Genomic DNA, 72,089 nt, shown 5'->3' on the forward strand with positions numbered 1-72,089 from the left:
CTCCTAAGAGACATGAGGACCTGCTACAGAGGCTGAGACCTCTGAAGACAGTACCAGGGGCATCAGCACCTGATCTAGGTGGTCCATGTGGTAGCCATGAGTCACTAGGGACCTTGGAGGGGGCAGAGTCAATCAAGACTGAGAAGGTCGCCGGGCGGTGGTGGCGCATGCCTTTAATTCCAGCACTTGGGAGGCAGAGCCAGGCGGATCTCTGTGAGTTCGAGGCCAGCCTGGTCTACAAAGCGAGTTCCAGGAAAGGCACAGAGCTGAACAGAGAAACCCTGTCTCGGAAAAAAAAGAAAAGAAAAAAAAAACTGAGAAGGTGGAGGCTCACAGTGGTCAGGGACGGATTTGATTCCCCAGGGACACACTTGGCTCTCCTGTACCTGGGGAGACTGTGGGGACTCTGTGTCATCTGTCCCTCCACCCTCTCTTGGCTACCTGCTTTGCTTTGCTCTAGCTCCAGCCTTGGGAGTTTCCTTTTCCAGTTCATTTCACAATTAATGGTACTCCCTCTAACACGACTGCCTGTCTTCTCTTACGCTCTCCTGACTTACAATGTACATTCCGTAATTTACCTTTATCAAATATTAAATAGATGATGGGAATTTTTGGAACTTAAATTACATGTGTCTAGAGGCGGCTTTATTCTCTGGCCAAACCTTCAGTGCCTAGAATGGGACTGGGCAGAGCAGGAGCTCAAAAATTACTTATTTAGTACATTGAATCAATATTGTTATAGTTTTATAGTGATTATTAATCACTACAAGCATTGATTCTCAACCAGTGTGTCACAACCCCCACAGGGATCACATATCAGATATTTACATTATAATGTATAACAGTAGCAAAGTTACAGTTATGAAGTAGCAAAGAAGTAATTTTATGGTTGAGGGTCACCACAACATGAGGAACTATATTAAAGCATTGCAGCATTAGAAAGGTTGAGAAAGAACCACTTGGATTATAACTGTTACGGCCCTAACAGGTTAGATCTTTCTCCCAGATTCCATCAATTGGCCAAAGCTTGCCTAATCTCAAGGTGATGGTTTTCTGAGCCACAGTGCCCCTACAGGACAAGAGCGGAACTGCCCTGTCCCCAGCCCAGGAGCATCCCATGATGAGACCTGTGGGAATGAGGGACAAGGGATGTAGAGCACTTGCCTAGCATGCATGAGGTCCTGGGTTTGATCTCCAGCATTGCATAAACTGGGTTGGAGGGGACATACCTATAAGCCCAGCACGGGGGAGACAGAGGCAGGAGAATCAAAAATCTAAGGTCATCCTCAGCTACGCAGTGAATGTGGGACCAGCCTGGCTGACATGAGACCCTAGCTTAAAAAAAAAACCAAAACAACAAAAAAGAAGAAGAAAGAAAGGAGCAATAAGGACTGTGGATGGGGGTTTGAGGGTCAGAGCTGAGAAATTAGTCCTTGCCAGTGTCCATGCAGGTGGCTAAGACCGAAAACTAGTGAGCACTGTACATATAATGGACACTGGTGACCAAGGGAGTGTGTCTGAGAGGTCAGTGATGAGGATCTGACTGGGATCTAGAAATCAGGCCAGGACACTGGAAGAATGAATGTGGCAGTGAGGCAGAGGCAGAACAGGAGGAGGTCCATGCCAGGCTGTGTTGCTGTTGATGAGGCTCTCAATGGATGCAGACTTCTGCATCCTCAGAAATAACAACAATTACTGTACACACCACAAGCTGTCCTCAAAGTCAGCAAATGCATCAGCTGCTGGTTATTTTGATACCCTGGATAAAAAGCTCTTTCGAGAAAATCTAGTACATCAAAACATCCTTATTCTCTGCCTGTCGGCACCATGCCTTCTGGCCACTGCCCTCTCAGCTGGTTTTCATGCCTATAAATGTAACTGGTCCAGACCTTAAGGTCCTTCTCTCAGTGACCCACGAGGACACTTCTGTTGGAGTCCTTCTTGAAAGCGAGAAAAAGCAAAAGGCGAAGGCTCCTGACCGTGGTCATTAGAACGGAGGCTGACCTATTATGAAAGCTGCTGGAAACCAGCCCAGCATGGATGAACTACTTGACACCCACACATGGCTCTCACCGTTTTTGGATCCAACACGCACATCAGGTCCCTATGCTAGGTCCTGGGGAGACTAATAGTGTGATCAGGGTCTAATAATCCAGCCATCATGGGAGCAGTGTCACGGTCACCTCCTGGTACATAGCACGGAGCAAACCATTGTTTGATTTTACATATTCTTATTTACTCAAGGTCCTTCAAATTCAGGGACATAAGCAGATCTAGTTAGAGCTGATGAAACAAAACAAAACAAACAAAAAAAACAAAAAAAAAACCACCTCTCATTAAACCAGAGAATGTCTGAAGAATAAGATCAACAATTTGGGGGCAGGACAGCTGGGCTTAGATTTTACTTTTTTTTAAATTTCCCTCTTGAAAAAGAACCACAAGTACCTCAAATTCTTTTGTCCTTCAAGGTGACATACAAAAGCCCCACATTTAATAACCAAATTGAGCTATTCTGTAATTTTTAATTTCACCCCTAAATTCACAAGCAGTTATTACATGGGGTTGGTGCTTAAACAGTGGAGTTATATGTGAAATGGTTAATGGATAAATGTATTGTATGGTCTGGAAATGGTTAGTTGTTTAATTAGCAATGGTAAGTTTTCTAATAGACCACCACAACCATGAGGCCACTTCTGGTGTCCCCTGACCTCTCACCGTCACTCCTAAAATGTGTTGATCTACCAGACTGTGTCTGGACCACACAGAACATGCTTAGTGAAGTGAAAAAGTTCACTTCCAAAGCCAGTCCTTTCTTCTTCCTTCATCCCACTAGGTGTCTAGAAATGGAATGAAGGTAGATGTGGGGACCGAGGTGAAGACAAAAAGGAGTCGAGATCCAGATGGCTGGAAGTTCCTTGGCAGATCCTCTCCTTATCCAGGTATCCCCCATGGGGGTGAAGGACCACTTCTCATTGTTACTGGAAGCCTGTGCCTAACTACATCCCAGCTGCGTGGAGCATGATTCTGGCCTGGGCAGTATTGGCAAGGTGTCCCCAGCAATGGGGAGACTTGGTACTCCACCCTCCCTCCTTCACTGTCCTGCATCTATTCCTTCCTGTGGCATTCACCGGGGTGGAGGTGGGGGTGGGGCACACAACATGCTTTTTCAAAGGAAGAAAAGTCATTTCACAAGTTCAACCAGCAAAAGGGGTGTGTGTGTGTGTGTGTGTGTGTGTGTGTGTGTGTGTGTATGTGTGTGTGTGTGTTTCCAAAGACCTTTATTACAATTGTTCATGCACATTCGGTGAGAAATCTGACTTTAGGTGTATTTCTGCCTTATTGGTTTGAGGATGAGATGAGGTGGAAATCTACCAGGAAAAGGGGAGGTCTGAGTCAGGCCCCTACCAGCTCCTGAATCTATCAGATCCAAGAAATTTTGGAGGACCAGCTGGGAGACCCCCTTAAGTAAGTAGAGAAAAGGGATCAAAGGGAATTGGGGTGGGATCTGGGGGTGGAGCAGAAGGCTTGGCCTTCTACTGAGTATGTGCTCACCAACTCTTAAAATCTGATGAAAGCCGTTGACCCCTCATCTAGAAAAATGGAGACAGCACACACAGATACAATTCTATCTACAATATTGGAGGGATTTGAGCTCCTGGGAGGCTCCTGGGATCCCAGGCCTTAAGATTGACTGTGGAAGTGAGATATCTGGACACCTAAGGCCCTCTTCCCTGTGACCGCAGGCAGCTAGACCCCTATCTGGACAGTCTAGTTAACTCTGCTTTGGCCTAGTTTCAGAGAACCCCCTAGCACTTTCCAGTCCCGGGAGCTTCCTGGAAAGGTGTTCCTTCAGCTCTCAGATTTGCAGGGAGAGGAACACCTGATGTCCAGCCACCAAAGGAGACCTAAGCCAACCCAGAAGGCTAGTAAGGCAGTGAGTCAGGGCAGAAGGTGAAGGGACTCGGGCCCTGCTCAGTCTGACGGCCCATTGGTGGCCAGGGCCAGCTACCCTCCCTAGTGCCCTAGAAAATCTCCCTCTGCCACTGCGAACCCATGCATTTTCATTTGACCTCAGAAGGTTTGAATCCTTCCCTGTCTTCTCCTGACTAGGTCTCACCAGCCCTCCTGGAGCTATCCATCCCTTGTCTCCAGGACCCCTGCAGTCTGGCACCTTGGGTCCAGTCACAGCAGGTGCGGGGCTGGGAGTGGGGGTGGGGCAGGGAGGGAGGGGTGGGGTAGGTAGGGGGCAGGATTTGGAGAGGGTGTGACTCGAGCGAGGGAGGAGGGGCTAAATACATTCACAAGCCTGTTACAGCAGCTCTGTGCTCTAGCACGGCAGAGAGCGCCGGGAGCCGGAGGGGAGCGCATCGGTGAGTCAGGCTGCATTGAGCCGAACCCCGGCAGGGGTGCAGCGCGGTGCGGCGGGCCGGGGTTACTGGTCTTCTTGGGATGGTATGCGCGGATCCCTGTCTGGCGAGATTTTGTGGGTTGAAACGCAGCCCTGAAAGAAGTGTCCGGAATAGCTGCAGGGACGCGAGCTCGTGGGCAAGAAAGGGAGGCGAAAGGAGCGAGGGTCTCTCTGGTCGTGAAATTCCCTGTCCCAGGATGTCTAGAAGTCTCAAAGTCAACACTGGCGCCTGCAGAAACAGCACTGCCTTGCCTGAGCTCTCGGGTTAGAAGGGGACAGCGCTCAAGAGAGCCTGGAGAGAGGGATGCGCGCGTTGCGAGCGCGCTGGGGTGGCGGAGCAGTAGCCCGCGCGGTAGAGGGCGAGTGCAGAGCGCGCCGGCTGGGGAGTGCGCAGAGTCCCGAGAGTGCCACGCTGCCCCTAGGTAAGAGGACCAGCCGCCCAGGGCGCGCTAGGCTTGGTGCTTATCGCAGGGCTCAGAACATAGATTGTGGGTGCCTGGGGTTGATTCAGGGAGCTTGAGTTTCAAGTGCTGAGGTCCGGAGCGTCAGGGCCCTCTGTGGGGCCTGCTATGTATCTCAGAGGCGTAGCCCCACTGTTTGGGTCACCCAGTACATTCAGCTGTCTGCTGCCAGGTGTGGCAGAGGCTGGCACCCGGCATTGGGAAGGGCAGCGGGCGCTCTTGGGTTCAGACAGAGAAGCTTCAGGGGAGGGAGAGAGAGGACTCTGGGGTCAGGGTGTTGCAACTTGAAGCCAACGTAAACATGAGGTTTAGTTAGCTCCGTTTGATTACAATGTTCTTGCTTTCATAAAACTTTCGGAGATTCTTAAGGAAGGTGTTTTGGGTTTGACCTTTCTTGTCAGGTTTACTTCAGAGATTCAAGAAGCGCCTGCTTGCTAGGCTGGTTTTTCCAAGTTGTTCCAGGCTGGAAATTGTAGCAGTTTGAAGGATAATTTATGGGTGTTTCGTGCATTAAAGTGTATTACAGCAAAGTCTTTTGGTTGCTGTGGGTATTAAGGAAAACTCAGTGCACGTTCCCAGCTGCAAACCAAAATACTGCTCTCCTGGGTGCCTCTGCCCCATCGGTCATGGGAGGCCAGTGGAAACCCTGGAGAAAAGGCACTTGATGTATTGCCCTGCATCCATCCCCCTGGTATTGCTCTGTCTGCCCGTGCCAATCCGCTCTCCCCATAGGCATGGCCACCGGAACTTTGCAAGCTCAGCTGGCATGGAGGGCCCCCCAATAACTTCTCCCTAGGGTCCCGAACTTCCGAAACTGTGTTATATGGGTTGAAAATGTCTGTTTCTCCCTCTCCAAGCAGTGCAGAGGTAGTACAGTGGGCCCCTGCCACCGTTCTTCACTGGTGTTACAGTTCCCTACCAAATGAAACTTTCCCTCCGCAGAGTCACACTCCACATTAAGCCCGATGGGTTTCATCTGTTGAGTAAGGCATGCGTCAGCCTGGCCATGTGAATACTAATTCATCATAAATAGTATTCCCAGAGGTTGACAGGGGACAAGCGGCCGGAAGAGAGCATGGCCAGGGGGGATGAGGCCAGCATGGCTGGTACTGACATACAGAAGACTTGAACTCAGTAGTGGAAGGAGGATGGAGTTAATGCCATATTCTTCTGTCCCTTCCCTCGTCATTTCCCCGGATATAGACAGGTGGGGGGAAAAGAAGCCTCCAAGAGAAAATGTTAAGGGGTACCACACAGAGCAAGTCGGGGTCTCTGGGGCATGGGGCACATGATTTGACAGGGCCATAGGAGTGAGTCAGAGGGTTTTATAGCCAGCTGAAACCACTGCCATCCCTGCACAGTCACCCGAAGCAGGCCAGACCCATCAGAAAGTCATCCTGAGGCTGGTGGCCCTCAATTCTCTGCTTTTAACCTTTAGCAAGGAATGGGTTTTTCCTTTCTCCTGTTACCCACCTCACAACCCCCATGCCCCGAGGGCAGAGAGAGGAAAGGATGAGGCCCCACACTCCATTCTCCTTCAGGGAGAGCTCTGTGCCCAGACCAGAAAGGGGGCCCCAGCTGCCAACATCAGCATGGAGACTAGGGCAGGGCAGGGCAGGGCAGGGCTGGAGCCCCAGGGAAGTTTCTCATCCTTACTGAGATTCAGCTGATGAGAAAATCACACACTTCTAACCGAGTGCGGAACCTGACAGCTGCTCACTTGTGGAGCACGGGGTCTCGGAGCTACAGGGAAACCGCAGAGAATATAGTTACTGCTCTTTTTTGCTAGGAATGTAACCGAGCTGTGCCTAGACGCCACACAGCCGTAACGGACAGAGCCAGAGACCTGGCCATTTGCCCTCTCCTAATAAGAACTCCCAGGCACCTCAGTGTCCGGAGCAGGCTTCCACAGCCAGGAAGCAGTAGGTGTGCTGAGGGTATGCACCAAGTCTCTGGTTAGCTGAGAAGCAAAGGGTCCGTGTTTCTAGAAAGTGTCTCTTTTCCTTCTTTGACTGGCACCTTTGTGTCTTACACATTGTGGCTCTCAAGCTTAGCCAGTTCTAAGATTAACTCTGAGGGAATTAGTGTTGTGTCATAGTGATGTCAGACAGATAAATAAAGAGGAAAGCCAACTCCCTCCTGCCCGGTTCCTGGATGTTTGCTTCTTGACACGGGGGATATGGTTATGAGTCCTGATTCCAAATAGTGAGACTAAGATGACTCTGAGACCAATGCATAAAACACAGAAAATGAGGCTCTGGGATCACTGGCCTTCCAATGAGGTGTGCATAAGGTAGAGATGTTTCTATTTGAGCTAAAGGGAATAGACCTTCAGTCACAAAGTTTAGACGGGACTGGAAAAATGAGGACCCATCACAGAGGACAGTTGCTTGGGGGCTATTGTGTTTTCTCTGCTCTTCTGTGGACAATATAATGCTTTTTGAGGAATCTCTGTAGATTGTTGGCCTTAGATGGTGATATCGGGAGAATCAAATTTAAATGTTGAGATGGTCTCTTGGTTAATTTCTCCTGTATTTTGAGTAATCTTCCAATGGTGGTTTTTCAGTTGTAAGAAAGGAAAGGCCTGTGGCTGTGAGCAAGTCATTAACCTCATGAAATCTGAGTAGTGAATTGCATGATGCCATTTGTCAATGGAGCCATTGACACATCAGGGCAGTCCTTGGTTAAGTGTGGCCACGCCATACACACAGGAAGTTGAGTGTCCCTGCCTTACCTACCAAATGTCAGAAGTCATGATGGCAGCTGAGATTGCCTCCATGTGTAAATGGTGCTTCCAGTTAAGAATTCCCTTGGGAATGGAATAAAGGTCATTCTTCCAGGCCCTTCTGTTAAGGCATCTATGATGCAGTCATAGAATTGGGACTTCAGAAGCCCTAGTCCTCTGAGTATCAGCATATCAGACTTAGTGCCTCCATCAAAAGGGACCTCAGTGTTATGATCCTGCCAGGTGTCAGCCTCTGCTTTCTGTGACTGGAATTTCACTGCAAACGGCCCATAGGAGAAGAAAAGCAGAAAGAGTGGGGGGATCAGAACGGGGCACCTTCTTCCTCAGCCACATGCTGTTGAGAGCACAGGCAGGCTACCTGTTCAGGGAGACCCCAGCACTGAGGGAAGTCCTTCCTTTCCTTGTTAAAGGGATGGCTTTGGCAGTAGGGGGTGCCGTCCCTAAAGCAGGAAGCCTCATCCCCTCACCCCCGGCACTGACAGCACTTGATACAACATGAGCACATGTTGATAGTAAATGAATACAACTAGGCAAGCTGTGAGGGTAAATGAGAATCAATAATGTGCCATTTGAAAGAATAAGCTAGCCATGCTGCGTGGAAGGGATGCTCCCTGAAGCACTGTTGACGTTCTCCAACAGAACAGCTCACGTTATCCTCACCTGTTGCCCCAAGACTTTCCTTGGGGACAAAATAAAAATAGAACCTCTTGTTTATTTATAGTTCAAATGGATAAAAAGAATATTTTTGGAGGGTGTATTGGAACATACATTTGTTACTTACCCCAAACTTAGTAGAAATAGAAGAGAAAGTTAATGTGGAGGTACTTGGATTTCAGAGTCAATTCTTAATGAGATCAAAAGAAAAAAGAGAAGGACCAGGAGATGGGTGGTTCAGCTGACCAAGTGCTTGCTCTGCAAGCGTGTGGACCTGAGTTCAAATCCCCAGCACCCATCTAAAAAACCAGGTGAGGTGTCAGGAGCCTGGAGTTCTAGCATCAGGGAGCCAGAAGCAAGTGAATCCTGGGAACTTTCTGGTTGGTTTTGTCTAGCCAAATAGGTGACCTCCAGGTTCAGTGAGACACCCTGTTTCAGAAAATAAGGTGGAGAGGGAAGAGGAAAATGCCTGACATTACAACACACACACACACACACACACACACACACACACACACACACACACACACACACACACACGGTGTTTGTGTGGGGTATGGGATATTTAAAGGATGACAAATGAGGCTGATCCGATGACAAGAATCTGTCAGGTAGGGCTAGCTACAACGCTTCCTGAGTTGCCCAAGAGTTTGGCAACCCTTTTGCACGTGCCGCAAGTCTTTTTATTGGTAGGGGTGTGAGTCAGAGTCAGACAGTCGGGACTTATGTGAAAAGCTAGCAGCCTGAGAAGCTTTGGCACGGCCTGGGTGCCTTGTGCAGGTGGAATCCCGATGAGTGACTGAATCTGGCGATGATTGACTGGAATGCACAGCCCGAGTTTGGCCCAGAAGCTATCCCATGCTGGGCAGTTACAGCCCACTGCTACTGGAATAGTTTCCCAGTAACCACAAGGTATTTGCTCCCTTGGAGGATATTAAAGAAGCATACCCTCACTGCTCACCCGTAAGTCACTGACATGGGAGGGAGCCTTCCTGCACGGCCAAGGCCGATTTCTCCTGTTTCTTATGGCTGTTCCTTCAGTAGTGAGGCTGGTGCTCTACATGTTGTTCCTAAGAAAGCTCAGAGACAACAGCCCCTCCTGGTAGAGGCAAGAACTCAGCTTGGCCATGGTAGAGAAGGGGAAAGTGTCACATCAGTCCTGTGGTTTACAGCCAGCTCTGTGGTTTAAGCATCGTTACTCATGAAGTGACTTGCAACTCTTCCCTGCTCAGTCTGGTGAAACGATACCCCATTTTTGGATATGAGTAGACCTAGCTTAGAGGTCAGCCAATGGAGATACTGTCTCATCACTGTGAATAACCATGTGTTAAATCCTCTGGGGCAAGTGGGAGATCCCAGGAGGGACAGGTTCCTTCTGCATTATGATCACGAGTTCGACAAAAAAATATAAAACACACACACACACATATATATATATGCATATGTATATATATATATATGTACACACACACACACACACACACACACACACACACACACACACACGCATTGCCTGAAAGATGCTCAGCTAATTAATCAGAGAAGGAGGTAGTACTCTATGGAGAGCAGAGGCCCAAAGGACCAGTTTCCTCCCATGTGTACAAGGTCTACATCACTGAGCTCTGCCTGCTGAGCCCTGCTGGATGGTGTGGCTGGAACACCTAAGAGCCTGGCACAACAGGATCCTCCCTCCCTAAAGCTCTTGCTCTGTGTGGAGGGTGAAGAGAGCCTGGACTTTAGGAAGACTGACCCCCCTTTGTAGTGCCTTCATTTTGAGTAGGACAGCATCACCTCTGAGCTTCATGTGTCTCCATATATATAAAACACTTTGCTGTATGTGGGGATTGGGTAAGAAATCTTTTGATGGCCTTGAAGTCTTCTCTAGGAATTTACTCATTTGTATCGTTGGGTTTGAAGGGATGTTGTGTAATTAACATTCTCACTTTGATGGAATTTCAGCCAAACAGTTCATCTTCTGAATTCTGTCTTCCTCATTATATCTGGGCAAAAAGAGGCTGGTGGGTATTTGTCTGGAATTTTCTCTTGGAGCCAAACTTCTCCTCAGACTTTGCTGTCAGAAAATGTTAGACTCTTCTCTTGAAATAAAGCATTTTTTGAGAATTGCCATTTTTTCTGGCAGTTTTAGGGGTGTTTTGGTTCCCTTCACTGCATAACAACTCCTCTGCATGTTTAAGATAGTATGTATCTTGTCACAGTTACAGGGGGAAGAAGGATATGGCAGCTGAGCACATGCTCCCAGGTGTAGGCCAGGGTAGGCAGCTGCTGCCTCCACAGTTACCATTTGGTTTCCTTCTCTCAGTTGTCATTTTTGATAATATGCTCCTCACAGCAGGGCACTGTGGGAGACGTGTGACAGGCACATAATTCTGTAACAAGGAGCAAGAGAAAACTTGCTCCTGAGGCTCACCAGGTCATACACAGGAGTCAGGTCATAAAGGACTAGGAACCACAGAAAGTTAAAAGCAATATGCTCTACTGTGAGGGGACAGGATTGTAGGTCCAGTGGAGCCAAAAATTTACAACTGGTTGAATAATCAAAACTTTGAGTTTGAATGTATTATTTTCTCTTGTCTAAATGTCCCCACAAGGCTGCTGGGTTCATTACATTTCTGCTGCTGTGATAAAACACCATGATCAAGGCAACTTATAGAAGAGTTTATTTGGCTTATGGTTCCAGAGGGCTGAGTCCATCATGATAGCAGCAGCAGGCAGCAGGCATGGCGGGGGCTCCAAGAGCAAGCAGGAAACAGAGAGTGAACTGGGATTGCCGTGTGGCTCTTTAAACCTCAAAACCCATCCCCAGTGACATATTTCTTCCAGCAGGGCCATATCTTCTAAACCGACCCACACAGCACCACCAACTGGGGACTAAGTAAACAAACATCTGAGCCAATGGGGGACATTCTCATTCCAACCACCACACTGGGCCTGGTGGCATCAGCCAGTCATTTCAGCTCTTTGGGAGGCTGAAACACTAGAACCAGAGGCTCAAGGCCTGCCTGGGCTACAGAGTGAACTTAAGGCCAGCCGGGGCAACTTAGTGAAACTCAAAATGAAGTGTAAAGGGGGGTTAGAGGTCAGAGGCAGGCCTTAGGTTCAGTCTCCAGGCCTAGGGGGTAAAATAAATCCCAGTGGCTCAAACAAAATCCATGAGAAGGCTCTTATCTTTTGATCTAAACTCTCACCTTTGGAGTAGTTACCATCACCTCAAAAGCACAAATCTGTAGTCCTAAGCTCCAAAAGGGGAGAGAGGTGAAGGGTCAGGAGATCCCTGAAGACTCTGGAGAGGTCTATAGGGTTTTAAGGAAGTCCAGGATCAAAGTCCATCAGAATGGGTTTTGTATTGTTCCACCTTGTCTGAGTTCTATGGTCACGTCACTTAACCACAGTGAGCCTCAGTTCCCTCATCTGTGAGAAGATCAGAGTTCCAGCTACAGAGGACAGGCACTGGCTGGGAAGCCCTCTGCCACCTCAGCACTTTGCTGCTAATGCTTGTGTGGGGGCAGCTGTGAGAAGCTGAGGGTAGTGTGAAGACAGGGCTGGCTTGACTCTGAAGGGTCCCTCTCAGAATCCAGCATTCAGCTAGCTGCTTTTCCAGGACCCACACTGCCCTGCCTTATCTGCCCCTGAAAGCATGAGAGGTTGTAGGCTCTCTTCCCCTTTTCTACATCTCTCCAGGGCCTGTGGCTGCTTGCCTAACCCACCCTCAGAATCCCACCCCTTAAAAGCCAGGCCACCACAAGAAAAAAAAAATATATATATATATATATATATATAGTATACTAAGTTAGAAGTTGTGCCCGGGAGTCTGTACAGACATGCACAGAAAATATTCAAGGAATTCTTAGGAATAAAAAAAAAAATTCGCAAATCTGGATTTTTGCGTGAGGACATCACAGGAACATGTTTTCTCAATTACTGCGCACATTTCTTAGAGTGAAGTCACCAGTCCCCAGCTCATCGGGCTTGACGAGCGCTCAGCCACACCTGACCTGGAGTTCACTTTCCATGACTTAATCTGATTCGGCCAACCCAGCCACTGCCCCTCAGCATCAGACAGAATCATCCTCAAATCCTAAACCAAGGTGGGAGATGCACACCCCTAAAACGAGTCCAATTTCAGAAGCTGAGAATTGAGAGAGAGAATTCTGTTCTTGCTGTGGAAGGACCGAGTCCCACAAGCCCTGGCCTCTTCTTGTCCTTTAGCATTTATTGTTAGATGGTGACCGCACGTGGCCCGATGGAGCAGATGAATTCTTTAGTTTCTGAAAGCAGAGGAAATAGTCTCTTTTGCAGAAAAGCATGCATCAACTGCCTAAAATATCGCCCACTGGAGCCTGCGAACAGCAATTGTGTCCTCTGGATGGTTTCCTGGGCTGACTCTTTTCCAAGCAGTGGCTTTGTCAGATATTTCTGATTTCTGAGATACTTTATTAATGATGTTCCCTTGGCAGAGGGATGATCAGAGTACACAATGAGCAGTGTACTTCAGTGCAAGACCCTGCCCACACCCACCCAGACCAACAGAAGGCCGAGAAACAGTTCAGATCAACTGTCTAGAGGAAGGAGGATGTTTTTCAAAATACAGGGTGAGACCTGTTGGCAGACCGGGAGATAAATTTAGTAGTACCATTCTCATTAATGTGAAGGGAGGTAGGGAGAGAAGAGAGGAAGAGGAGAAGGAAAGAAAGGGAAAGAGAGAGGGGAAGGCAGGGAGGGAGGAAGGATGGATAGACAGATTTGGGTAAACGATTTAAAAACCAATACACACTGGAAGAAGCAATGAAATCTTGTTTTCGGTTGTATGCTCCTGTACATGTGCAAGTGTTCAGACAGGCTGACAATGGGAAATATTTTCTGCTTAAACTATGAACTATAGTTTTTTTTAAAAAAGAAAAAATGTTGAAAGCTGCTGGTATAGAAGACAGTGTCAGAATGTTATAGAAAAGGGCAGGGCTCTGAAACAGCCAGCTTGGGGGGTTCAGTTTGTGCTCATTGTATGGTCTTGGGTAACCTTGCTTCTCTAAGTGTTGATGTCTTCTACAAGGTAGAATAATCACCCCATCACAGAGATGCTGCGCAGATTAGAACAAAAGTCAGTGAGGTACCCGGTGCTGTGCTTGCCCCTGGCAAGGCGGGGACGTGTGTAGCTCTGCATCATCTCCTCGTTTCCGTTTATCCCCTCCTTTGTCCCCCCTCCTCCTTTCTTCCATCTCCTTGCATCTCCTCCTCTGTCACACCCTCCTCTGTCCTTTCCTCTGTCCTCTACTTTGTGACCACTCATCTTCATCAGAGCTGGGATGGTTTTATCCCTGGCGTTTGCATTTGCTCTGCAAACCTCGCAAAGAAGCACTAGGGATGACCTCCCTTCCTCCCTGCTACCCCATTGCACATGTGCAGCGCCATCTTACTTGGACTCTGTTCCTCTAAATGTGACCCTAACAGTGGTCGTGTGAGAGACACCAGGCACCTGTCTGTCACTGGTAATGGTCAGAGGGACGCTGTGGTCTTTCCTAGTCCTATGACTGGGATAAATGCTTTGGTCCTGGTGTGGGTGCCATGATTTTGGATGGAGCTTCTATCCTTACAAAACCATCCTTAGCCTCAATACATAGATTTAAATAATATCAGGGCTGAAACACTATTGCAATATTGGTAGTTGTCAAATTTCTAAAGAAATCCCTGACCAGGGCAGAGGGCTGAAGATTTTCTCATAACCCACTTGGAGGGTTTAAGTTTCTCTCCCAATGGAAGCAGCTGGAAGGTCAATTTGAACACTGGAGGTGACACTTACTTCAGGTAAGACAAACCTAACCTTGCCCTCAGACCAACTAGCAGTTGGTCTTTGACCCTGGCTGCTCAGGTTCCCAGTGGAGGGCGCAGGAGAGAGTGACCCCCACTGCGATTGGACTCTAGAGCCAGGAAGGTGACTGTCCCAATTTCCTGGAGAGCCTGTAAGATGCGGCCCTGAGGGCAGATCAGTGGTGATAGACTGCCTGGCTCGGCTTGTAGAAGCCTTGCTCACCTCCTTCGGCTCCATGCTTTGCTCACCTCCTTCGGCTCCATGCTTTGCTCACCTCCTTCAGCTCCGTGCTTTGCTTACCTCCTTCGGCTCCATGTTTGCTCACCTCCTTCAGCTCCGTGCTTTGCTCACCTCCTTCAGCTCCATGCTTTGCTCACCTCCTTCGGCTCCGTGCTTTGCTCACCTGAGGCTCATTCCAGCTCTTCTAGTAAAATGCTCTTCCTCTAGGCACTGTTTTCACCACGGAAGACTCAAGGAGGATTATTTGTGACATCTCCTCAAAGGCTGCATTCCTGCCCAGACCAGACACCCACTCCTTCCAAGCAGTTTGAGGCTGCAGGACAATGGGACAGGCAGGAGGAAAGAAACAGACCTGGCCCTTGGGGTAATTTTGATTTCCATCAGGGTACCCGACTCTTTTCTTAACCACTCACACATCAGTCCCTGCAGAACTAATGGCACTAGCATTAGTGACATCATGCTAGTGGCATATCACTAGGTGATAATCATAGCAAAAGAGAGACGCTTGTCCCATGAGACCCAGATCCAGCAGGTGGGTAGTACCGAGCCAAGCACCTGGGAGCTGGCATGGAGTGGGCCAGGCGGGAGGATGAGTTTCGATTCCTGGCTGCTGCACCAGGGTTTAGGGGAAAGCAAATGCGGTCTGACCTCTTCTGTGCCACAAGGAGGAAAGAAAAGCCTATTTCTGCAATGTCTAAAACTTGCAACGACAAGTGGAATCACTTGTCCCAGAAATGACATGTCACCGAGAAGGAAACAAGCAATCTCTCTTTTTGATCTGGATCCAAGGGTGTTGTTTCTGAGCTGTCCACAGTGAAAGTGTGAAAAACACTTGGCAACGTTTCCCCTTTAAAGAGGTCAGACGCCAAAGCCCAGCTCTGGATTTCATGCGCATGCGTCAGCATCCCTGGCTCTTGGAAATGAAAGAAAGTATGTTAGGGGTGGGTTACTTTCTTTCTTTTTTGTTTTTTTAGTGTCCTTGATCTTGAATTTTTCCAAAAAAGAACAAGATGTCTCAGGAAGCATGGATCCTATAAAGCAGCAAATACGTCTCAAAAAGTTCTTTATAAAGTATCTTTATTAAGGGAAAAAGTAATTTTAAATCAGAATGCTCTCTTTTGGTCACTTCGACTCTGTTGATGGTTTTCAATTGTAGAATTATATGATGGTAGAGTTTTGACTGCATTATTGGTGCTAGAGAAAATTAAGCAAACCTACCTGTAGCATTTTATGAGTTGGGAAAGATTTTACATAAGAAAGAAAATTTCCGATATAATCTGAGTTTGGTAACACATTTAAGAGATTAGAGATTAGTGCTTATTCTTTTTTATAAAAACCTCCTGTTCTTTTCGCATGCCATCTAAATTGGGCAAATCACAGAACTTCTCTAAGCCTGTTTCCTAACCCACAAAATATTTACTCACAGTCCTGGGGGCCTCACACTATGAATGTACGAAGCACCCAGGCTATAGAGTGGGACTCCGGTAGATGTTGACTCTGCTCATGGCTGGGTATCACCGGCCCCAGATGAGCAACTGTCCATCTCAACAGCAGGAGCCGATGTGGAAGCCACCCCCCAGGAGCCTGGGAAGTAGTGGGATGTTCTGGCAGCAGTTGGGCAGAGCCTGTCCTAGGCAGTAAGCAGGCCCTGGGAGGCAAGTTCAAGGGCCCTGGGGGAAAGGCCACAGAAGGAACCAGAGTCTCCAGGTTCTCGTACCAGGGGTGGGGTTTGAGATGCCCAGGGTGGACGTACATTGCTGTAGCCTGTCAGTGTCCCCACATCTAGAGTGAGATTGCTAGCACACCTTCCTTCACGTCCGGGTCAAGAAAGGCGGCCGGCAGTCATCTGCTGCTCTGCAGCGTGGGCACCGGGCATTACAGTGGTGTGACGCGGATACAGAGTGTGAGGAACTCCGCCAGTACCTGGTGGCCGGGCTGAAGACGTCTCAAGGCAAATGTGACCATGGTGCCAGGATGACCTGGAGACAGGAAGCATTCCTATTGTCCCTCATCCTTCATGGGTCTCCTCCTGTGTCTCTGTTCTGCCTTCTCTTTCTCTTCCTGACCTCGAAATGGAAGTCCCTGGAGCTTGCTTCAGGATCTTCTTTATCTTCCAGATCATTCTCTTCCAGGATGATGTCATCCTGCCCATCATTAAACATGACCTAAGATCCTGGATGTCTGTTTCCTCTGGACCTCTCCCCTGGGCCCTAGGCTCTTCTGTTCTACAGTCACAGCCACTGGGCGAGCTAATGGACAGCTCAAATTTAGAATTTTGACCCCCCCAAACCACTCCCCTAGTCTTATTTTATTCCCACAGAATGATCCAGAAATTATCCTGGATTCTATTTTCCTCCTCACTGCTCCTATCCAGTTATCACGTACGTCTCGCTGGATCACCCTCATGGTCTCGCCGCCACTTCCTGCCACTGCTGCCACCAACTTAGTCTGAGCCACCACAGCTGCTCATCCCTAGTAGCCCCCCCCCCTGTGGCTCTTGTCCCCCTGAATACGACATTTCTGCAGGTGGGAATCCTGCTGTGGTCTTTTTCAGCCTCCAATCGCTTTCCATATACACAGACTAAAATCCACATTCTTGGCGCACACCTGTAACCTCTGTACTTGGGAGGTGGAGGCAGGAGGGTCGGGAGTTCAAGGCCATCTTTGGTTACCTAGTTTGCAGCCATCTGGGCTGTATGACCTTGTCTCAAAACCCTGTCTTTACCATGACCTTACCGCAGGGCTCTTTCTCTAGAGCTCATTTTCCTCCCGTGGGGACATTTGACAATACTTGGAAACAGTCTGGGTTTTCACATAATAGGGCTATTACTACCTCCAGTGAGTAGAGACCAGAGACAGGGCTAAATGGTCCAGTGCACAGGAAAGTCCCCCAAATAAAGAGGGGTCTGGCTCCTAATGCCAGTAATGCTGGCGGGAAGAAATGGTGTCTTAAATGAGTCAGACCAACTGTCCCCAGTGTCTCCTGTCACTCCTGCCTTTACCTGCCACACCGCAACCACAATGACCATGCTGTGACTTAAAGCGCTGTGTGCAACCATCTCAGGATCCTGGTAGAGGCGGTTTCTGCCAATGGTCACTCATACCCATTCATCTGTATATGGTTAGCTTTGCGCATCATTTAGCTCTGCCTAGATGTCACTCACTACCCACTCAGATCTGAAATCTGTGTCCACCCCCACCAAATCGGGCCACTCCCTTCTGCCATCTGCTTGGTTTATTTCATAGTACTCTTAGAATTTCCTTCTTTCTTTCCTGCTCCTTCCAGAAGAGTAGAGAATGAGGGCACGGGATTTGCTGTATTCATCGAAGAGTTCATCACATGGTAGGACCTCAGAAAGTATTTGCCAGATGAGTTTAACGGATAATTAATAAGCATGGCACAGTTGTGGCTTACTGCAGAAGGTCAGGAAAGGAAGCAATTAGTGATCTCCAGCTGTTTGAGGAGGTGGCCATGGACAGCAGTACAAGCTCTTGGTTATCTTTCCCTCCAGATGCAATGTTCTAAAATGGAACTTGACAACCACACCCTGCCCCCAGCTACCTATGTGTCTGTGGGCAGTTCTCTTATAAGTTAGAGACAGCTTGGACTTGAGTCTTTAAAAGGCTAAGAGAGCTAAGCTGGAGGCTGAGGGTGCATGACACCATCGGGGAGAGGACTCTGGAAATGGGTGGGGGCAAATCAGAACTAACAGGGACAATATAGCTCTGGGTGGTTAGGAGAGGGGGAAGGGAGGGCCCCAGAGAAGAGCAGATGTCTCTAGGGAAGAGCCTTTGGTCCACTGTTCCAGGACCACAGAAAGGATGCTGGTACCTGTCTGTGAGGAGTCAAACAAAGGATATGGATTGGAACTGAGACCCTGGGAAGGGAGATGAGGAGAGGGCATCCAGGCAGAGGTCTGCACTGTACGGTCACACTGGCCTCTACGGAGTTGGTGGCACGTGGTATTATTATATGAAAAACAGTTCCAAATGCTTGGACCCACTGTCCAGCACTTGTGCTTGAGTGTGACAGGGCCGTCTCAGGGACATGCACTTGAGTGTGACAGTCGTAACACCACATGGGATGGCGGTGGACCTTGCCAATGATGGGCAGAGTGTCTCCCCCTCCACCCAGGTCAGTTCCCTGAACTACATCGCAATGATGACACTTGAGGAAGAGGAAGTCGGAAAGGAGTTAATCAAGCTTACCTATCCAAGGCTCCAAAATCTAGGGGATGCAGATTCTGGGATTGGCAATTAGTAGGGTCCCCATTAAAGAAGGGTGCTAGCCACGGGCACACAGTACCAGCCATCCCAAAATCCTATCCAAGAAATTGTGTGGCCAGGGTCTGTGCTTACAGGGCCGTCTCAGGACATGCACTCATGACTGGTTCGTTTTGCTGCCCGGATACTTCTGAGGAGATGACTGTGTGGGACTAGCTGGCCAACACCTCATTTTATTGGTCTGTTAATGCAGATTTAAAGTAACACACCTCAGATGGAGACAGCTTACTCCAACTAACCCAAAATATTATTATGAAAATTTACAAGGTCTAAAGAGTGATATAATGGTGATGAAATTCAGATGTGTTAGGAGACTCATGCCTAATTTAGTCCTGACTTAGTCCATAGAAATATGGATTTTTCCCGCAGACATGGTCTCATAGTTGCCTGGGCACTGTGTGCCTTGCAGGGTTGGACAATGAGGCTGTCTGTCGTCCTTAGGCTCAGAAGGTACAGGTCCTACCCTCACAGGAGAGCTATCCATCTCTGCTTCCCCCGAGCCCGATTCATCACTGTGGCTTCTTCTCATTCACAAGAATCCACCTTGTCACTGGGCTGTCTCCTTCTTGGTACACACGGGTTTGGTGCTCTCAAATTTCTCTATCAGCACACCACCTCTGAGCCTTCAATCCTACTAGGAACTAATGTGGCTGGTAAAGGCTAAGAATGATGCCTACCCCGGGGGCACAAGCTGTGAGGAGCCACCACATTCTCACCATTAGAAAAGGCAACAAGCCGTTCCCTGACAGGGCAGCCAGCAGGCCAATGTTAGTCTCTTTTTCCTGTGTAACATTAAATGAATTATATAAACTCCTTAAATCTCATTTCCTGAGCTGTGGAAGTACATTAATCAGAGTACTTCCCATATAAAATGATTAAAGGAGAGGGGTCATGTGACACTCAGCCTGGTACTTGGTGCATAAAAGATGTTCAACAAATGACTGTCTTCCTCATTACATTCGTAAAAATCTCAGAAAGTGAACTGCAGACATCAGTCAGTCACTCCTGCAAAGATTTTGGAGCTGGAGGTATTTTTAAGGTAAAGGAAGTGAATGGGATGAGAAGAAATCCTCAGACAAGTATTGTAGAAGGTTTGTGTCCATGTTTCAACACATGACTTGATGTTCCTTTGTGGGATAAGCCTCAATTACACCATCTGCAAGATGGGGATCATTGTATCGCTGTGATGAACGAGGACAGTGCTTATAAAGTGGTTAATACAGTACACTAGCCTCAACAAACAGCTTCTCTCTCGTTCTTGCTGCTGGGTTATCACACCCAGACCCTCTGCCACCTTTTTGCTCAGACCCAGCACGTAGGTAGAGACTATCCAGCCTCTACTCCAAGGGTCTCTTCCTTTCACAGGGCATTTTTAGCCGCACAAGTCCTCATAGAGTTATAGAGACCACAGAGACCACCTGCCTCCAGGTGGCTTTGTCATGGGGAACAGCAATGTCATGCTGTTTCCTTTCTTCTGAAGTTGAGCTCCTAGCCCTCACCCCTCGTTCCTTGGTGGGCACAAAAGCATGGAAGCTATGCCCTCTGAAGGAAGTCTAATTCAGCAACCAGCACAGGGCAAGAAGCCAGGTAATATCTTTTGCTACTGGCCCTGCCGGGGAGTGCTGGACCAGGACAGAGAAGGAATTCTGGCCATCCACCTTCCTTGAACACAGAAATAAATCATGGGGATTATCATTTCAGATGAAAACTACCAAAATAGATGTGAGAGCATTTTCCCCTGTGTCCCTAAGCAACCATTAAAACGGAGAGACTTTTGGTCCTATCAAAATTGGTAATTATAAATAATTTCTACTGCAGGGGAATTGTCTATCTTAACCCCAGTCATTCACCAGGATTGTCCTTCCTATGTGCACACACCGTTCTGGGCTTTAAACATCAGAAGGACATTTAAGACTTGCACCTGCACACAAAGGGCTAAAGGCTTTTCCCTCTGATTGGCACTTCTTGTTTTTGCTTGCATTCCAAGGAAAACATTATCCTTTGAGGGAAAGACTCACTGAGACAAAACTAATACCACAGGGCTGGCCATCAGGTAGACTCTTCCTCGAAGAATGAAAAACAGTGGGGGAAAAGCACTTCATTAGATGTTTCCTGTCCCCAACACATGCTTCCTGGACCATCTGGCCCTCTATCTATCTATCTATCTATCTATCTATCTATCTATCTATCTATCCATCCATCCATCCATATATCTATCTACCTATCCATCTATCTATCTGTCTATCATCTCTCTATGTATCATCTGTCTGTCTATCTATCTACCTTCCTACCTACCTATCTACCTACTTACCTACCTACCTACCTATCTATCTACCATCAAGACAACTGCCAACACTGAAGAACTGCAAAGGTCAATGGAATTGTAGTGTTGAAAGAATCAGAAGAAACCACCAAGTCCTTTTGCTCATAGGTAGGGAAAAATAATGTCACCTGTCAGCTGGCTGAAAGTTCTTTGGCTCTAGCCATAAAGGAATCATGGATATGCAAGGAGATGCTATTTCAGGGCTGGTGTCTGGCAACTTTGTTTTCCTTCCATTCCTGGTAGCTGGCAACAACTACCTGCGGGCAGAAGCTGTAAGTGGCGCCCCCTAGTGTTGCAGTTCCCTAGAGCCCAGGGTATCAGGAAGCCACCCGTATGAAAGAACCAAACCCTGGGTTTTAGACTCTTGGCCTTGAAGACTGGACAGCTCCTGCAGGAAGTTTGCTTGACTTCCACAACTCAGCGGTAGCTGGGATGGTCTGGGATACCTGCTGGGACGACTTAGGAGGTGAGTCTACTTAGGAGCCAGGATGCCTGACAGGTCACTCCAAAGTCAGGCACCAAGGTGCCCATCATATTGCTCAGGAATTGAAGTGCTTGAGAGCCCAGGAAGTCTCTGGAGTGCTGCTACTTCCTGAACCACTGAAGGACACCTTGCTGTCAAGCAGTCATCCGCCTCGCTGCTTTGACAGTGTGGCCTGCACTAGTGAACGGCTGTGACCATGCTGCTGCCATTGCTACCCCTCTGTGCTGTCCCTGCTACTTCTTATGTTACCAGTTCAACACATTCTACTGATCGTAGACACGAGAAGACTTTTGAGAGAAGCCTAATTATGCCTGATGTTGCCCTACCAAAAGTTCAGAAGAGCATCCAACCTACTCACTGAGTGAGCCTGAAAAGTCTGCTTCTATAACCTAATGATGGATGTTTGGACCCATCACAGCCAGTTACTGGACCAATTACAGCCCCGCCTTTTAGGACCCTACAGCAGTCTCTCTGTCGAGCCACTAGGGGAAGTGGTTCTCTCTTCTGGCCAAGGTGGAAATAGTTAAGAGGCATCTACAGTGGAGGCTTGCCACAACAAAAGGTCTGATACAAAGTGTTGCAAACAGCCCTGGCTGGGGCTTTGCCATCAGGAGCCTGGGCGATCAGGCCATCTGTGCATAGTTGTCTCAAGATGACCATGGAGTGTTCTAGATTGCCAGTGCTGCAATAGGGGTAGTCCTGTTACCAGTTGGACTGGGAGGTCCCTTGCAGCAACAGGACAGCAAGGGCAAGTCCAACGTTTACTGATAAGGAGTCAAACTCTCCCATCCTAAGTATCTGCTTATTTACAGGAAAATGAATTGCTGGAGTGCTCGCAAGAAGAACCTGTTGTTAACACAAATAGCAATTTTAACCATGTTTAATACCTGCCCAGTGTTCTCGACAGAGGTGGATCCTCCTTGTCTGTCTCAAAGGCTAGTGGGGGAAACGCCTGGCCTAAAGCCAGTGTGAGTAGCAGAGGCCCACTAGGTCTCAACAAACCTCTTCCGTTCCTTCTTTACCAACTACTTTGTGTTGAGAGCTGGGCACCCGTGACATTGGTGGACAGCCTCATGTAGTTCCTGCCCTCCTGATGGGCTTTTGCAGACCAGTCGAGAAGGCAGTCCATGATCAGCAATGCCACAAAGAAACCCAGTGTCCATTCTGATGGCGCAGCTTTCTTGAGAGAAGACAGGATTCATCTAAGATCTGAAAGGCTGTTCCAGCGATGAAGGGAAATCCTCCTTCCTCATCCAGGAAGTGCCATCATGAGGCTCGCATACAGTCTCACACCTGCTCCACCGTGAACTTCTCCACCACCTCCAGGCTTTGGGAGGTCACTTGGTGACTTGAAATTGGCTGCAGTGGATGTACTTACACCACAGAAAGCTGTCGACGTCACACATTAGAGCTCCTCCTCCTCCAGGTTTGGAAAGGTGCTTTACCAGTACTCTATAGGCTTCATCTGCACCACCTGCTTCCTGCCTGTAGGCAGCACCAACACTGTCCTTTAAGTCTAGGGCCTGATCTCCCTCCAGCCGAAACCACCAAGTGCTTGTTCTCATCAACAAGTGCCTTTGGCCTTGGGGCTGTTTATTTCAGACCCTGGGCCATCTGGCTTCTACTTGGATCCAGGACATCCTAACAAGTTCGTACCAAGCTGCTAAGAAAGGGCCTGTTCTTGTGGTCTTCGTCACCCCCTTGCCATCTAATGATATTTATCAACCACCCACGCCTGCCCAGCACTGTGTGAGACTTAGCCAGGCAGATCTTGAGTCCGGCTGTGACCCCTGAGGAATTCGGGCCTGGCTGAGGCTGCGAGGCTGACATTGTTCCTCCTTAATATAACATGGGCTTCTGAGGCACGAGAGTCAGGGCTGGGAGCCCAGGCGAGGACACAGGACAGGAGATGGCACAGCTGTTGTTTGCCGTTTTAGCCCTCAGCCCAAGTAGTCCCGGGTGAGTAGGTGCTCCAGGTTAGAGCACTTGTGATAACAAAGCCTTAAATCAACAGCATCTACCACCTGTGCACACCCACTACTGTCATAGTGCTACAGAGGGATTTCCCAAAAGAAAAAGCACATTTGGAGTTCTTAATGAAGACCATCAGGAAGTAAGGATGCAAGTTTGCAGTGGCAGTGCCTTTGTTTCAAAGGATGTGGTACCTATGAGGGGTATGTGTGTGTGCGCACTCGTGCGTGCCTATGTGTACAAGTATGTGTGTCTACACGTGTACATGCATGTGCCTGTGTTAGTACTTGGTTATTTCCTTGTGCATCTCCAGTAGACTTCCACTCAAGCAAATTCAGAGAGTAGTCAAGGCAGTGCTTTCAGCTACTAACGCCTGGTCATCCCTTCAGGTCACGAAGCGTGAGCCTTCAGGCTTCAGGGGAGAGAGGGGAGAGAGTCTCCCCCACACAGCAACTGTTGGGTGCTCTGCTAGGGTGGCTTGGGGATTAGATGCAATGATGGTTGCCGTTTGAGGGTTCTGGGTTGTTGAAGGAGACAGCAAGGAAGAGATTGTGGCTAAAGAGCCTGGAGTCCAGAGATTGCCCAGCGTGGGCAGTAAGCCAGGCAGCCAGGCCAGTGGATAGGAAGACCATCCCAGCTGTCCCAGGCCCCCCCTCTGCTTGCTGCACTGGTGGTCTACCACAGTGCCCTGGAGCATCCTTTCCTGATCCTGCCCTGAGATCCACAGGCATCCCTGCTTCTTTTAGCAAAGTACACTCATTTGAGGTTCGCAGTCCAGACACAAGAAGTCAGCAAGATGGGCTGGAGAGAAAGTACTGTCCCATCATTAATAGAGAGACAGGGAAGTACTGTCCCATCAGTAACGGAGAGACAGGGAAGTACTGTCCCATCAGTAACGGAGAGACAGGGAAGTACTGTCCCATCAGTAATGGAGAGACAGTAGAATCCCATCACAGGTCATGGTTGTGCTAATTGTCAAGGCACCAAGCCAAGGGGACAAGAGAGGATCTGCTCTCCAGACCATGCCCCTGGCACGGGCTGCACCTGCCTGAGGAAAGGGCCCTTCTAATCCACACAGTGATTCTGTGTGGTCCTGACCTTAGGAGCCCCAGCTAACCAGAGAAGAACTTGAGTTCACAATAGTATCTGGGGGAGGGACAGCCCTGGGGGAGAGAAAGGTGACACCCTTGTTACCAACTTTACAGTCGCGCCTAGGGACAGCTGAAATGCTTGTGGTCTGAAGATGAAGGGGTGCTTCCCTTATTGACATTGAAATAATTAGCTTGTTTAGCTTACTGTCTTCATTGTCCAAATAGTGTTCAATAAAACATCGTATTGCTGATAACTATCCAAACATTACGGCAAATGGGGGAACTCCCGCCAGGGCCAGGGATGCATCTCCAGTTACACAGAGTGCCAGAGTGTTTTCTTTATTGCCACATAGTCACCTGGCTGGCATCCCTGGGCTGCGGCTCAGCAGTGACTCCTTATCAATTCCAGGTGAGGTTCACGCTGATAAAGAGCAAATTCTTCTCTGTGGTCAGATCCCGAAATGCGGGGGTGATAAACACAGTGGCATTGTTTCCTTGCCTGAGTCTTGTTTTCCATGTGTGGGAGGAATTCCAGACTTGAAAATTCTGCGGCCAGACTTCAGAGATTTTCTTTTTTTTTTTTGATCAAGACAACACGACTAATGATAAAGAACAATACCAGCCTGCCTTCCATGCTCCCAAAGGCTCAGGGTCAAAACGTGACCTCCATGGGGATTGGAGAGGATCCAACAGCAACTACTGTCTTCTGTTGTCGAGTTGGACCGCAGGCTCCACCAGACCAGCCTTCTCTTGGCTTCTGTGGCATGAGGCAGAGCAGATGTGCCTCCTGCTAATGCGCTGGAGGATGGAACTATTCTTCTAGCTTATTGAAATCAGATGCCCGACACTCAGAACTGCCCTACAAACAGATGGCGGCTCCATGCAAGCACCATCAGAAAGTTTCAAGAGCTTTGCCTCCATCTTCAAATGCTCTGACGACTGTGATTTTTAACCAGGCAAGCACGAGGAAGAAAGCCCTTCTTCCCTTCTCTGAGCACACGGTCTGAGGGACAAGACCTCTGTCAACTAAAACACTTGCAGCTAGCTAAAGTGGCACCTTTGCCCCTTGATCTAGTTTCACTTTCCACGGTTTCAGTCATCTGTGGTCAACCACAGTCTGAAAGTATTCAATGGAAAATTCCAGAAATAAACAGCTCGGTTGTAAACTGCATGCTGTTCTGAGTAGCTCGATAAAAATCCTGCTCCATCCTGCCAGGATATTAATCATCTCGTTTGCCTGGCGGAGTCACACTGTATGGACTACCCCTACCTGTGAGTCACCTGGTAACTGAATCGATTATCGATTGCTGCTGAGGCACAGCCATGAGTATGTGAATACAGAGAACCCTAATGTAGTGTCACAACACCTGGGTCCCTCTGTCTTTCATCTCATCCTGCAGGCCTTGGATCACGGCGTCACAAGAGGTGTGAGTGCAGTACAGGGAGAGAGACAGAGACAGAGAGAACATGTCAAGTATCCCAGTACATTGTTACAGCTTTCTAGTTTAGTTTGAGCTGTGGTTAGCCTCCTACCGACTTGATTGGTAAGTTACACTTGTTCATAGTTATGTAAAAATAGGGAAAGCATAGTATGTAGAGAATTCAGCATTACCAATGTTTTAGTCTATGAGGCAGGAAGTGGCTGTCTTAAAACGATAAAGGATGATTACTGAATAAAAACTTGAATATCATAGATATATCTAGAAGAAGGTACCCTAAATACTAATATTAGTTATCTCTACAAAGAAGGGATTCGAAGAAAAATCAATATGGCATTGGAATGAAAGATAATAAGGCTAATGGAGGAATTTATATTTAACCTTCAAATATGTAACTTACCATAAAACATTCTGAGGTTGTGTGGAAATACATAAAGTATTTTATTCTAGTGTTTCAATTTAATTTCAAGGAAATTTTATCTTAAAATGTTAGAGAAGTAACAAATTCAGTAGCTCTGAATTTTACATTTCAATCTAGATCATTTTGAGTTTCTTTTGCTTTTTCTAAATTAAAAGCATAGCATCTGAGTAAAAGGTTGTTAGAGTAAGATTACTAATTGATTGGGATTGGAGATTTATGTAAGGAAATCCATTAGTTCCCTCTTTTTCGTGAGAAGTAAATAACTCAGGCCTATTGTGAGCATCAAGTCAGATAATGCATTTAAAATATTTACCATAGCAACTAACACATACTAGATACTGGAAAAATTTTAGCTATCAGTTCAGCATTCTTTCTGTCTTTCTCTGTATATAAATACATGCATATATATGTGTGTGCATGTGTGTGTGTGTGTTTAATATATGTTTCATTTTTTATCATCTTTCAAAGATAATGCCAAGATCTAATTTTTTAAATGTGTGTATATGATGTGTTGTATGGTGTGTGTGTGTGTGTGTGTGTGTGTGTGTGTGTGTGTGTGTGTGTGTGTGTGTATGTGTGCCTACCCATCTGTGAGTGTGGGCATGCACACACCACAGCATGCTTGTGGAGGTCTAAGGATAGCCATGGATGTCAGTCACCTTGTTTGAGACAGGCTCTCTTGCTGCTCACTCTGTGTGTGCCAGGATGTCTGGTCCAGGAGCTACCAGAGATTCTCCGGTCTCCATCTGTCATCTTCTTGTAGGAGCACTGGACTAGAGATACATGCTACCTCACCCAGCTTTACTTGTGTTCTGGGGATCCGAACTTAGGTCCTCTTGCATGGTCAACATGTTACCCATCGATCTCCCCCAACTCCCCCGAGAAATGTTTAAAAGGAGACAGGAGGACTTCAGCTGTCTTATTTTCTGAGTTTGTGAGATAGATGTGAATGCAAAATTAGCATCCAAGGCCAGCCAAGGTCATCTAGCTTCTGTCAGCTCTTAGGTCTCTTCCCAGCTACCCTTCAAGTTCTGCTTTTGATGGCATGGCACGTAAAGACGGGAAAACCTTGGGAATCACCCCAGGTCACTTTACCTCCCCCATGTCTCAGGGAAGCAAAGACGTGACCAGCCCCAGCCCTGATGCCTCTCCCTCTTTCCGCTCGACAGATGGTCTTGCTCCTGGCTGATCTATAATGATGTTGACTTCCTAGATGATCTCATGATGTCACACATGCAGTAGCCCAGCCCTGGGCCTACAGCAGGTACTTGATAATGGCTAATCAGTCCTCTGATGTGCCAAGTAAATACTGAACAGTGTAGATTGGAAGCTAACTAACAGAGTCCTTGCCCTCAACATGTCCCCAGAGACTTACCAGGGAAGGCACAGCAGGGGTGTGGGATTTTAGGGAGGGGAGATTTGTATTCTTTAATTTACAGACAGAAAACAATGAGAAAGGAATTGCCCGGTGAGCTTTAGTACTTCAGGCTTCTTAACCCAGAGAAAGTTAATGGTATGCATATATTTCCCTTGCTTATATTTATAGCCCTTGACTTCTTTAACTCCAAATTTCTGTATTAGCCACTTCCTCACACTCATGTGTCCAATATGAGCTATCTCAAATGTAGGCATGTGAATGTATAAGCTTTTGAATTTAGCATGCCCAGTCCTAGCTCTTGATTCTGCCTCTCAACCCTACTCCTTCCCCAGTGATTTCCACCTCGGTGAATATGCCCTCCATCTAGCAAGATGCTGGAACACTTGAGTGTCTTATTCCCCACAGTTTCTCGTCCCTGCACATCACAGTCCATCAGAACCTCCCACTGACCTTCTTCCTCCAACACATCCCATGCACAATGTTCTCTTCTTCACCTACAGCGTCCTTACAGCCGGCCTACAGCCACCGCGCACTTAGATTATTGTGGGAGCTGCTTCAGGCATCCCTTCCCCCATTCTACGTGCTCATTTAAAGTGCTCCCTTCAAAATACTCCAGCTGGGCCATGTCCTTGCTCAGTGCCTTCTCGGGGCTTCCTTACCTCCCTCATAATGAAGTCCAAACTCACCCAGGACTATAACACTCTGTAAGAGCCAACTCCACATCTGACCTCTGACCACTCCCCTTGAGCCATAGAGGCATGCCCATGGCTCTCAGCCACTGCCTTTACACCCTCTTAGAACTTCACTCAGGCCTCCGTGTAACCATTACTGCACAGAAAGACCAAATTAGCACTTTTCCAACTTATAATCCTAAAACGCTTTCTATAGTTTGCTTTTCCCAACTGTATCAGCAGCCGGCATTTTTCTGTCTACTGCTTTGTTTTGTTTGCTAGAATTTAAGCTCCCTGAGAGCAGAGGACTCTTCTGTTCTGTTTATACCTGTATCTCATCTCTAGGAGAGTGCCTTGGCACATAGTAGGTGCTTAGTAAGTCAATGAAGAAAGAGTTGAGTCAGCAGTGTACTTTCCAATCATAATTCACTTGAGTGGTTGTGCTTACCAAATGCCCCGCTTAGGCTGGTGTTGTTCACCTCTGCAGTCCCTGTAGTGGCAAGCTTGATGCACCCACAGGACAACAGGTGCTCCTTACATGAGTGTTAGATTATGTCAGTTGTCAAGTGCTAGTCACAGGTTTTGTGACTTCAGTCTGGTGCACTTTGGGTCACTATTGTGATGAAACACATGACCAGAGCACCTGGGGAGGAAAGGGTTTCTTTGGCTTACACCTCCACATCATCGTAGCCCATCACTGAAGGAAGTCAGGACAGGCACTCTAACAGGGAAGGAACCTGCAGGCAGGAGCTGATGCAGAGACCAGGGAGGGGTGCTGCTTACTGGCTTGCTTCTCATGGCTTGCTCAGTCTGCTTTCTTATAGAACCCAGAACCACCATCCCAGGGATGGCATCACCCACAATGGGCTGGGCCCTCCTCCATCAATCACTAATTAAGAAAATGCCCTACAGCTGGATTTTATAGACACATTTTCTCAAATGAGGTTCCCTTCTTTAGATGACTCTAGTTGTGTCAAGCTGACATAAAACTAGCCAGGACACACATCATCTGCAAGAAGCATTGTACTCAAGGGGCAATTTTTTAAAGATAGTCCCTGGGTTCCATTAGAACCTGGGACATAGCTCTGGAGAAAAGGAACAGCACAAAATAGCCCGTCATGTGGTTGAAAAAGTGGGAGGCAGCTGGATTGCACTGTAGTCACTGCCATCTACAGTGACCTTTTGCTGGGCCTGAACGTGCACAGCCAAGCTCTGGGGAAAGAGACAGAAGCCAGTGTGACCAAAGAGTTCACTGGGTCTGAGCGGCCAAGGTCAAAGGGTCTGTCTTACAGGGAAGTGTCTGTCATTTGTCTGCTGCAGAACCACGCAGACAAACCACAGTGAGGCAGATACACGAAGAGTTCTGCTCCTGTCCAAGTCTGCTGCACTTCACCAGGGTTAGACAACTGGGTCCCTGGACTTTGGACTCACGCCCATCTGTCTGTGTGATGGGTGGGGGTTCCCACAGTGCCGTCCTTGGGGCTCATGCCTGGTGCTGGGAAGATTGTGATACAATAAGGTCTTTCCGATTAACTGGTTCCTTTGGAAGGAGGAGAGTCACACAAGACTCAGGGTTGTGCATGGAGCTAGAACACAACACAATGTACTAGAATCATTTTTACAATTTATCTTAAAATCAAAGCTTCTTGTAAAAAAAAATATGGCTTAGCTCTGCGTTCAACTATTTCCCCAGGCTCAAATACTTAAACATAAATAATTCACAAAATGTGTCACTCTCTGTTTATATTTTCTCCTGATGACAATAGAATGTTTTCAACTCCCCAGGTCACCATCACTTATTCGGGGACAGATTTGTCTTTTAATAGAAACCGTTTGGCGTCTGGAAGACATTTCAAAAGTTGATCAAAAAAGAAAGAAAAGAAGAGAGAGAGAAAAAAGAAAAAGAAAGAAAGAAAGGAAGGAAGGAAGGAAGGAAGGAAGGAAGAAGGGAGGGAAAGAAAGAGAGAGGGGAGGGAGGGAGGAAGAAAGGAAGAGAATCGTACATTTGAAAGATAAATGAAACTAAAAGACAGAGAGAGAGAGAGATGGAGGTTAAATAAGGTAAAGAAGATTGATATGATGGGGAGTTTTGCTTTTGCTAAGTGGGTCTCTGCTCACCCCGACCCCTATCTCTGGACACTGCCAAGAGGCCCACCAGGATCAAAGTGAGGAACCGTTAGAGGATAACAAACTGCAGTAGTCTTGGATCACCCAAGGGTCTAGGGCTAGTGATCTGCTGAGAACTCATCAAGCCCAGTTGAGTGGTTTAGGGCAAACAACATCTAAAAAACAAAAATAATACAAATCCAGTAATACTATTAAGAAAAGATTTGTCAAGAACTTTTTTTAAATATGCATCAAGGACTTAAATCATTGCAAAGTATTTAGCTCTCCAAACTAAAAAGAAGTCATGTACCAAAGCTGCGTAAGAGACAGAAAAAGCACCTGGGTCTGTTCTTCACACTGACCTGGCTGAGAGGGACAGACAGTCTCCCTCTCTCCAGAAAAATCCCAAGATTGCAATTTAGTGTACACATCTATATTTTTCTCCAAGCTCTGGTCAATGCAAAAAGCCATTTTCTTGGATGATTTAGATTATTATCAAAGCAAATTTCTTGGTGCATTGATTTAAGTATGCATTTTCAATTTTCATCAATAAAAAATTGACCCCATAGTGAAATAAGTTTGACTCCAAGTAAGTGAAATCTTAGAGAGGCCAGTGCCAGCTGGTGTATGGGAGTCTCTGAGCAGTGACAGCTGTCTCTAACCCAGGAGTTCCTAAATGTGTTTGACTATGGAGCCAGTGTTAGCGACCCTTTTATTTCAGTGACAAAAATACCTCCCAAAAACAGCTTAAAAGGAAGCATGATTTCAAGATTTCAAAAAAAATGAATTCCAAGGTCAGTTAGAGCCATTGCTTTGGGCCTGAGGCAAAGATGTCATGGAGGTGCAAGTGTGTGGAGGAAGAGATAGCCAGGAAGCAGAGAAGGGATTGGAGACAAGCCTTAATCTTTAAGAACATGCCTCCAGTGACCTACTTTTTCCAACTAGATTCTGTCTCTAAAACTTCCTATAACCTCCTAATAGTGTCATCAAATTATGATTCCATTTATGGATTAATCCATTCATGGAGGCAGAGCCCTCATGATTCAGTTACCTCTCAATGATTGAACCCGTCCATTGGAACCAAGTCTTCAACATGTGAGTCTTTGTGGAAGATGCTTCATACAAAAACTTTAACAGAATCTTTGCTTCACCAAAACTTTTCTTTAGTATTCCAAGCGTGGGGAACACTGGGTAGACACTCCTGTGGTGCTCACTTTCTGTTGTTCGTTCATTGGCTTATCCCATGGACATTCTTAGCTTCTACAGGACAGATCCTACCTAGATACCAAGACAAATAAAAAAGAAGGAAAAGGCAAAGTCCTGGCTGCTGGTAGCTGTTAGTGTAATGGGAGAGATGAACATTTACACAGTAGCTGCAGTATCATATGATACAGGCTTTTGTGACCCCTTCATTTACAACCTAAGTGGTTTGCTAACTATCCCTGTGCATTTTCCTTACCCTGCCTCCATGCTGTTTATTCCTAAGGGCAAGACTCATACCTGTTCTTATCCTTCCTTCCCTCGGTTTCCTAGCATGGAAATAGCTCTATAAAATGATGCTAATGGGTACTTATGCTTGATTCAAGACTAAACTACTAAACTGAATGGTCGATTTTTTTTTTAAGTTTTGTAATGATAAGAGTCTTTCTCAAATATTGTACAGCCCTGTGCCTACAAGATGATTGTGGACCACAGAATTACTGAGTAATTCATTGGCTCTACTTTTCTAGAATCATCTTAATGCCACAGAAGTAACATAAACAATGTACCATGCTGCCCCTCCAGAGGACAAGCCACAGCAAATGGAAGCAACTACTCTGCCATGGACACAGCTGAAGTGTTAGAATGTAGAACACATAGTCAACCTGACCTTGTAACCAGAGAATAGCCAAGCTTCCGATTTTACATACGAGCGTCTTGGGAATCAAGTGAACATTCAGTTATTCATTGTAGAATTTAGCACAGACTAGGGCTAGCCACAATTGGTACCACTTGGGGAGTTGTTAATTTCTTACTGGCAATTTCACTGAAAACCCCCTACATAAATTTTAGATTTGTACTTGGCATTGCCATCCAGATTTCATGCACATTTATTTGATTTATATACGCTGGGCGGTTTCTAATTGTACAGCCAAATTAAGCACCTCTGATGCTTTAATGACTTGAGAATTCTTCACAGCCACAAGAACTTAATTTCATAAGTGGATGAGAACGTGAATTTTGAGGGGGATAGTTTCCATTGGGTTCCCTTATGAAATGGCAATATGGCATTCATATTGTCTGTGCTACTGACATGTGGGGTCAGATGGTTCTCTACAGTGAAAGGTTCTCTGGGTGTCAGAGGAAGTCTGTAGCATCCTTAGCCCCTACCCACTAGATGCCTCTAGCATTCTGCCTGCCTACCTGCTTACTGGAATGAAAGAATGTCTCCAGATGTTCTTGTAAAATGTCCCCTGGGGTGGGAAGAGGTGGGGGAAATCTCTCTTGATTGGGAATCACAAAGCAATCCTGGGAATTGAAGTCTCTTCTAGACCGGTAGTGTGAAGTTTCCATTCCATGGATGAGCCAGTGGTTTGTGCTGAGAGAATGGAAAGCATTGTTTTGAATGCTTTGGAACCAGATAAGTCCCTCTTTCCAGCCTTTGTGGCTTGGGACAAGTTATCTGTCTTCCCAAAGCACAGTCTCCCAATCTACTTGAAAGGTGGAATACCTGCTCTGCAGCCACAGCAAGCAGCAGTGAGCCAGACCCTAGAAGAAACGTCTTAGAATGATGCCTGGGAAGCAGAGGGCATGCAACAAGAACCAGGTTCCCTGCCTCCTCCTTCTTCCCCCTTCCAGCCCTTCCCCTGATGTCTGGAATGAACACAGCTAAATTCTATGCTCTACAAATGTCTTGGTGGTTTATTTCCAATTTTCCCTTCTATAGAACAGACCTGCAGGAGCTAATATTATATCCAAACCTTATGTGAGCTTTGGAGAACAGAACAGCCTAAGTCAGCAATAGATGAATGAGAGCCTGAACCCACAGCCCTTTTCACTCATGCACTCAAGACCGTTCTAATATAAGCAATGTACCCACACATTGTAGTCATTCTTCAATGACTCACTCTGTACTCAATGTGATAAGATTGTAACTTGCCTAAACAGAGGCGCAAGTACTGTCTTCCACCCAAACCCATCTTAAGTCATCACATAGACCTGGTTACTTACTCAGCAACACTGTCTAAGCCTTTGCAGAATGAAGAAGCCCCAGCTAGGCACCATGGGGAGAAGGCTAACGGTGGAAACATATTTGTTGTAGTCCTGAGCCTGGGGAACCCAGAGAGAAGACATATGGAAAGGCTTATGGACCTTATTTTCATTATGAAGGCATTATAACAACATTACTAGCCACTTGGAGAAAGAGGGAGGGGTGGAGGGTGGGACTCACCAAGAGCTCTCACACTCAATACAACTGTTTTCATTTATACACCGACTTCCAGGCCTGACTCCCATGTGCATGTGATTTCCTTGGCTGCCATGATTTCATACATGTTCTCCTCCATGCCTTTGACTCTGTACTAGATTACAAGTGCCCCTTTGTGCTTATGGTCCTCACAGTTTTCATATTTAATGACTACACAGATGCTCATGAAAAAGATAGTCCACAAAGTAACTAACTGTCCTTTGATTAAAGAATTAGTGTCTGGTTTCTGTGATTTAAATTTTCTAGAAAATTAAGAAAAAGAAATTAAATTTTCCCCCTATGAAGACAAAAATCTCAAAGATGGGGCTAACAGGTAAAAACCATGAATGTTCTATAGCTTAAATATGAAATTATAAAATTATTTAAGAGATATGTTTTGGATTATAAAAGCTAATTATGGAATATTACAATAAAATACATATGAAATATAGAAAAGCATAAGAAATAAAAATTTACTCATAGTCCTTTAATTCAACTATTAACTTTATTTCCTTCCAGTTTTTTATTAACTATTAACTTTTTTCCTCCAAGACCATCTTTTCCATATGTATTTATCTAAATTTAGTTTTATTAGAACATTTTCAAGACTAGGGTTACTAAACGTTAAGCTACAGAGCTTACTAGTCTACAAGGTAGTCAGTGATCAGATCTACTTAGCGAAGTAAAGTGGTCTTGTTAGAGCAAAGGGTGGGTGGTTGTAGGCTATTGGATCTCTTCCACATACACAGCAGTCTCCTCATATCTTTCTGTTGCAAGTCATCCGTCCATCCTCCCTGCCAACAGGACATCTCTAGTAGCCCCATCCAAGGGAGCATGGCAGGGCTTCACTCAAAGTCAGAATATAAGAGGTCTGTGAAGAGCATCCAAAGTTATCTTGCACAGTCTTCAGGAGGGTCCAGGCTAGGGCACAGCATTGTAAGTCCAACCTTCCCACTTTATCTCCATTGTGGGAAAGGAGCATGTTCTTCAGCTGAGCACCAGTTGCCTTAAAGAGACCATGTTGTCTAAAACATACAAATCACTAATTTCAATATCAGACAGGTTGAAGGTTTCATGGGAACCAACTCTAATGGAAGAATGTGTTGTATGAATATGTATAGTTGTATATTCAAGTCTCTACCTTCTGCATTTGATGGAATGATATGTTGTTCATCTTTTCCCTTTCCCTCTCTCCCTCTTTCTCCCCATCACTCCCTCTTCTTTCTTTCCTCTTCTCTCCATGTTTATTCTTTATGATTCCATGCAGTTATGTGCACACAAGTTTGATTCTATAAACAGAGCTATTACCTTTATCCATCTCATTTAAGTATTCCCTACTCAGAACCAGAAGTCCATAATCTATGGCCCAACCTTTTAGCTGAATGTCAATGGAGTTGAGGTAGCACCTGCCTCTCCTTTAGTTCTGCCCACTCCTTCCCAATGTGTCTCCTGCAACAATGGGGAGAAGCTCTTCTCCCTTGCCTTATGGACAGCTTTGCTAAATATGTAACATCCTCAATTCCAGCCATTTCTGTCCCAGGGTGCCTTCCAGTCACCTCAGTTTCCTGGTTGACCATTAACAGTATCACTCTGGGAAAGAAGGACAAGGGGTCTTGAGAAGATGCTGTGCTTTTCTCAGCCCTGAGCAGCAGTAACAGGCACATGGCTTGGCTCTGAGTAATGGGTGGAAGGTTCCTGAGATGGCCTCTGCAGCCCCAGCTCCAGCAGCCTGCATCCTAGATTTATGGATGGCACCTGGTGGAACAGTGATGCAAACCCAATGTGAAGTCCAAGTACATCCTCATCTATCTCTGTTTGGATTTGGTTTTGAGTTTTATTAATGACAGTGGATTTGATTAAACAAAGTTTACACTGTAACCAGCTCCAGCTGGACCAGAGCATCAGTGGGAAACCCCAATTCCCCTGATGTCCTTTTGTCCTTTCTGCTCATTTCTTTCCAAAGCATTCTCTCTGAAGCTGATAATGGTGAGGTCATACAATCTCATTTATTTTAAGGGCCAGTCTGGCTCACCCAGCCTGGCGGCCCTGGGATGAAGGGCTTTTGTGCTGGACTCACAGTGTGTCTGGGAGTGGCCTTGCCCTAACCTGTGTGATGAAATCAGTCTGCCAAGGCAATACTATCACTGGGTTTGGGCTCAGACTTGGGGTTTCCCAGCAGAAATCACACTGTGATAGACTGTTCATTGAAACATCACCAAGACTGTCTTGTAAGGTTACCAGAAGCTGATTCAATGAAACTTGGTTTTGTTGGCAAAGTTGTTACGCATTATGAATGGTTGTGATTACCGACTCTTTGGACCTTTTCTCGAGGGACATCCAGAAATCACATTTCACCCGCACAGGCTAAGGAGTAAGGATCTGTTTGTAGTTTGTGCAGTTCTTTCTCTGTCTCGTCCTCAAAGTCTTTTCTCAGTCTGGACCGTTTCTCTGGAGACTCTTCCAGGATGATCTTCCTTCTCTTCCTGCCTCTCCATCTTTGGATCTTGTCCTCCACTGTCTCTTGAGTTGCTCACTCCCTTCTGCCTCGTCCCTCACTGCCCTTGATTTTGTCTCCTCTTTCTGTCTTTCTTAATTGCTCTCTTTCTCCCTCTTTCTCTCTCTCTCTCTCTCTCTCTCTCTCTCTCTCTCTCTCTCTCTCTCTCTCTCTCTGTAGATGTACATGCATATCTATGCACAAGTATTTACAGGCCAGAGATGGATGTCAGTCTTCCTCAGTGCCTCTCCATCTTATATTTTGAGACAGGCTCTCTTACTGAACCTGGATTTCACCGATTGACTAGACAGGCTGGCCAGCAAATCCCAGAGATCTTCCTGTCTCTGTGTCCTCCACAGCACTAGGATTTTAGGCACATGCAATCATGCACCCAGATTTTTATATGAGTGCTGTGGATCCAAACTCACATCCACCTGTGTGTGCTTACACTGTACTGCAGGAACATCTTCCCAGATCTCTTGATTGCTTCTTCTGCTAGCTTCGTCCTGCTCTTCCTAATTCTTCAGCTTCCTTCTATGATGACATCATGTTTCCTATGGGCAGGCCAAATATCGAATGCCAGGTTAATCTGATTCCATCTGATCAGGACTCATCCATTCTCTCCACTACGCTCATCTGGCTCCAAGCTGATGGGAAATGAGATGGGCAACTCTCCCTCTAGCCCCGATCTGGGATCAGCCCCAACCTGACCACTAATTAAAATCAGCAGATCCAGTACCAGGGGCAGGGCCATCTCCAATGCCAGCATTAGTCAGATTTCCCATGGTGCTTGTGAGACAGGGCCAAGCTGTGTGATTAACGACCAGCGTGCGTCCTTCTGATGTGACTGCCAAAGTTCCATTGTTACTCTGGAGGTGACAGCCATTTCTCACTGCTCAAGAGCCCTCTGATTGTCACCTTTGTACTCACAAGTGACTCTGAAAGGAGACAATTCCCAAACCTCTTGTAGCACGTTTCTAGAAGCAGTAACCCGGTAGGCTAGCTGAACCTCCAGATTTTACAAGGCGAGTGAGTGCTTGCAATAAACACCACTGATTTGCTGTGTGCTTAGCGATGTGACCTCTAATCGGAAACCATCTACGTAATCCAATATGGCAGCTCAGAAGGAAGCACTCTCTCTCTCTCCTGTTAAGCGGCCTGTGTGTTTTTCAGGGTATGAAAACCTTATTCTTTCTGGAAGAGAGTATTTCCCTTGCTCAGAATGAAAGCATCTACTACATCTTCCTTGAGAGAAAATTCTTGCTGGGACCTGAACACTTCTTTTTGCTTTGTGATCTACTTCTGGTAAAGGAGGTCTCAACTGCAGAGCACGAAGCCTGGACAGTTGATTCCTGCTGGAGTGTTTCATACGGATAAGGGGGCGACAATTCAACACCCAGACTGACCCACGTTTGCCTTGCCGTTTGCTGTTCGGTATCTCCAAGTGTCGTTCTGTTTGCTGTTCTTGCTTCCCACTCACCCCTCAAACCAAAGGCACTTCTTGGTGGTTTCCTGTTTTAGAAAGTGACAAACAGAGTGAGGAAAAACTGTATGTTTTGGACTAAAAACGAAATCATTAGGATGAATTTCTATTCTTGTCGCCTGGAATTCTACTCTGGTTCTGATTAAGCACAACAAAGATATTGTATTTGATGCTTTCCTGTAAATGTATGAAGTGGTTTGCTATTGCATGTCCATGAATGGAAATATTAACAGACTCTGCTTGGCTCTAGCCCCTGGCTTCATCTTCACACCCAAAAAGCCAACCAACAGAGAGTCATATCCCCAGCCCAGAGCAAGCAGCTCCCATCTTGCCTGTGGTTTTTCTTGATGGACACAGAAAGGGACTCGATTTAAAAAAAAAATACTGTAGTAGTAAATGAAATAGCTGCATTCTAATTTCAATATCATTCTCAATAAAGAGCAGTTGAACATTTCTAAGTCACCCGTCTTCCATGACTGCCTTTCTATCAGAATAGTGGGTCCTCCCATGCCCTATTTCTGGTGTTGGGAGTATTTCAGTGAGAAGGAGATTTGTTCTCTGGGCTCCCTCAAGGAAAAACTCATGACAGAGAAGTGGAGCAATCACAGTGTTCTAGCAACCTGTTCTACATTTGTTTGCTTGTTTGGAAATTGGGTAAATTTAAGAAAAGAAAATATACAAAATCCACTTAACCATTACCCATATCACAGAAGCAGAAATCAACACTCCGCAGAAACCTTTGCTCCTTTGAGTTGGTCAGATGTGGGAACAGGGTGTGGTGTGGCAGCAAGAGCTATCACCGAGTGACAACATGAGCTCCCACTTGTGTAGAGTGGGCAAACACTGACCTCAGAAGAGTTTTATTATTTTTACATATGAAACCCTTGTGTAGTAGCAGATGACCCACAGAAATTATTTGTCACTAGTAGTCTTTGATGTCCCTGCTTATAACCCACAGCTTATGCCCGTGTAACACTTACCATGTTAACACACCACACCGTTTTACCTTGACTCTCACACCTACAATTAAGCGGTAGGCCTTCAGTGACTCTCTGTGGGATCTCTGTCCCCTCCCTGTCCTCCCTTCTCACAGGTCCCAGTTCAGACCCAATTGGTATACTCATCATAGTGACCAGAAGGAACAAATGACAAGAAAGGAGAGTCATTCAGGGCCTCCTCCGGGGGCAGCTGGCTGGCCACCGCACACATGAAGAGGGAAAGGCCTGGCCTTTACTCTCAGGAACTTCGCTCCCCTCTTTCCAGTGAAAGCCAACTACTTCTGTGGGCCTTTTACATTCTGGAGGATGAGGGGAAGATTCACAGAGAGATTTCCTTTCTGCAGGATTCAAACTGCTAGATCTACTTGTCTTCAGCTAGGAAAAGCCTCACAATGGCCTACAAAAACTGCACACCTATTTAGCAATTGCATCGGGCAAAAGGAAGGCCCTGTCTCATTTTGGAGAAGTTAGGTACATAATTCCTCATTTGGTTTTTGTGATACTTGTATTCTATATTATAGAGATAGCATAAATCTCTCATGGCAATATAGGTACCAATTTTTTAAGATAATTCTGAAGTTTATTAAGGTCTAAACTGAAAATTATCATAAAATATGTATTTTGTTGAAAGGAAAGAAGGAAGAGAAGGGGAGGGAAGGGGAGGAGAGGGGAGAGGAGAGGACGCAGATAAAGAACAGCCTCTAGAATGAAGCTAGAAAATAATGTAATGGAATGTGTAAGAAATAAGAAAGTTGATTTCTTGTTCCTGGCCTGATTCACCACTCATTTGGGACTTATATGAACCTCAAGAATGCACTGAAGCACTCTGGGAATAACTAACTGACCTCAGGAGTTGACTCCCTCCTGGGGCTATGACTGGCCTAATAGAAGGCTATGGGGAACCTTTATCAGACTTGGATAGCTCCACGGGCTTCTTCATTTTGGGGGGATGCTGCTGCTGATAATAGTGATGGCAGCAATGGTCATAACAGTGATGGAGCTATTGATGGTGGCGTTGGAAAGAGTGATGGCTAAATGGTTAAAGGGGCAGTGCTGGTTTGCTAGTGTTGTCTTGGTTACATTTCTCATGGTTGTAACAAAACACCCGACAAAAGCGAGTTAAGGTGGGAAGGGTTGATTTTACCTTACGGTTCCAGGATATGGTCCCTCAGGGCAGGGAAGTCCTGGTGGCAGGGGCATGAGGCAGCTGGTCACTTTGTCTCTTTAGACAGGAAGGAGAGGGAGATGAATGCTTATGCTCAGGTTGTCTTCTCTTCATGCAGCCTGGGATCCTAGCCAGTGGAATGGTGCCACCCACAGTAGGCAGATTTCCTTACCTCAATTAACCTAATCTTGATAATCCCCCAAGGCAAGTTTAAAGGTTTGTCTCCTAGGTGATCCTATGCCCCTGCATGTTGGCAATTGGTGGGGAATAGAGTGGTGGGGAACGGATGGTGGTGGTCAAGATGTGTTGGGGTTGGTGGTGTGATGCTGGGATAACCATGGTGGTGATGCTGGGATGATCACAATGGTGATGCTGGGATGATCATGGTGGTCCTGTGGGATGATCATGGTGGTCCTGTGGGATGATCATGGTGGTCATGTGGGATGATCATGGTGGTCCTGTGGGATGATCATGGTGGTGAAGGCTAGGATGATCATGGTGGTGATGGTGGTGGTCACAATGCCCGTGCCATTGGAAATAGGGCTGCTATGCTCTGTGAATCTGAATAAATGCTGTAATAGGTTTGAGAAGTGAATGGAGAAAAGTGGAATCACTAGAGTCTTAGAACTTGGGGAACACAAGGGCACAGATGGTCTTTAGAACAGTTCTCTGCATGGATCCACCTCATGTGTCTGTTGAGGTCATTCCTCTCGGGGACAATGTAGGCAAAATAAACACGCTTAGGCATGCACTGCTCTTCCAGTTGTAAGTTTCTGGAACTTTGTTAAGATTTTGTTTGACTTTACATGTTTTCTTCATTTTTGTTTTTTATCCACCCCCCCCAACAAAAAAAAAAAAAAAAAAAAAAACAACCCTAAAGCTTTATTTGGAGGTGCAGAAATCAGGTCTGTGGGAAGAAGGAAAGGTAGAAACAGTTCAAAAGTCATTCAAGCACCCACCTTCCTGGGGACCAGGGTGACACTCCTTAGACCAGGCACGGGTCATGGGTGGAAGGCCTTCGAAGTGCAGCTCTCTTAGCACAAAGGCCTGGTGCCAGGAATTTGGCTGATTTACAAAGACAGAACTGAAATGCTAACAAATGGTTTCCATTATCATTGTACAATCCCCACCCTCATACAATCCCCACCAGCATACATATGTGTGCTGGGCTTTCTCTCTCTTTTCTTCTCCTGGGGTATAACTAAACAGTGAGGCGATTGCCCATCCCACCGGATTGCATAACATAACCAGTGGCCAGACTGGAGTACAGCCTTCTCCAACCAAGTGCTGGGCAAGAGGAGATGGAGATAAGCACACTGGAAATACAAAGGGGGCTTGTTTTGCCCAGCACTGTGTACACTCCTGCAGTAAAGGCAGGACGGCCTGTAGCCTACTTCCCCGGAAGCACACCTGTCAGCCCACAAATGTGGCATGCTCCTGGGTGCATATCACCCTAGTGCACAATATCCAGAAATTGTGGGTTTGGACCATATTTTATTTCTCGATATACTGTGAAATAATGATTCACTTTGGTTGAATAAACTAGAATAACTGCGTGAAGAGTTTTCCACTCTGTTCAATAAACATTCATTAAATGCCTACTCCAGGACATCCCTGCAGATAAAAATACACCTAAACTCTCAAGAGGTTGGTAATTCAGCAGGAGCCTAAATTTGTCCCAAGCCTCTAATGACTGTGCCTTTGACCATGACTGTCTCTGGTGCCTTCTCCTGTGACTCACTTTCCCTTTAAGGTAGCAATTACCCCTAAGCAAAGGTGCTCCTAACCTTACAGTGTCAGGCAAGTTCAAGCAACTGCTCCAGGTCACCTTGTTCCCCGAACCGCCGCGGTGACTAAAGCGGCTTCCTCCCACTGACTGGGACAGAGCTGAGGAAAAGGCGTCATTTTGAGAGCAAGTGTTTCTGTTCTTTACTAAGCATTCTGTTGGCAGATGACTGACTGCCATTCACTGCCACAGCTGCAAACACTGCTCTGTGGTCTCTCAGGCCCACTGAGCATGCACGTGGCCATCCCAGTCACAACTGGGACACAAAGCCACAGGTCCCCGGCCAACGTTCTCCTCAGGAAAGGCCCTGGTAGGGGCGTCGAATGGACACTGCATTATTTCTCTTTTATACCCCAATCTGCTAATACTTCATTGCCCTATTTTGGCCAAGTGTCATTCATAATGTTAGGAAGAAGACTAAGTAATATTTATAGTACTAACTGGGTGTTGTGTGCTGGGTTAAGTGTTTATTTTGTTATTCCTCTCCATCAAGGTGGAAGTGGTATTTGTTCTGATTTTTTTTTCTGGTAGCATTGAGAGAAAACTAGCTTTGGGTCTCTCAAGAAAACTGAACTTCAGAGGCTCTAGCCTCCCTTTGCAGTTAGGGTTACAGACTGAAGCGGATGGTAAAGCAACTTAGTTTCTATTTCTCAGCATCTTAATCACACAAACTAGCTCTTTAGGAGCAACAGAATGAGTGTGTGCGTGTGCGTGCGCGTGCGTGTGCGTGTGCGTGCGTGTGTGTGTGTGTGTGTCTGTGTGTTTAGATGGAGTGTGGAAAACTGTCCTCCTCTCTGGAATTTCTAATTACCCACAATGTTCTGGGTCTCTGGAGACAGATGCTCTCTGTGGCTCTCTTGTTAGTTCTGGAGTGAATTTCCTCAGTGAAGTTTTCCCTTTGCGCATGTTGTCATGGTCAAATAAACCCTAAAAAGAGAAACACTAGAAGATGGGAAATGTTCTAAAACACAGTTAGATGAGAGTCAAGTGACTTCAGCAGGCAGCAGGTTGTCATCACCCCTGACCTTTCCTCCTGAGATCCCAAGTGATATGAATCTCCTTAACACAGCCCAAGGATGCCCAAGAGCCCTTCCCTAGTGTAACCCACTCACAGCTTGGGACTGGGGTGTTGAAGCGAGACACAGGAAGTGGCTCAAGCAGCACCCCGCACCCCGCACCCCACCCCCAACACCAACAAACACACCCGGGAATCAAGTCTTCATTTCCAGCGCTTATCTTAGCCTCGGGTGACTGAGGCGCTTCATGTGTGGCATGCCTAGGCAAAGCTGGCGGTTATCTATTTCATGCCTTGAGTGGGATTTTCTGGGTATGAAGTCAGCAGACAAGCTAGGAAATGTCAGTGCAGAAGAGTGAGGGGCTTCAAGATCACTGGCGGTTGTCGCTCCGGAGTTGTGAGGAGGTGTTGTCCATTTTGAGATATTTGGTCCAGGGGCATTTGTGATCCCTGTTTTCTTGAATGTGGGTGGCTAAGTATAATAACTCTTGCAGTGAACCCACAGTCCAACTTCTTAAACCAAAATGCCCTCAACACAGACACTTTACCCACTAAGGTGGCATGTTGCTAGAATCCATACAGCCAAGTCTCTGGGCTCTCCGCTACCCTTCCCTATTTGAAGGGAGGGCTGCCTGGCCTTTTAAAAGCCTCAAAACCCTCCCCGTGTATCTCTTAAGCCTGAATCTTTCCTGATCTTTCCAGAGCTATGGATATTTAGCTTAATTTCTGAAGTTACATCTGACTTGCATTAGAGAGTCATGTGTTGTAACATTTCTCATCCTACTGCTTGGAAAACATGCCACACACTGAGAGGAAAAGCCTAGCTCAAGAAGAACTGAGGACTTGGGCTCCTATAAAGCAAATCGAATAAAGGGCTCTGGTCTGAGCTAACATTCGCTGGTACCCTTTGTTTTCATTCACATCTTTGGTCCCAGGTTGTCATCCCTGATCTGCCGTGACCTGGAGACTGCTATTATTGAATATGAACTTCGACTCCAAGCAACCAGAGTCCCCTTTATTCTAAGCACTGCTGTCTGTGCATAGTTAGAAGCATGGAACAGACCAGGAAAAGACCAAAAGCATAGTTGAAATAGATCTTTTTCTTGTGGTTTAAGAATCAGCCAGTTGGAACCAAAGAGATGTTTTCTTAAGGTTGCAGAGAAGTTTGCAAAACTATTGGATTGTTTTTGGCGCTCAAACATAGATTATAGATATATTATTAGTGTTACCAAGCTGATGGGCTAGGCTATACAGACTGTACTTACCAGTACATTCTTGTAAAACTATTCTCCCCTCAGCTCTCTGTCCTGGAAGGCTGCTTTGTGTTTAGATAACTTATCTACCGCACTAATGTCCTTGTAATTAGCCGTAGTTTAAAAGCCTCTCTGTGGCATTGTGCATTACAGAGCTCATGAATTACTGGAGTCAGGTAAACATGATGCAGGCTGTGGGCAGCTGCCCACCATGGAAGGCCACTCCCAGTCCCAGCAAATGCTCTTTCATGCCGAGGCTGAGGGGCAGCCAGCCACAATGGTGTCTCCTCTGATCTGTTTGGCTCTGGGGGAATGCTGAGATGGCTTTTGTAATTTACCTCAGCATCTCCCAATGAGCCATAGGGCCAGATCTCTTTAAGAAATGCGACAGGACTCTTGAGAATTGTCAGCATGGGGCCGTTTGGTTGAAAAGAAGAACAGTTTTGCTGAACCTTTATGTCTTCCTAAGTCCTTGGTGCCAGATGCACTATTTTCCTATTGGATCTGCCAAAACCACTAAATAGTTAAAAGACATCAAATCATCTCAAAGTGACCCAAACTGAAATTTGTTTTAAAAAAAGAAGAAGAACAAGAACAAAAGAACTCCTACTCAGCAAACCTTACAGCCATATTCCTCCCTAGAAAATGTCTGATTAGGCTAAGAATTAGGAAAAGAGATTTACAGCAAAAAAGACCTCCAGCTCTCCTCTCTTTGTATGTGGCCTCAGCGTAAGAAATGACGGACAGAGAATAAAATTACAAAGAATTGTTATGGCAGTGAAAAAAATTACAACAGCAACACCAAAACGTACCACACCCCAACAACATGTTCTTAATGCTTGACCTTGAAGGAGAGTTCCTTACTTAGATCTCAACCAGGCAGAGGCTGAAGGAAGCAGGAGGCAACTCCCTGGCATCTTTGAACAGTGTAAACTGCTCTAGGCACCGGCCATTGCTTCATTGGAGCACATGAGATGTATGGTCCTTTGGGTTAACTGTCCCCAAATCTTTGGAAATAAAAAATGTCAGCAAACAGTCCTTGAACTTTTTAGTACTAAGCCACTATAGCCCCAACACTGAAGAATGTTTTTTTTTTTAAAGTGGCTTACAAAAAATCAAAAGGAAAACCTCCCAGTTCACAGCTGTTGCTTGTATCTAGACAATGACGGGTTGTAAAGACTACCTTTCCCTAGTCTGCCCAGTATAATCTCAGAGCTCCTTGTTCCTTATAAGGTGATTGCACCTGTACTTTCTATTTTCTAAGATATATTCGTTTCTTGATAATGAATTTCTCTTAGTTGGCTCATCAAAGCCACTGCCAAGCTTTCTCTTCCTCCTGTGCATCAGTGGCTTTGCCTCTGGCCTTACATTTGGAGCTCCTAGGGAGCCTTGAAAACCCATCGCGAGCAGGCAGCCCCGCAAGCCAGTTGGAAGAGGCTCCCTGGAGACAGGACATGAGGCATCATAGTGGTTTGTAAAACCAGCCTGGAGAGCGGCCGTGTGGCCGGGATTGAGAACCACCGCTACAGAGAACCAGGGGACAGTGGAAGCAGAAACCAGGGGGCTAGGTAGAGTCTTGCATAAAATTCAAGTATGAAGGACTTGGATGTCTACCACTCCCCATGAATTATCAACAGAAGCAAAGTTACAATCATATTTTGATTGGACTTTAACAGTTTGCCATTGATCCAAACTTCTTTATGAGAATTGACTGCAATGCTTTTGAAAAGGGGTGGGGGTGGGGGAGTGGGGGAAGCAATGATCGGAGAGTCGGATGAACAACCTTATCTCCAGGGATCTTCAGAAGAGTCCACCCTGCAGCTCTAGCAGACGCCGGGCTGATTGTTCATGGGTTCTAAGGATCCCATGGAAAGGTCCAGTCTTGTAGGCAGTCCACAGCAGCGGCCACCCCTGAGTTGTCCTCTTTGGCTTGGATGGGTCACTCTCTGGGGAGTGTATTAGGCAGGGTTCTCTAGTGGGACAGGATAAATAGGACAGAACTAGTAAAGAGGGGTTTTGTTAGAGTGGCTTACACAATAGGTGCTGAGTAGCCCAACAATGTCTATCTGCTTGCTGGAGAAGTAAAGAACCCAGTAACTGTTCGGTCCACGAAGCTCGGACTTCAAACCAGTCCCAAACCAGAAAGTAGAGAAGTTCCTGGAGAGCCACTGTTATAGAACCCAAAATCTGAAGTCAGCATAGTGACACACGGCTGTGATGGACACACTTACCCTGAAAGAGAAAAGGAAGGCAGGTCTTCCCAACTGCTGTTTCCTTGGACCTCTTTACATCTGGACCCACCCTTGATAAGTGCCCCCCACATTAAGAACAGATCTTCTACTTCAATTAATGCTCTCCGGAAATCCCCTCACAGATGTGCCCAGGGGAACATCTCAATCTCCTAGGTGACTTTCATCCAGTCAAGTTGGAGATAGAGGAAGGCCAGCGTGGAAGCTGATTATTCTTAGAGGATACATAATATAATAAACAGGGTTATTAAATCACAAGCTGTCTTGTTTCTAGCACTCAGGACAGCTGCCCAGTACTTTGCATTTTTAACAAGTTTTAAGACACTCTTATAGTACTATGTGTTAATGCACCAGAAGAGGCCAGGGTCTGGCAGAGGCGTATCTGATTTCTATAGTATTTCATTGTGTTCTATAAGAAGGAGCATAAGGTGGTCTGTAAATGACCTGTGATCTATTTCCATACGTTTCTCAAACGTGTGAGAGCCATCTGATGTCTTTTTAAGTCATGATGAGAACAGTTAGGGGTTTAAAAATAGACGTTCACTTTCTTTGTTCGCCCCTGGTGTGTTCACATTAGAAACTGGCACTATTTAGATTGGATTTCATTTTAGAGCTCCAGCCTTCCCTGGAATGAGACCGAAGCAGCAACACCTATGAAAATCAGTCAGTATTCTTGGCAGGAAATTCTCTTTCCAGCAGCAAACTGCTGTGGCAGCACTGTATGAGAGAAGACCAAGGGCATATGCTGGAAGGAGCCCCAGAGAGCCGTTAGGCACCAGTATGGGATGGGCAGGAGACTGGTGTTGGCTGGGCAAGCAGCTGTGGATATATGGCTGGGAAACTTGTGGTTGTGTGTACTCCGTCCCCCAAGATGGCAAGTCTGAGAAGCTGTGGAATAAATACAATTTAGATCATCAGCCTCTCTCACTCCAATCGCTTAGATTAGAAGGCATCCAATAGAGGAATATCCAGAAATATTACACAGAGTCACTTTTCCTTCTCTGGGTGTTCCGTGGATTAAAAGTAAAAGTTTGTTGTGTATTGTGGGCAGCAAGCGAGCAGGCCACAGCAATGGGATCACCAAACTCACTGTCCTCTGCTGACACAAAGGCCCGTCACATACTCCTTTCGCTCTCCCCAACACTCTGACCTTGGTTAGACCTCCAGTCAGCTCTTGAGCTAAAAGGCTGGGTAGTGGTTTTGCTCTCCATTCTTCTGTAATATGCACCTGTTCATTCTTAAGAATCCTGCTCAGGTGTTACCTCCTTCATGAGCCTGCCACTCTGACTACCCTGAAGGGACAAACGAGGTTCCGAGGTCCACTGTGCTTCCCTTTCATGAGTAATATACACCCTGATCGTCACACTAATTTAAATGCTTAGCTTGTGCGAACCCTGCCACCCCTCTAGGAAATATTGTGTCTTACTTCTCTCCCCGTCCCTAGCACCTTCCACAGTATCTGCCACAGGGCCTGAAATGTCAGTGTTTAATTGATGAGATTAATGAACTTCAGTGTAAGGGTAGGAAAAAGCGCTGCTTATTCATACTGTCTTAGAATTACAGAGGACTAAAACCAGAGCGACCTGAGTTATCATCCGTTCCAGCAACTTTTCCTTTAGGTGAAAAACAGACACTCGGAGGGATGTCTTACCCAAGAATTGGAGAGAACTGGGTCAGGACATGGGTCTGTGGCTTCCAACCTTGCCAGCTGCGCAGTTCGGCCAAGCCCCCAGCAGAAGGGCCTGTGGAACAGATGAGCTCCCCTCTGAGTGATGAGACCAGTAATGCGCACCCCCTAAGCCCAGAGCACATGCCACTGTCCCTCCTCCAGACTAAGCTCAACCCTGGAGAGCATCAAGATGTTGTCTGTCACAGACTCTCACTGTTTGAAGATCATTACAGTCGGGTTTCCTCCGTGCCTGAATTCTCAATTGTGTATCTGGTTTTCTGTTAGTTTTTGAAACATAAAAGGAGCGTGTTGAGCAAAGTGGGGAAGGAAGAGGGACAGAAACATCCCAGAAAGATGCTTCCCAGCCATGCAGAAGCCACTCCAGGGCCCCTCCCACATCCACTGCTCTTCAGCCCCCTCTTCCCCACCAGGTATTTGGCTTCCGGGACGCTTCTGTGACATCTGCTGCCACAGTAAGAAGGGAGCGATGGTGGGGTCACAGCAGAGCAAGGCATGGCTGGAAGAAGAGTTTGTGGGACCTGAAAAAGCGCAGACAAGAAGGACAAACGTGCGATTCTTGAACTTTCTTTACACACTTTCTTCATAGACTTAGTCATTCATTCTTCAAAATTGCCACGGCACTGTCCTGCCGAAAGCCCCCACTCTTCCTGTGGGCCCCAGGGATGCAGCTGTAGCTCCTGGCTTCATCCCTCAAGGCTCAGATTGTTCTAGCTCTCCAGCTCACCTCCCAGGTCTGTTCCTTCATGTTCGGTTGCTTGACTTATCTCTAAGGCTTTGGCATTTGCTCTCACTTCCACCGGGAATGCTCTGTCCTCCATGCCTTGTTGTGAACCCGAGGGCGGCTTCCTCAAGGAACTCTTCACTGAGCACGCTGTCTAAACGACTTCTTATACTCCTGTCTCTCTCATCACACCATACCTGTTCTCTCCTTGGCATGAACAGAGTCTGAAGTCATTTATTTATACTAGACTATGAAGTCCACAAGAGAGGTCAAGAACTTGCCTGTTTTATTTACTGCTGTGCCTCCAGTACCAAGAATAGCATTTGTCACATAGTAGATGCTCGGGAAATGAATGAATGAATGAATGAATGAATGAAGCACCTGCATGTATCAGGTTGACAGAAGCGAGAGGAAAACAGTGACTCTAGAAGCCACAAGCTAAAGCATAATATTTTTTCTCAATGTGTTATTGCCATAGCTTCTGATTTCTGAAATTTGACTTTTAGCACAGTGCCCCAAGACCTCTGACGTATGTGTCTCAGTGAGAGATCTGAGTGATGTGTCAAGTGGTCAGTTTGTCCCATTCCCACTGCTTATCTTGTATTTCCATCACAGAACTGGCTTGTTTGAATTGAAAAAAAAAAACGACTTTTGCATTTGTAATATTGCATCACCGAGGCTGGATGGAGTTGGGTTTACTACATCTGTGCCTGGGCAGTGTGCACAATGATTTTCATTTTAGTTTAGGCATCACTGGAGCAGAACTCCAGTATGGATCTGGAAGCCACTATACTGGGTGCAGTCCCACTGTGGACTGTGTCCAAGTTGAAACTAGCAAAGGCAAGGATCACTGCAGGACCATGCAAGACCAGAGCTATGTAAGAACTGGGCTATGCAAGACCAGAGCTATGTAAAACTTGGGCCATGCAAGACCAGAGCTATACAAGACTTGGGTCATGCAAGACCAGAGCTATGCAAGACCTGGGCCATGCAAGACCAGGGCCATGCAAGACCAGAGCTGTAAATGCCCAGAGCCCTGGAAATCTTGGCAACTGGACTCTTGCTCCTTCCTGGGCCCCAGTGTTACTAAAATACTGGAATTGTGGATGTAGGGCTTGCCCTGTTGGGACATTCCTTCCCCTCTGTCTAGGGCTCAGGAGTCTACCCATGTGCTAGGGAATATGGTAACCCTTGTCAAATGTCTGCTCTCCCCCACAGAGTTCTGGCCTGTGGTCGTGCAGTCCAGGGGGCTGGATGGCATGCTGGACCCAGGCTCACCTCAGTGTCTGGGCCCAATAAAGGCTTTGCCAACGACGCAGCTTTCTATCCTGGCCATTCTGAGGTAAGTGCCTGTGGGACAGCTGCCTTCCTGGGGCTTCTAGCTCTGCGGTTGCGAGGCTTGGGAGCTCCCTGGGAGCTGGAAAGGCTGAGCAGGTTGTGGAAGGGGAGTCAGACCTGATGGAGCAGTAAGGGCCATGGCTCTTCGTGACACCACTGCAAATGGGGCTTGTTCAAAGAAGTCCTTTTGCTCTGCGGCTTCTAGGGACACATTAAGAGTCACATAACACAAGCCCCTGAGTAGATAGACAACATCAGACAGACACTCCACACACTCCCCCAGAGCAGTCTGAGCAGGTGACCTTGTAAGGCAGAAAGTCTATGGTCATTCTTTATGCCTAAATGGAAGAGTAGGGAAGAGTTCTGTATCCGGACACTGGCAGGCCTGGCTCTAAGTGCTACTTTACCAGGTGTCCAGGACCAAGGGATGTAATCTCCATGTCTTCTGTTCCCTCAGTCATAAAATGGGATGAGCACAGCCCCACTCCCGGGTGGTTGTGATGACTGCTGAGACATAAGATGTGACTCCGGAACTCCGGACCAGCACATTCTCTTCCCATGACCATAGCTTACACACCTGTCCTGGAGAATGCCAGCTAATCACAGGGTCTAGAACCTTCTAGAGCTCTCTGGCCACGTGTCACCATCTTGGCCATCTTATGCACTTTTTGATAAAGACATACTTGGATCAGGATCATAGATAGCTGCATGACACTCGGAAACCTGAGATGCCAGACGTGAAAGCAGTCAAACATCAGTGTCTTCCCTTGTGTCCAGATTTGTGGTACCTTGGAGGCGGAACTCATAATCTGAGAATTTCCTATGGATGTTGGAGAGAGTATGTGCGTCTCAGGATGCACTATCAATCACAGAGTGTAGGCTGCCTCAAGCCTCCCTCCTCAAAAAAGATACAGAGGCTGAGAAGCTGGCTGATCCTGACACATACTAGCCACATTACCCCGAACATTCAGTCTCTAGTCTCGTAACTCAAAACGTGTCCCCCAGATCAGCAACATCAGTGTCATCTGTCACTTGCCTGACATGTTTCCTCCACCCCTAAGCCTAGAGAATCCTAAGCCTAGAGAATCAACAATTCTACAAGTAGAAAAGGCTACCCAGCTTAACAGACCTCCAGGTGCATCTGATGCCTGAAAGTTTGATAGCCTGGGATTCGGTCTCTGATGTCCCTTCAGAGCTGTGCTTCCTCCTCATGAGTGCTGTGTGGGCCATGCCAGCTGAGGTGCTGGACTCTGTTCCATTACTGCTCATCTGTGTTCATCCCAGGACACCTCAGAGATCCCTCCCTCGAGAGTTAAGGAGCCGCAGAATTCTTATACCCCGTGCAGGCTCCAACAGCTGGGAGTTCCTAAGTTTTAAAATGGAATACAGCAGCCAATTTACATTTAGGGTGGAGGCCAAGTTTAAAGCAAGAAGTGACCCCTTGAACCCCTGTCAGATGGTAGCCAGTGAGATGGAGGAGGCTGGATTTCTCTGGTCACAAGAATTTCCTCTCTGGCCAACAATTGGTGATCTGGGTTCACAGGTCTGATCTCTAGCCCAGGAACTATGAATAGCTCTTGACGCCTCTCTCTAAGACAGATTTACCTTGCTCCCTTCTACAACATGCCTCTGCAGGCCTGGCTGGTAGGCCTCCTGGCAACTGGAGACAAGGACTAGTTAGGATCAACTGTTAAGCTCTGTCTGGCAGCTTTATCAGCTCGTCAAGTAGGGCCAGACATGTGTAAAGATTATTCACCCGGTATCGAAACATCTCCTACTACAGAGGTGAATGCTGGTAACCCATAGACAATTCTGCAAGCCAGGGAGAGCGTCCTGGTGGAGGCTGAATCAAAGCCACCCTGAGGACAGTCTCCTCTTTCCCAGGCACTTACCTTCCCTTATAACACAATGAAGATTCACACCTGAAATGGACATGTTCCTTCACGTGAACCCTGGCTGCTCTCCCCAGCCAAATGTCCCACTTAGACACGTGCCATGAAGCTACATGGAAGGCTGTCACCTGCTCAGGACGCAGGCTTTAAAAGTGGAATATAAATAAACCAACTCCTCCCTGGCTCACTTCATCCAAGGAGAGGATGCTCTTTCCTACACCATGCCTTGTGTCACTGGAATGGGAAACAGTGTGGAGCATGTCTCTCTTTTTCTGTATGTTCCGATGACTATAATACTTTTCTAATAATTTTTAAAGATTATAGGAACACATCATTATGAGTAAACAATATGGTTTCCCCCCAATTAGATTTTAATCAAAAACTGAAGAGATCCGTTTGAGACATTTTCAACTCTTAATGAACTGTCCGTCCATGATGCAGATCTCTATTGCCATTGAATGACCGTGGGGACCGTGGGTTGACCCAACAGCAAATGCACAGATAGCATTAGACTTTTAGAACATTGTGGAGTTGTTCTGTGGAATGAGCAAGTGTTATACAGAGTAGAAAACTTAACAATTCCTTAAAATATCTAAGTCAGAGTTTAGAGACACCTTAAACGTCCGCACTCAGGTGGGGAAGTCAAGGAACTCAGAAGGAAAGAGGCATCCCCACACGCAGTGGTTTCTGGAGGTGGAGGTGCCACAGGCAACAGCAGTATGCAGACAGTTTTCTGTCTATGGGAGCTCTCCCTCCATCAGAGAGCATAAGAGAACACACCTGCCACAGGACAGGTGTACCGGAGAGGGGTTTTCTGCCTAGAGTCTCGTGCTATTGGAGCGATGCCACTGAATTTGGTATATTGGGAGACAACAGGATGGATTCTGACAGGAGATAGGGAGAGCATAAAGGGGCGAGGGGGTGCAGGGGGAGCATACCTGGAGGGAAGATCCCAAAGCCAGGGCAAGGGTGGCTAAGCACAGGGCAGGCAGGAGCTCTTGTGTCTGGAATGAAGAAAGTGAGGTCACTGGAGGAGGTGGGGCTGTTGCCTGGCTGAGCTACCCATTCCAGATCCATAAACTAGGGCTCCCCACTGGCTCCTTTGACCAAGGCCCCGGGGCCAGAGCAATGCATTAAGAACCTGAATGGGGAAGTCGGGGAACTGGAATAAGAGAGATGAAGGTCCAGAACATCAGGTAGGAGACCCCACGACCCGAACCAGGGACACAGAAGTGAGACAGGAGAGGAAGTTACAGCTTCGAGGGCTGCTGCTCCCACAGAACTCAAAGATTACTCCGAAGACTAGGTGAAGGGCTGGGAAGAGAGTCCAGGGCAAGCTGAGGTTTGCAGCTGGCAAAGGAAGGCACAATGGTCCTAGTAATAGAAAAGCAAAATGTGAAGATGCCATTGAGGAGAGCGGGAACCAGGAGCAGTAGAGACAGTGGGTGTGGAACTAATTTGGAAGGCACCAAGTGGTCCACAATTGGGCGGCTACTACCGATACAGAAGACAAAGATGGGATGGTGGTGGGCTTGAGCATGAAGATGTTGTTCGGTGATGTCTTGCACTGAGATTGCCAACATCCATGGAGAGGTACTGTCAGCAAGTTGAGGGTCCAGAGAGTCCTCCGGGGGACAGCTTGGCTAGGGATGTAGCTATGGGGCATCAGCAGTCTCCTCAGGAGATGGTGAGCTTCCCCAACAGAGCCTGTGGAAGGAGACCATGGGAACCATAGAGCGAGGCCGGCTTTATTTCTAGTGAAACCCTAAACTCCAGTCAACTTTTCTTCAGTTCCCGATCCAGTTCTAACAGGTGTTACCAATTTGGGTATAAAAGTCTGGGTTTCAGTTCTGTGTCTTCTGCCTTCATTCACCTGATGAAAGATAATGTGCACCGCGAAGGAAGAGTGAAACAGGAAGAGGAACAAACATAAAAGCCTCGATTAGCTGCCAAAAGAACCATCATTCTTGTCAGAGCTGGCGAGACAATCGTCAGCACGACCTTTAGGGGAGTCAAAAGCTCAGGTGGAGCGCCTCATCCTCTGCACGGACGGCTGGAGAAGTGGAGCGACCAAACACTCTTCAAAGGAAGCCGAGAGAAAAGAATGCGGTTGTTTCCTTCTTGGATCCCACCAAGAAGAGCAGCATTGTATGGAATTCACTGGCCGGGTGCTGACTGGAAGGCAGCGTGTAGCCTTGGGCACAGTCAAAAGGACCCATGTCTATGGTGGAAAGCGAACAAAAGGCTGGGCTTCTCTGACACTTCCATTCAGTATTTTCCTCATTATTCTCGTATTTCTTGAGAAACTGTAACATCCCAGACATTGTGCATGTCCATGCAGTGACTGAAATGGAAGTCACATGACTTCTAAAGCACCACCAGGGAGGGAGACAGATGTGGGAATGAATACCCACATCACCAGGTAAAGGTAATACAGTCTGCTATGAAAGACAAGAAGGATGTTCACATAGTGATGGAGGACCTTCCACCCAAGTGGGTTGGACATGGCTCTGTCCTCTAAGACCACACAGCCGGAAGTGGACAAGCCCAGATACATGCTTCAGAGAAGTCTGAGAGAACAGTGTCTTATGAAAGCCCAGGCATCGAAGGTGCTCCGAGAGAGAACAGCCAGCAGCAGAGCTAAAAAAGAGAAAGTCCTTGTCTTAGGAGAGATACAATGACTCAGAATCAACACACACGTAATCCAAATATTCACCCTGGAGAAGAGGGTTTACTGCCTACAAGGAAACCAAGCTGCAGTAGATTAAATGGCTTTTTTCTGCTAACAAGTATTTGGGCTGGATGTCCAAGGTTTTCTCAATCCTAAGGCTCTTTGTTCATTATATAGATTTAGCAGGAAAGAATACACACACATACATGCATGCAGACACATGCAGGCACACACATACCCACATAGAGAGACAGAGACGGACAGACAGACAAACAGAGGGAGCATTTATGCTAGAGTTATCAGAGAAAGCATCAAGGGGTAGGAAATATACAAACTAGGCTGAAACTATAGAGGAGGAGGAGGAGGCAAAATGATCCATCAGTGCAGGGAGATGAGAGAATAGGAAACACTGTGCAGGAGAGTCCTGAGCTGACAGAGAGCTAGAGCAGCTTCACCTAGGAGGTGGCCTTTATCCACCTCTACAGATGTGAATTGGTGTTCAGTATGGGAAGACAATGGTCCCCGGAGCAGAGCTGACTCATCTAGTGCTGCTCAGGGTGAGCCTGATGGGGCCTGGTGTTCCGTCTCTGCTGCTCACCTACAAGAAAGCAATAAAAATAAAGGAATTGCTTAAAAAAACGGAAGAGATAAAGGAGGGAGGGGGGAGGAAGTACAGACTGGCTCGGTAAGGGATGTTTTGGAGCTGCCCTGTGGTCTAGCTTCTGGCATGATTCCTTGTGGATAGCTTCCTTATATGTGAAAGAAAGATGGCAGCTCCTAACCATCCTAACCCTCAGAGACTTCAGTAAGTGTGTGCTTTGTGGAAGAACTCCTAGTCTCCAGGCTCAGAGCTGCTGTGTGAAGGAACAAATTTGGTGACGGGGCTTCGGGACATGTTCCCTGCAGCACTTCCAGAACCTTCCCAAGGGAATGCCATTCAGGGTGCAGGCACCACCACCCTCCAAGCTGGCAGTCAGGGAGTCCAAAGGACTCTGTGAGGGAGACCCCAACTTCCTAGGCAGGATTTCAAGGGTCCTGTTGCTTCCCAGAACAGAACCACCACGCAGGCTGCTCTGGTTAATGCCAGCCATGCCAGTGTGATTGCTGCCAGCACACCTCACTCTCCTAAGTGCCGTACTTATGTGTCCAGGATCTCCTCACCCGTAGCCCACCAGTGCAGCCTCCTAGCATCCTCTCGGGAGGGCCCCTGTGAGGGAGCCGGACCCTGACAATGCTTAGCGCAGCTCCCCTGAGTAACCTATCTGTCTTTGTCATTCCAGGTGCATAGCGTAATGTCCATGTTGTTCTACACTCTGATCACAGCTTTTTTGATCGGCGTACAGGCAGAACCATACACAGATAGCAATGTCCCAGAAGGAGACTCCGTCCCTCAAGCCCACTGGACTAAACTACAGCATTCCCTTGACACAGCCCTCCGCAGAGCCCGCAGCGCCCCTGCGGCACCAATAGCCGCCCGCGTGGCAGGGCAGACCCGCAACATCACTGTGGACCCCAGACTGTTTAAGAAGCGGAGGCTCCGCTCGCCCCGTGTGCTGTTTAGCACCCAGCCCCCACCCACCTCTTCGGACACTCTGGATCTGGACTTCCAGGCCCATGGTACAATCTCCTTCAACAGGACTCACAGGAGCAAGCGCTCATCCACCCACCCCGTCTTCCACATGGGGGAGTTCTCCGTGTGTGACAGTGTCAGTGTGTGGGTTGGGGATAAGACCACAGCCACGGACATCAAGGGCAAGGAGGTGACGGTGTTGGGCGAGGTGAACATTAACAACAGTGTATTCAAACAGTACTTTTTTGAGACCAAGTGCCGAGCCCCCAACCCCGTTGAGAGTGGATGCCGGGGCATTGACTCCAAGCACTGGAACTCATACTGCACCACAACCCACACCTTTGTCAAGGCCTTGACGACAGACGACAAGCAGGCTGCCTGGAGGTTCATCCGGATAGACACAGCCTGTGTGTGTGTGCTCAGCAGGAAGGCTGCAAGAAGAGGCTGACCTGCCTGCCGGCAGCCCACTTCCCCACCTGCCCCCTCCACACTCTCCTGGGCCCCTCCCTACCTCAGCCTGTAAATTATTTTAAATTATAAGGACTGCATGGTAATTTATCGTTTATACAATTTTAAAAGTCATTATTTATTAAATTTTCAAAGCATCCTGTGTACCCACACTTGAGTCCTTTTTCTCAGTAAGAAGACCCACAAGTTTTGGGAGAGTGCAGAATGTTCTGTCCCCAGCCTCTCCCGGCTCCAAAGCCCATTTGTAACCCTCATTCCCAGCCAGCACTGCTCTAGGGCCGGCTAACTGGTTTCAGACACTACCCTGTGCACAGCATGATTAGCAAGGGGAGTCAGCCTGCAGGCTCTGGTCTACATTCCAGAGCCAAGTCTACCAAATCCTTGGATTATCTGCTCATGGATCCATGAACCTTGATTGCCTCACTTGAGGAGGGAGGGTATTTGAGACTAGTAAGAAGGCAGGTTGCTATGTGCACAGGAGGCCTCCCACCTCTCGGAGACCCAGGCTAGTTTTTGGAGGCTACTGGGAACTCCCTGTGCTGGTAAGTGGAGGCTTCTCAGAAGGCCTTCCGGCTGCTTTCTGTCAGGTAGACAGTCTGAAGGAGCTGTAACAAAATCATCTCCTGAGGCCTTACTTGGCAGATCTGATTTCATGTTAAGATTACCATAGCATAATGGCTGTTTCTCCACTCTTCCCCTGTGGCTCCCTGCAGAAAGACATCCCTACCCCAAGAAAACAGTAGGGCTTCCAAACTTCTCGTCCCCACGAACAGCTCCAGCAGCAACTGTCAGTGACCCTAGCACCCCGGCATCTGCTTCCAACTAGAAAGCCAGCGACCAGTCAGAAGTGAACTTTTGAAAATTTTTCATTCTTACTGAGATGTTTTCCATAAGTGACCAGAGCTGGCTGGGACCACAAGACCTGTAGAGACGAGAGTTGGGATAGAACAGATAAAGATAAATGTAGTCCAGGAAGATGGGGAGAGAGGTCAAGTCAGGTGGGCACAGCTGCTTTCTGCTCCTCCCAACAGGAAAGGAAACAGAAAGACAGAAAGAGATGCAATGGATTTGGAGTGTGTGTGTGTGTGTGTGTGTGTGTGTGTGTGTGTGTGTGTGTCTGTCTGTCTGTCTGTGTGTCTGTGTGTGTGTTGTCTATCCTCTACCAAAGCCCTTGCCTCCAAGACAGCCAGGTAGTTTTGGGGAAGGGGTAATTTTTTTTTAATGTGCTGTCTCAAGAGCAGTAAAGGTAACAGAGAGGCTGCAGAATCCTCTGTGGAGCAGGGTGTGGCCTAGCTCTAAGTCGTCACCCTCTCCTTCAGCTTGTTTTTTTTTTATTGTTGTTGTTTACCTCAAGCCACAATTCTGTCCCTAGAACAGGAAACATCACAGAGATTTTCAACCATGCCTCTCCGCCAAGGGTGACAACACTTACTCTGATTAAAAAAAAAAAATATATATATATATATATATATATATATCCCAAAGCGTCCATTGGCTGAAAAGGGAACTGGTTACATTCCTTTCCTCCACAACCGTCACTGCCCTGCCCCACCCCCACCCTCATTCACTCATTCACCTCGGGTGCATTGGAAACTCGGAGAGCTTTGGAGTGAGAACCATTTGATTAGGGTAAAAGCGGATGAAATATGCTGGATTTTTTCCTATCACAGCTACTGCAATTGGAATAAAGATTTATGTTCAAGAAACACTAACCAGAACATTCCGTGCTGAGATGCTCTGTCAGATAAAGGGAGCCCTCCCACTGGCCTGTGTCTGTGGGTTTTGCAGGGTTCCAGTTCCATGGCCTCAGAAGTTCCAGGACCCTCTCATGAACAAATAGATTATAAAGGCCTTTCTCTTAGGGCCAGGCAGACCTGCTAAGTCCTGGACATGAGGAGAGTGATAATGAGGGAGACATTCTGGAAGCTTCTAGGCAGAGCAGCTGTGCCTCTGAGTGGCTACACCAGCAAAGCCACCCCTAGAGATCTGTGCCCAGTGCGGACAGATTCTCTGGGATATCTGAAGAATGCCATTGGCTCCCCTGGCCTGCTTACAGAGCTAACTTGGCATCTGAATCTTCAATGAAAACGGGTTAAGGGTACCCCATTTCCATGAAAGAAGTTCTACAGTTATTGGTAGACATGGGCCTCCTGCCCCTACAGCACCACTGTTCCCCTAAAGGCAAACTGTGCTTGAGGTAAACACTGGAGTCCTGATGTGGAAGGAGTGTTTTCACACAGCACGAGGGGCTGTCAGTTTGGCTGAACAGGGTAAGCAGGGCAAACCAAACCCAGGCCCGGGCCTTGCCATAGCTTGAGCACTTCTGCTGTGTGGAGCTCCAGCTAGCAGTCTATCTTGGCTTTCCCCGAGAGGTCACTGCATGGCCAGGGTCCCAACCACTTGAGCATGAGGAAAAGGCAGCTCCAAATCTCCTGTTGCATTCCTAGAGAAGCAGTGGCCCATCCCACGCTCTTCCCTCCATTTCTTCCTATGGCTTTTCTACCTCAGTTTCCCTCTCTCTTCTCTTGGGCAGCTTCTCCATCTGAAGGCATCCTCTAACCTGCCACAGAAAACTAGCACAAACCCACTGTTCCCACTGTGTTCCAGCCTAGCCTCTCTCCAGGATCCTTTGTCGATGCCTCACCTGGTTCCAGGAGCAGACAGACAGCCCTCGGTGGTCTGATTCTGCTTAGAGTCCCAGTTTGTCCCTTGGACTTCTCCCCCACCCCCAGCCTCTTCCAAAGGTGGCTGCATTCCTAGCAGAAGGCAGAGATAGTCACAGGTTTTCAGCACCTCCAAATGGCTAGGTTTGTTCCTGTGGACCACAGCAGTGCGTCCAAAGTTTTAAGCACTGCAGGGGAAGTCCTGCCTCAGACCTGGAGTAGAGGATAGAGGGCAGGTTCTGCCACATCTGGGATGCCTGGCCTGATTCTGGGGAGAGGAGAAAGAAACAGACAAGAAAAGCAGAACCAAGGGGAAGCATGGGTTATCTGGAACGCATAGGTCTACCTCAGCATTGACCTCATAGTCTTCCTGCCAAAGGTAGGAACAGAACAGTGGGAGGCACTGGGCCACACAGAGTCAAAGTCCTCAGCTGCCCATGGTGGAGAGGAAGCATCCCCCTCTCATGGGACAAGTTCTGGGATGATGGCAGCAGAGTTAAGTTCAAGAGCTGGCTCCCTCAGTCCTATCTGTAATGCTGGCAAGGCACAGCACCTCTTACGCCGGGCAGCTATGAAATGAAAATAATCGCAGGGCTGCGAGCATGAAGCAAAGCCATGAAACCAGTTAAGTCCCAGGCAAGGGTCAGAAGGCGTAGGTGTGAGCAACCCTGTGCTGACTTAGGAGAGGAAGAACCATGCCAGGGCTAACTGGATGTTTGCTTACTGGAGGGTGCACAGATGGGGAGAGATGCCCTCTTCTCGGTGGGCATCATGGCATACAGATGTGTACAGCTGGCCTCAGAAGGATAGGAGCAGAACGGCAGTTCCCTCAGCAGATCCTACCTGAATCTGGGTTCATGGAGATCACGTAGGCTCCAGAAGTTCCAGAGTCTGTGTGTTAAGTTCTCGGAAAGTCTAGAAATAACTAAGATTATATATATGCTTGTGTGTATGTACATATATGCATGTATGCATGTTAAGAACTAGCATTTAAGAAATGTGTAGCAAATTCTAGTTTTGAAAACTAGAGTCATCTGAACCCTAGAATGCCCTTAGAATATGGTGGAATGGTTTTCCATGAGGCAGGTAAGTTCATCAGCTACCAGTGTTACAACTATATGGTTGGTTCCTTCCAACTAGTAATAGTGAGTGGTACTAATAGTGCCTCTTTGCACCTACTGAGAGCTTGCTCACTGTGTACCAGGCACAGGACTGAACACCTTGTATGGATTAGCTATGAGCTAGCCTCTAGGCTCTGAAACTAAAATAACCACCTGATGAAGCCATGAAGGCTTGCACCCAGCTCTGCCTTCTCTGGGATGTTCACTCGTCAAGGCTGGTACATTGGTTAACCACTGGCTCCTAGAGTTTCCACGTGTCAAGCATGCAGAGTGTGTCTTGCTGCATTTCACTTGGATTGTCAAATAAAAATCTCTGATCTCCCCAGAGTTCTTCTGGGCTTACGGAAGAGGCTTGTGGAGCCCAGGGGCCAAAGTTGGGTAGACTTAACCACAGCAGTGACCTGAGGAGACTCCTCTAAGCCAGGCCTTCTTCCTGGTGTCAGGGGTGTGTTCCAGCTGCCTCTCTTCCAGACCAGGAGCCAATCTTGCAGGCAGCAGGTAAGTGTCTGCTCAAGCAGTGTCTCAAGGCAGGTAAGGCATGACTTAGTTCTTGCCTTTTTCTTCCCAGCCGCCAATCCTACAGTCTCTCCTCTTCCCTACACACCCCCTATGTCAGCAAAACATGGAATAATAGTCCGAGCGACATTTCCTGGGTACACAGCATGGGAGACAGCTGAGTGGCTTTCAGAGGGAGATGTTATGAGGATTGTGACCAGGCTGTCAGAGTCCAAGCCTGGCTTCACCATGAGCTTGGTTGAATGGTACTGACAAGCTCCTCCTTGCTCTAAATGTCACTTCTCTTATATGCGGAATGAGGGTGGTAATGGAAACTCTGTGTTGTCTTACAAAACACAGAGTCCAGCACCAATTATTGTATACAAAACAGATAAAAACACATAGCTACAGGTGCATACATGTGCATATGCAAATATAATATATAAAGACACAGCTATACACAAAATGTATTTGTAAATATGTGAGTATGCATGCATGCGTAAATAACTTTTAAGAGTTAAGAAGACAGAAAGTACACATTCTAGCACCCCCATGCCTCTACAAACTTACTTAAAAACACAGAGTAACCCATGGACCAGTCAAATAGCCGTTCCAAATGATGAGCACGTCCTAAGAGGCAATGGTGTGGAAGGGGTATGCCTGGGAGACTTCTCTGAGGAAAAATCTCTAGGTTTGTGTTTGGAAAACAAACTTCAGGGCAATGGTCTCCTGGGAGAGGACTTGGTTCCCAACGAGAAAGAGGCAAATCTCAGTCTAGGAACGGCCAGCCCTGGAGAGGAGAAGGGGCTGTCTGTGCTCTTGCCTCCTGAGTTACATCGAGCAAAGGAACCAACTCCTGGTGGAAATACGAACCTCAGAGAAATTTAAGAAATAACCTGAAACCCTGTGGCTGGACACAGTGGATGTCCCTGTGAGGTTTCCACAGGATCTTATCTGTGGTCAGACCCAAGACCAAAGAGATGGTCAGGTTTCCTAGAGACATGGCCCCCTGTGGCTGTGTCAGCTGGATCTCCTCCATCCTCAAAATGAAGAAAGAAAACAAAGGCTCTCAGAGTGGGTGCCACACACCTCGGGCTCCCGGACGGACTTCCGTTGGAGGCTCACTCTGCGCCCGGCTACCATTTGGTACCACAGCAAAGCTCCGTCTCCAGCCTGGCGGCCTCTCCCCACTTTATCTCACCCTCACCCTTCCTTTCACTTTGACATAATGGAAGTGCAGCTTGCACACTGCCTCGAGATTGCATATGATAATTGGAAACATGTGTCTGAGCTGGCATCCCTTCAAAGGGCTTTGGAACTCTGACTTGGGCTGTCCTCTGATTGCAATAGCAATTCCCCGAGCTAGCTCTCCAGCTTCACATTCCAGCAGCTGCACCTTAGCGTTAACTCTTGCCAGTTGGAGGATGCTGTGCACGGAGCCCGCTCCTGAAGCCCGGAGGTGGCTGGCCATTCTGTCTCTCCAAATACAAAGCACACCTCTGAATTTGGCATCTGGGCACTGGCTTTTCAGACAGCCATCATGGGAGCCAGCAGATTCATTGACTTTTTTGTACAAATTGCACATTAGCCGATAAACTCTCATGAGTTCTTTTGGGGCACTGCCTGAACTCTCAGGGGATGTGGCGCCAGATCTTCCGTGACCCAGAAGGACATTTCGTTTGGCTTTGACTTGTGCTAGAGAAAACACCCAAGCATTGTTATTTCACCAGGAGATTCCCAAGGGAGATACAGAATCAAAGGTGAGTGACTCTCTATGACAATAAACTCAAGATAGATGACTAGTGGGGTTCCTGGGGGACCCTATTCAGTTCAACAAAGAATGTCTTGGAGCTATGGGATGTCATGGCAGGTCTGGAGCAGATGAAGGAGTAAGGTGGGTCTCTGTCTTTTACAGTCTCAGAAGCTGACTGGAGGATTCAGACCCTATTTAGAGTCTAGATATATCTGCATACTACATAACCCCATACCCACGGCTTGTGAAGACAGCTTCAAACATCCTGGTGTTGACAGTCATCACCCCTGCCCCCTCCCAGGTCTCTCCCTGCTTCCTTCTGACCTGCTCTCATTCCCAACCCTACTGAGATCCAATCCCTCAACCAACCCTGACTTTGACCTTGCCTCAGGTTCTCTGAGATGTACTTCTCAAGGTTTTAAGTTCACCTAAAGCACCCAGAGATCTAACGTGTCAAGTGGGGACTGGGAGCTGAGCGCCTATATTCTAAACACCACTCCCAATGATGCCAGTGGCATTGCTCTCGGGCCCACACTTTGAACAGCCAGGCCTGGGACCCTACCTGGTCTCTCAGTGGGCTGGTCCTCAATTCTCACCCAGGAACTTTGGTGAGGCTCATTTTCCTTGGTCTTAGAGTCTAGGTTGGACTTTGGTAGCAGTCCTGGAAATCTAATCTTAAATCTCCTGGCCCATGTCCTCCAAGGTCAGCTCTGCTGTCCTTCCTGGAAAGGCAGGCATCAGAACGGGGCCCATCTGACCAACAGCACACCAGGAAGCATGTGGTGGCGAGAGTGACAGCCAAGTTCCCCCTGTGCAGGAACTCACAGCAAATGGAAACTGGAGGTGGAGTCGGGTTATAGGAAACAGCGTGCGTCAGGAGCAGCAACCTGCTGCACAGCACCAAGCATGGTCCTACTCGGAGGGAACAAAAGACTTGGTCACAAACAGAATATCACCATGGAAACACTGCGTAGCTCTCCATCTTTACATGATCCTGAACAAGTCCCTCTCTTCAATTTATCTTCTAGATAATCGGATGAAATGTCACCCTTTTCAGATGACCTTTGGACCATCCTACAGCTTCACAGAGGGGCTGTTGGCACTGAACCCAGGGAAGTTTACACAACGCTTTCTAAGGACACCAGTAATTGCTGCAAAAATGAAATATGCCACATTTCAATGTATGAAACAAGTAGTTACCAGTGCTCTGAAAAAGCCTGTCTTCTGAGGCTTGAAGCCGAAGAAGTCCATAGCCAGACCATATCTAGAGTCCCTTGGAACATTCGTAAGTCCCACACCAGACCTCCTGATGGCCATATGTGGTGTTTCCACTTCAGGCTCTTACCCTCAAAGGGCAATATACAGTTTATTTACAGTCAGTCATATTTGAAGCATGCCATTTAAAAATAACCCACTCTATCCCTTCTCTCTTTAGTTGGCTCCTTTCTGGTTTCATAATAGTCCCTGCTATAATCACAATCTTCCTTTGATCCAGTACATAAAAATATCACTATTTTGGGTAAGAGATCATGGACACAATAAAAATGAGCCTTATGACTGCCCTAAGAGGAGATTTGCTGAAGAATTATTGCAAAGAATTCAAACCACCCAAAGTTTATCAGACCAGATGGCCAGTGAGTACTCGGCATTAATAGTTTCTCATAGCATTAGAATCAATGTAAACATGCCTGTGTGCACCAGAAGTCATGTATTAACTCTGTGGTTTACATGCAGGTGAATGGTGCCATGGACCATAAGCCTCATTTCTGAGAAAAATATGTTGTTTCAGAGACTGGAGTTTCACTGTTGTTGCTGCTATTGTTTTAAATTTCACAAAGTGGTTCTACCCAGAGCAAGAGCCAGAAGACAAAAATGTGGGTAAAAGTCCTTCCCAGTGGCCTTCGATCACTTACTCCAGCAGCCTTGGAGCCAACACAGGCAAGCAGTCCAGCTGGAAAAGCCACGAGCTTGCCGATAATCTTCTTCTGGGCTTACCTTCACTTGGGTCATTTTCCTGACTTTGCTCCATGTGCTCCAGGAAGCCCTCCTCCCACCTCCTGTTAGCCAGGGTTGTGCTGAGCGATCGCAGGCCTGAGATCTGTGGAAGGAAAGAGCGATGAAAGAACAGAGAGCCCTGAGCAAGAGGGCCCAACACACATCAAAGGACTCGGATGACTCGTGAAAACAGAAAGCGAAACCCCATTCATTGAGAGATTTAGTCGACATCCACTCTAATCGTGGCTTTATTGGGTTGTGGTTTATATGGGGTGAGTCACAAAACTGTTTTTTTGTTTCTTTTTTTTTTTCAAGTGGAAGAAGTTTTCAGTTATTTTATTCATTGTGTAAGGCTTAGTCCTACTGAAAGCAATAAAGACACGATTAAAGCGGAATAACCAGACCCCAGTGAAATAAGAAAGTTAAAAACAACACCAAAAATGACCTACCATCCATGGGGACGGTGGGATGAAGCTGGCCATTGCTTTCTTTTCGCCAAGACACTCTGCACAGTTCACTATGCACCGTGACAAGTGGTACCAGGTCCTAGGGATAGACTTAACCCACTGTCTTCGACACACCCAGTAAGCCACATGCTGGCTTCCTCCTCCCTCGTTTACTAGGAAATACCCTACTCTTTCAGACCACCAACCATATGTTACTTGTTCCCCCCACCCAGGGATAAGTATTTTAGTGATGGAGGGGTAAATGAGGCAGAGAGATCAGGACAATAGAGTACAGAAGCAGAATTCCAGAAGACCAGTCCAGACACCTCTGCTTGGTTACCTAAGTTTTGTTTCTTCACCTGTCGTGTCGGAGGAGGCTTTGATTAACAGTTAAAGTGTCACTTCTGTAAAGTGTCCGTCCTAGTGCTGTTTGTCAACGTTGCCCATCACGGACACAGAAGGAGACTCTGCAGTTTGGTTCTGTTACAGCGGCATGGAGGGGGCAGAGGTATGAGGTCACTAGGAAAGAAAAAGAAATCTTCAAAGTTCTTGCCCCTGGGAGAGGAGGCAAAAGGGATGAAAGAACATGAAGCGCTGAGCAAAGTTTCTGCTCATTTTGAACTAAAGATCCTCTCTACCCATTCATCCACTGCTGTCCCAGGAGTACTCTCTGGACAGTGCAGGAGTTGACTCACGCTCTTATCAATATAACAAACCTTTGAAAAAAGGTATAGGTCTCCCATCTAAGTCTTTAGTTCCTAGTCTAAACATCACCAGGTCCTTCAGTCCCCTGTATGATGATTTCCAGACCCTTTGCTATCCTGACCAACCCTCTAATTTGTTCCTTTAAAATGTGGCAAATGTGGTGTCCAGAAGAAAACACAACACCCTAGCTGCAGACTGACCAGCCCTAACTATAACCAGACTATTAACTCATTTGAACCACATAGCATACCTATTTCCATCAACATAGACTGATAATACACAGACTTTCCAAGTTGCCACATCACACTAGATTTCCATTCAAGTTAATAGTATATTATAATGCTCTTGATTTTGTTTTTGTTTCTTAAAATTACAGTCAGGACTCTTTCATCTTACGTTTTTTTTTTTTTTCCATGATTGTTTGATCTTAACAAAGTCATCTGGCTTACTACATGGGGAGGTTTAAGATCTGTGTGGCCAGGAACCCTCTCTGACTCATTGTAATAGTCCAGAGTCTAGCACTGTGCCTCATCTGCTGACACATGGCTGCATTTTCTGCTAGGTGCTCCCCCCACCATGATGCCCTGAGAAAGTGCCAAGCCAAAGGTCTATTTCTAATGCAAAGTAAAGTATGAGCTACCAAACCTTACAGTGACAACCCTGGAGGAGAACGGTTCTGTAGAACTTTCAGGAACTCGTCCAGACAGTCCCACCTGATGGCCCACTCAGTAGGGAAGAAACAACAATGAAATAGAAGGCACTGTTCAAATCGAGGGGTGGAGAAAGGATGCCAGCTCAGCCCAGCCCCAGCTTGGGTTGCTTCACTTCTTTCTCACACTAAGACAAGTTTTTTCTCTTCTGGTTGTCTTGAAAGAGAGGAGGAAACTCTGGGCTCTTTCTAAAAGGTAGAACATAGGATAAGTAAGAGGTATTCAACAACATTTGTAGAAACTGGCCTGGTGTCTTTCTGAATCTTGAGCTGGTGATCCAACACATTGTTTCTGTCAACTACCAGAGAAGTATCAATCCAGAGAGGATGAGGCTGACCTGAAGCTAATAGAAGTAACAGCAATGTATGTGACCATGGCCCACGGCAGTCACTGAAAGTTCATTTTGACTGTGTACCAGTGTCTGGGTGCTGTAGGATAATGCTCTTGTACACTGCAAAGATTTGTCACTAAAATTGGTTTAATAAAATGCTGACTGGCCGGGAGCCAGGCAGGAAGTATAGACGAGGTTACCAGACTAGGAGAATTCTGAAAAGAATAAGGGCAGAATCAGATACAAAAGAAGCAAGATGAGAATGCCGCTCTGAGAAAAGGTACCAAGACATGTGGCTAAACATAGATAAGCATTATGGGTTAATCTAAGTGTAAGAGCTAGTCAGTAATAAGCCTGAGCTACCAGCTGAGCATTTATAAGTAATACTAAGTCTCTGAATTAATTACTTAGGAAGTGGCTGCCAGGTGTTTGGGAACTGGCAGGCAGGAGAGAAACTTCTGCCTATAGTATGTGACCATGGCCCATGGTAGTCACTGAATGCTCATTCTGACTATACACTAAGTCCTTTACCTTGTTGGCTTTCCTGCCACTGTCTGAACCAGGGTTTCCTTTCACATACTTCTGAACTTTGTGTTTGCTGAAGTTGTACTTCAGATCTTTTGTTCATTCCTTTGTTCATTAAAGCCAAGGGCTATGTAGAAGTTGAGAATACATTTGTATGGGAAAAAAATAAAATATGGAACTTATAGTCTAGTGGTGAATAAAAATAATGCAGAAATAAGTGAAAGTGTGGCCATGATGGACATTAGAAATAGAAATTCTTGAGGTCCTGAGCACTTCAGTGATGGATTCTGACCTTGCTGGGGAAGAAAAACTTACGTGAAATGAGAGACAAGCGCAATCAGTTGTTTAAGGGTGGGAGTGAGGGAGCTTCCAAGCAAACACCATGGTTTTATGTAAAGGGCCTGATGGAGAGGGAGTTCAGCAAGTACCAGAAGCAGCAAAGAGGCTGGTTAGCTAGACCATCATACACAGTGGAAGCCTGATGGAAGATGAGGCAACAGAAGACAGTCACCAAGAATAGTTCTGATCTATAGCCAATGTTCTTTGAGCCTAACTATCCAATAATGTTTAATGCAATTCCCTACCCTGTTTGCAAGCACTTCATAGACTATGGTGACAGTTCCTTGAGAAGACCAAAATACTCCACGTGTAGGTATGGACCTGATGGAACAATGACCATCACACACTTGGGCATAGTCTTTCAAAGGAAATAAGAGGATTCTTGATGGTTTTCTTTGTTAAAAAGGAAATGCTTAAGCATCTGTGAAAGTATAAGGAAGGAGACAGGAGAAACTTTAAGTGCTAGAGAAAACTAAAGTGGATGGAAAAGCCAGTCCTCAGTGAGGAAAGCTAAAAGCTACTTCACCACCTTCCTCGGCATGTGTCAGTGTTCTTCCTTATTAGAAAGTGTCAACAGGTGACCACAGAACATGACGCCCCTTTCCTGTCATTCCACGACCACTGAGCACTGTTTACCAACTTACAGCCCCACGGAGCCTTCCTCTACTATGTTCGTTCATTGAGTCGCCCGTTCTTTTAACAAGGGGATTGAGTTCCTACTACATACTGCACCAAGTGGACGAAAACACTAGTAATGCTAATTTTGACCTCTGTGGGCACACTGACCAGCTAGAAAACTAGACAGGACACAGTTCATGAACGATGAACAGACAGGAGGATGAGAATGCTGATCTGGATGAGAAAAACTCAATTCTGCATATGTAATCACAGAGTTCCAGAAAGGCATGTTGGAGTGGAAGGGCAAAATAGGAGAAGCAAACTGCTGTTCACGGCAGGCTATCTCTAGCAGAGAAGGCATCATCTGTGAGAAATACAACTGACCATTAGATACGTTAAACACACTCAATATTGTCAATGGTCATGGAAATACAAATCAAAATGACACTGAGATCCCATCTCACCCCAATCAGAATATCTATCATCAAGAAAACAAAACCCAACAAATGTTAGTAAAGACACAAGGCAAAAAGCTGTCTTACAAACTGTTGAGGTGAATACAAATTAGTCTATCCAATTTAGAAATCAACATGGAAGTTCCTCAGAAAAACTATGATCCAGCTATACCTCTTTTGGGTTCCTACTCCAAACAATCAAAGTCAGCTTATTAAAGAGATACTTACGTGCCCATGTCTATTGTGAGACTGTTTGTAATAGCCAGGTCATATAGTCAGCCTGGGTGCCACCAACAGATGAACAGATAAAGAAAATGTGTCCTTGTGCACACAAGGAGTCATAGCCAGAAAGAATGAGATTATATTCTCTGTAGGGAAATGGATAGAACCTGAGATCATTGTGTTAAGCACATAAGCCATACTCACAAAGACAAATATCACATGTAGAGTTGGCCCTGAGGCAGAGGGCATGAAAGTAAAAGGATTATTAGGGTGTGGAATATGGAAAGAGGTGTGTGGAAGGGTGATAAGAAAGATAATAGGGGAAATTTTGAAGTATAATATGTACATTGTGGAATTATAATGAAATCTCTTATTTCATAAAATTTCCTTTTTTGATTAAAGAGTGAAAAAGGAAGATGGATGGCCATAGAGACTCCAGGGCTAATGGAGATTAACCAGGACCACTAGGAGGAGGCTATGTGGGCCTGCTTACACCCCCAAGGCTCTGTTGATTCATCCACATTCCTTTCCTGGCTCACAGCATGTGTTGGGGTCTGGGTGGAGCTGTTACGGAATACAATGGCAGGCAGAGACTTCTACACATTCACACCCAAGGTCTTGTCCTCAGGAGCTCTGTTATGTTTCTCCATGGGAAGGCTGTCTGAGGAGTCTTCAGCCCAAGGCACCCCCTATCCTGCTCTAAGACAAAAGAACAAGAAAGACAATACACTGATCCTCCCTTATGTTCGTGCCTACTAACCTGCCAGATCTAGCCCAGGTCCCACATACAGTGGCTCAGCCTAGTCTGGACACCTTTGCCTGGGCCCCAACCAATCTCTAGGCTTCCTCCATGACTTATGATGCCTCCCTCCCCAACCCACAGGCTCCTCCTATACCATATCCAATCTTTGCACCCAAACAGATCAAACCCCATACTTCACGCTTGGACCAGAACATACAACTTCTACATCTGACTTTATTCCTAGTGCCCTCTGTCCATCTGACTTTATTCCACCTAAACCTTTTCCAACTTCTAGGCCCAACCTGCCTACACATCCCCTCTTCTGCCCTAACCTGCTCTGTCCATATCAGAAACTGAACTAACATGCCCAGATCTCACTGCAAACAATACAAACAACATGAAAGATCAAGCCAGCATCTCACCTCCAAACCACCAGTCCTGTAAAAATGTTTGCCAATGAGAATTATCTAGAGGAAACCCCAGGCACAGAATTTAAAAGAAAAATCATAAACTTTATCCAAAACTTTAAAGAGTTTAAGAAGACCAAATAAAATCAAGGAGAAATAACTTAAGAAGAATATGCATGAGTGATGCCCAAGCAAACACAAACATGGGCTGATGGGAAATGACAAAGTCAATCTAGGACTTGTAAATGAAATCAGTAAACAAATAGAAACATTGAAGAGACTAAAACAGAAATGAAGATGGAACTGAAAAACCCAATAAGCAAACTAGAAACTCAAAGGAGAGGGGCTCACTAGTAGAATGAACCCAGCAGAAGATAGAATGTCAGGACCTGGAGATAAAGTAAATCTTTAAATAAACAAGTAATGAACAAGTAATATGAAACAAAATATTAAACACAGGAAAGGAACATACAGTAAAAGTAGGACACAATGAAAAGTTCAAATCTTCAAGTTATAGGCATAGATAAAACAGAAGAACCCCAAGTCAATGGCATAGATCAGACTTTAAAGAAAACATCAAAGAAAACTTCACCAAACTAAGGGGAAACATACCCATAGAGATACAAGAAGCACACAGAACATCAAATAGACAAGATCAGAAAAGAAATTACCCACAGCATATCCTAGTTAAAACACTAAGTATACAGAACAAAGAAAGTGTATTGAAAATTACAAAAGAAAAAACCACAAATAACATATAAGGGAAATCCCATTAGAATGACAGCTTGTTTCTAATGGAAACTTGGAAAGCCAGAAAAGCCTGGAGAAATGTATTCCAACACCTAAGGCAAAAGACCATGGTGGCCAATTTAAATTAATATACCCAGCAAAACTATCTGCCATCATTGAAGGAAAAAAAATTTTCCACAATATAAATAATGTAAAAAAAAAAAAACCCTTTATATCCAACAAACTAAACTTAAAGAACATAAAAGGAAGCATTATTTCAGGCTGAAGAAATAAATCAGCACAGCCAAAAGACTGTGGAAAGAAGTAGAGAGCCATAATTACTAAAACACAAAGTATCACTGAGAACTGTGGTGGTATTGTGTTCCCCGAAATATTGTGCACCCTAATAAACTTATCTGGGGTCAGACATAGAGAATAGGCACTGGTAGCACATGCCTTTAATCCCAGCACTTGGGAGACAGAGCTAGGCAGAAATCCATGTGTTTGAGGATACAGCAAAGCATAGTGACTCATGCCTTTAATCCCAGAAAGCGAGCCTTTAATCCCAGAGAGTGATGGTAGAAGGCAAAAAGATATATAAGGCGTGAGGACCAGGAACTAGAAGCATTTGGCCTGGTTAAGCATTCAGGCTTTTGAACAGCAGTTCATCTGAGACACATTCTGGATGAGGACTCAGAGGCCTCCAGTCTGAGGAAACAAGACCAGCTGAGGATCCGGAGAGGTGAGGTAGCTGTGGCTTGTTCTGGTTCTCTGATCTTCCAGTACCCCAATATCTGGCTCAGGTTTGACTTTATTAATAAGACTCTTTAAGATTCATGCTACAGAGAGCACAACACCAAAAATCAACAACACAATGACCACAACCCACAAATTTCAATAATGAAATTAAATACTAGTGGCCTCAATTCTCTAATCAAATGACAAAGGCTGACTGAATGGGTCAAGAAACAAAATTCGGCCAGGCAGTCCAGGCAGCGGTGGCACACACCTTTAATCCCATCACTCAGGAGGCAGAGACAGGCAGATCTCTGTGAGTTCGAGGCCAGCCTGGTCTACAGAGAGAGATCCAGGAC

General features: G+C 46.6%; 1 protein-coding gene across 2 annotated transcripts; it reads left to right on the forward strand.

Moving 5' to 3' along the window:
* The first annotated feature begins 4,319 nt into the window (after positions 1-4,319).
* On the forward strand, positions 4,320-56,885 carry Ngf (nerve growth factor). 2 transcript variants are annotated; one of them, XM_052731882.1, is made up of 3 exons: positions 4,320-4,370; positions 50,019-50,142; positions 55,982-56,885. In XM_052731882.1, the coding sequence occupies exon 3, from the start codon at positions 55,994-55,996 to the stop codon at positions 56,717-56,719; it is 726 nt and encodes a 241-aa protein (XP_052587842.1). In that variant the 5' UTR covers positions 4,320-4,370; positions 50,019-50,142; positions 55,982-55,993; the 3' UTR covers positions 56,720-56,885. The 2 variants fall into 2 exon arrangements, with proteins under 2 accessions (XP_052587842.1, XP_052587841.1); XM_052731881.1 differs by lacking the exon at positions 4,320-4,370 and adding an exon at positions 4,698-4,830.
* The last annotated feature ends 15,204 nt before the right edge of the window (positions 56,886-72,089 follow it).

This window comes from Peromyscus californicus, unplaced genomic scaffold, assembly GCF_007827085.1.
Source record: "Peromyscus californicus insignis strain IS unplaced genomic scaffold, ASM782708v3 Scaffold_9__1_contigs__length_137607984, whole genome shotgun sequence".
Lineage (NCBI taxonomy): Eukaryota > Metazoa > Chordata > Mammalia > Rodentia > Cricetidae > Peromyscus > Peromyscus californicus.

Bases quoted from the DNA above. Each gene is read 5' to 3' on its own strand.
- Ngf (XM_052731882.1), top strand. From the start codon at position 55,994: ATGTCCATGTTGTTCTACACTCTGATCACAGCTTTTTTGATCGGCGTA.